Source organism: Hemitrygon akajei, chromosome 7 (assembly GCF_048418815.1).
Source record: "Hemitrygon akajei chromosome 7, sHemAka1.3, whole genome shotgun sequence".
In the NCBI taxonomy this organism is placed as follows: domain Eukaryota; kingdom Metazoa; phylum Chordata; class Chondrichthyes; order Myliobatiformes; family Dasyatidae; genus Hemitrygon; species Hemitrygon akajei.
In genome coordinates, this window is record NC_133130.1 from 8773534 (window position 1) to 8845622 (window position 72089).

At 42.8% G+C, this 72089-nt stretch overlaps 1 long non-coding RNA gene across 1 annotated transcript; it reads left to right on the top strand.

The window, feature by feature from the left end:
- The first annotated feature begins 21330 nt into the window (after positions 1-21330).
- On the top strand, positions 21331-43509 carry LOC140730205 (uncharacterized). Its single transcript, XR_012099527.1, has 4 exons — positions 21331-21736; positions 26247-28044; positions 29754-29907; positions 43089-43509. It is a non-coding gene; the product is annotated as an uncharacterized lncRNA (long non-coding RNA).
- Positions 43510-72089: the final 28580 nt, after the last annotated feature.

The following is a 72089-nucleotide window of genomic DNA, read 5'->3' on the forward strand; positions in this document are numbered from 1 at the left end:
AATGTGAAGCCCTCCCTCCTGCACCCTTAGCCATGTATTTAGCTGCATTATCTTACTATTTCTAGCCTCAGTAGCATGTGTCACCGGTAGCAATCCTGAGATTGCAACCTTGGAGGTCCTGTCCTTCAACTTTGCACCTAACTCCCCTTGTAGGACCTCCTCCTTCTTCCTATCCATGTCATTGGTCCCTACATGGACCACGACATCTGGCTGTTCACCCTCCTTCCTGAGAATACTGAGAATTCGATCTGAGATATCATGGACCCTGGCACCAGGGAGGCAACAGACCATCTGGGATTCTCAATCTCTCCCACAGAACCTCTTATCTGTCCCCCTAACTATTGAATCTTCTATTACTATTGCTCTCCTCTTTTCCCTCCTTGCCTTCTGAGCTGAGGGTCCAGTCTTGGTGCCAGAGACGTGACCACTGCAACTTTCCCCCGGTAGGTCATCCCACCAATGGTATCCAAAATAGTAATCTTATTATTGATGGGAATGGTCATAGGGGTTGGCTCTGCTCTTCCTGTCTATTCCCCTTCCCTCTCCTGACAATCACCCAGCTACATATCTCCTGACTTTTGGGGGTGACTATCTCCCTGAAACTCCTGTCTATTTCTATTTCTGCCTCATGAATGATCCAAAATTCATCCAGCTCCGGCTCGAGTTCCCTAACTTAGTTTGTCAGGAGCTGCACCTTTTACAGGTATAGTCATCAGGGACAATTGTACTCGCCCTGACTTCCCACATACTGCAAACAGAGCACCCAACTGCCCTAACTGCTGCCCCCATTACCTACTTCTAAGTTAATTAGATTAATTAAAGGAGCTTACCTGACCTTTTGAGGATATTTAAGGAGTAAAAGTGAGGATATCGGACTGCTAGAAAATAATAGTGCAGAGGAAGTAATGAGGGACAAAGAAATGGCAGATAAACTTATTAAGTATTTTGTGTCAGTCTTCACTGTGGAAGACACTGCCATGATGCCAGAAATGTGAGTGTCAAGGGGAAGAAGCAAGTGTCACTGCTATTAGGAGAAGATGCTTGGGAAGCTGAAAAGCCTGAAGGTTGACAAGTCACATGGCCAGATGGATACACCCCAGGCTTCTGAAAGAAGTAGCTGAAGAGATTGTGACAATATTAGTAAAGATCTTTCAAGAATCTCTAGATTCTGGAATGGTTGCTGAGGATTGAAAAATTGCAGATGCCACTCCACTCTTTCAAAAGGGAGGGAGGAGGATGAAAGAAAATAAAATAACTCAGTTCACCTCACTTGGGTGGTTGGAAAGGTGCTGGAATCTATTACTAAGGACGAGGTTTATAATCCTTAATTGTGAACCTCATCCTGAATAATTGGCACTGGATAAAATAGAGAAATGTGAGCATGGATTTCTAGAGAAATCATTCCTGATAAATCTGTGGAATTCTTTGAGGAAATAGCATTCAAGATGAACAAAAGGGTATCGACTGATGTCATGCACTTGATTTTTCAGAAGTCCTGTGACAAGGTGCCACACATGAAGCTGCTGAACAAATTAAGACCCCATGATATTACAGGAAAGATTCCAGCATGGATAAAGCATTGGCTGTTGGCAGGAGGCAGAGAGTTGGAATAAAGGGAGTCTTTACTGGATAGCTGCTGGTGACTAGTGGTGTTCCACAGAGGACTGTGTTGGGACTGATTCGTTTCACATTATATGTCAATGAATTGAATGATGAAATTGATGGCTTTGTGGCTAAATTTGCTGGTGATACAAAGATACATGGAGGCAGGTAGTGTTGAAAAAGCCAGGTGTCTGTAGAAGGACTTAGATAACTGGGGAATTGGGGAAAGAAGTGGCAGGTGGAATACATTTTTCAGGAAATGTCTGGTTATGCACTTTGGCAGAAGGAATAAAGACATGGACTATTTTGTAAATGAGGAGAAAATTCAAAATCAGAGTTGTAGAGGGACTTGGGAACCCTCGTTCAGGATTCCCCAAAGTTTAATTTGCAGATTGAGTTGGTAAAGATGGCAAGTGTAATGTTAGAATTCATTTTGAGAGACTGGAATACAAAAGCAAGGATATAATGCTGAGGCTTAAAAAGCACTTGGAATATTGCGAGTGCTTTTGAAAACCCTGTCTGAGAAAGGATGTGCTGGCATAGGAATACGTCCAGAGGAGGTTCGCGAGAATGATCCAGGAAATGAAAGGGTTAACATATGAGAAGCATTTGATGGTTCTGGGGGCCTTTATTCACTGGAGCTTAGAAGTATGAGGTGGGATGATATTGAAACCTATAGACTATTGGAACGTCCAGCTTGAGAGGATGTTTCCTATAGTGTGGAAGTCCAGGACCAGAGGCCACATCCTCAGACTGGAGGGCCATCCTTTTTGAATAGGAAGGAGGAATTTCTTTAGCCAGAGGGTAGTGGATCAATGGAATTCATTGCCATAGGCAGCTGTGGAGGCCAAGTTATTGGGTATATTTAACGTGGAGGTTGATAGGTTCTTGATCAGTCGGTACGAAAGGCTATGGGGAGAAGGCAGGAGAATGAGATTGATCAGGATAATAAATCAGTCATGATGGAATAGTACAGCAAACTTGATGGGCTGAATGTCGTAGTTCTATTCCATGGTCTTATGATCTTATGAGAATATGAAACCATTTCTCAGACAGTTGTAAGGATGGGATGAAGCCAGCACAACATTAAGAATTTTAAATCATTTGGGGGTGGGAGCCACTGTCGGTCAAAGAGGACAGGGGTGAACTTGATTGGATTTAAGCTCCTACGTGGTCTGCTGCAATGAGTTCCCTGGGCCTATGTGGAGCCCCAGAGAGTGTTGGGCTCACAGGTTCTTAAAGCTCCAGCGTGGTCTCCACATCCACTCTGTAGAGGTTTATCGCCATTTGAAAAGTTTCAAGGAGGTCAACTATCACTCTTCTAAATTCTGGTGAGTCGAACTCCAGAGGCATTAAACGCTCCTCATATGACAAGCTGTTCAATCCTGGAATAATTTTTGTGAACCTCGTTTGAACCCTCTACAGTGTCGGCACATCCTTTCTAAGATAAGGGGCCTCAGAACTGCTCACAGTATTCCAAGTGAAGCCTCACCACTGTTTTATAAAGCCCGAAATCAATGTTAACATTGCATTTGCCTTACTCACCACCAACACAACCTGCAAATTAACCTTTAGTTAATCCTGCACAAAGACTCCAAAGTCCCTTTGCACCTCTGATTTTTGAATTTAACTCTTTTTGGAAAATAGTCCGTGCTTTTATTTCTTCTACCAAAATGAATGATCATACATTTCCTGACACAGTGTTCCATCTGCCACTTCATTGCGCATTCTCCTAATCTGTCTAAGTCCTTCTACAGCTTCTCGACTTTCTCTCTACTTCCTTTCACTTTCACTCTGTGTTCACAATGGCATATTGAGTCAGGCTTTCATATTTATTTATTTATGCCCCTTGTCAATTTATATGCTTCTAATTGAGTCGTTTCCTTTGCCTCTGATGCTCTAACGAAATCAATACAAATTTGTCCAATATTCTTTTGGCTAACACTCTCTAATCCAGGTAATATCCTGGTGAATCTCTTCTGCAGGTTCTCAACCTGTCTGCAGGGTGTGGAGACCCTTACCCTACATTCTGCCCATCAGAATCCCTATGTCGATATAAAGTGTCTGCAGGGAGTGGTGATCCTTACCCTAAATTCTGTCCCATAAGAATCTGTACGTTGGTATAAAATGTCTGCAGGGAGTGAAGATCCTTACCCTACATTCTGTCCCATCACAATCCGTATGTCAGTATAAAGTATCTGCAGGGAGTGAAGATCCTTACCCTACATTCTCTTCCATCACAATCCGTATGTCAGTATAAAGTATCTGCAGGGAGTGAAGATCCTTACCCTACATTCTGCCCATCAGAATCCCTATGTCGATATAAAGTGTCTGCAGGGAGTGGTGATCCTTACCCTAAATTCTGTCCCATAAGAATCTGTACGTTGGTATAAAATGTCTGCAGGGACTGGAGACCTTTACCCTACATTCTCTTCCATCACAATCCGTATGTCAGTATAAAGTATCTGCAGGGAGTGAAGATCCTTACCCTACATTCTGTCCCATCAGAATCCGTATGTCGGGTATAAAGGGTTTACAGGGAGTGAAGATCCTTACCCTACATTCTGTCCCATCAGAATCCGTATGTCAGTATAAAGGGTTTACAGGGAGTGAAGATCCTTACCCTACATTCTGTCCCATCAGAATCCGTATGTCGGGTATAAAGGGTTTACAGGGAGTGGAGATCCTTACCCTACATTCTGTCCCATCAGAATCCGTATGTCGGGTATAAAGGGTTTACAGGGAGTGGAGATCCTTACCCTACATTCTGTCCCATCAGAATCCGTATGTCGGGTATAAAGGGTTTACAGGGAGTGGAGATCCTTACCCTACATTCTCTTCCATCACAATCCGTATGTCAGTATAAAGTATCTGCAGGGAGTGAAGATCCTTACCCTACATTCTGTCCCATCAGAATCCATATGTCGATATAAAGTATCTGCAGGGAGTGAAGATCCTTACCCTACATTCTGTCCCATCAGAATCCGTATGTCGGGTATAAAGGGTTTACAGGGAGTGAAGATCCTTACCCTACATTCTGTCCCATCAGAATCCGTATGTCGGGTATAAAGGGTTTACAGGGAGTGAAGATCCTTACCCTACATTCTGTCCCATCAGAATCCGTATGTCGGGTATAAAGGGTTTACAGGGAGTGAAGATCCTTACCCTACATTCTGTCCCATCAGAATCCGTATGTCGGGTATAAAGGGTTTACAGGGAGTGGAGATCCTTACCCTACATTCTGTCCCATCAGAATCCGTATGTCGGGTATAAAGGGTTTACAGGGAGTGGAGATCCTTACCCTACATTCTGTCCCATCAGAATCCGTATGTCGGGTATAAAGGGTTTACAGGGAGTGGAGATCCTTACCCTACATTCTGTCCCATCAGAATCCGTATGTCGGGTATAAAGGGTTTACAGGGAGTGAAGATCCTTACCCTACATTCTGTCCCATCAGAATCCGTATGTCGGGTATAAAGGGTTTACAGGGAGTGATAAGGAAGACCGTCAATGATGAACTGCAAGCCAATATCTGGGAACCACAGCACATGGATAAGATCGTCACTTCACTGCTCTTCAATCTACAACAGGTGGAGGGAACCGACAGGTAAGCCATTCTCTTCCTCTATCTCAGCCGCACATGAGCAGGAAGCCATAGAAGCAGAATAAAGCTCTTTGGCTCATCGAGTCTGCTCCACCAATGTGGTCACCTTACCACTCCGAACTGATCACCATTCTCTATCTCCAGATCTCTGTCATCTACCACCAAAATAGGAACTCCTTGTTGATTAAATTCACTTTAACTTTACAAACCTCAAAGCTTCAGTCTAATCACTCATCCAGTTTTCCAGACAGACTCATTCAGAAGTCTGAGATGCAAAGGGACTCGTGCAGAATTCACTGAAGGTTAATTTGAAGGTTGAGTTCATGGTAGGAAAGGTAAATACATTGTCAGCATTCATTTTGCAAGGATTAGAATATAAAAGGGTCGGATAACAAGGCTTTGGTAAGGCACTGATGAAACCTCATTTCCGGGAGCTGCTGGGTAGAGCTGCCTACGGTAACATCAAGAATGCTATCAAGCCATCAAGATCTAGGAATAACAGTGCATAGTTCCCTGAAGGTGGAGTCTCATGTAGATAGGATGGTGAAGAAGGCTTTTGGAACGCTGGCCTTTATAAATCAGAGCATTGAGTACAGAAGTTGGGATGTAATGTTAAAATTGTACAAGGCATTGGTAAGGCCAAATTTGGAATATTGTGTACAGTTCTGGTCACCGAATTATAGGAAAGATATCAATAAATTAGAGAGAGTGCAGAGACGATTTACTAGGATGTTACCTGGGTTTCAGCACTTAAGTTACAGAGAAAGGTTGAACAAGTTAGGTCTCTATTCATTGGAGTGTAGAAGGTTGAGGGGGGATTTGATCGAGGTATTTAAAATTTTGACAGGGATAGATAGAGTTGACGTGAATAGGTTGTTTCCATTGAGAGTAGGGGAGATTCAAAGGAGAGGACGTGCTTTGAGAGATAGGGGGCAAAAGTTTAAGGGAAACACCAGGGGGTATTTCTTTACTCAGAGAGTGATAGCTGTGTGGAATGAGCTTCTTGTAGAAGTAGTAGAGGCCAGTTCAGTTGTGTCATTTAAGGTAAAATTGGATAGGTATATGGACAGGAAAGGAGTGGAGGGTTATGGGCTGAGTGCGGGTAGGAGGGACTAGGTGAGATTAAGAGTTCGGCACGGACTAGGAAGGCTGGAATGGCCTGTTTCCGTGCTGTGATTGTTATATGGTTATATGGTTAAGCCTGTTTTAATGTATGCGTTCATCAGGCCAGGCAAATCGTTCCTCAGAGAACCGCATTACCATAAATACCTCCTGTACCCCCTCCTTGTTGGGAGCAGTGAGAAGAGGGCATGATCCTAATTTCATGAACGATGCTGCTTATTTGAGACATTTCTATTTGAAGGGGTCCTGGATGTAGATGGGGGTGGTGGCTTATACCCATGATGATGCTGGCTGAATGATGAGTATCCTTTCAGAAAATGGCCAGTTCCTCCGTCTCAGATATTCTAGAATACAAGAGCAGGGATATGATCCTCCAGAAGGCATAATGACAAACTGCTCTTAAAAGCCATCTCGTAGGCACTTAACAAACTCACTCTCTTGAGATCCATTACCAACCTGATTTTCCCAGTCGACCTTCATGTTGAACTCTCCCATGACTATCATATCATTGCCCTTTTGAGGTGCCTTTTCTATTTTCCATTGTGATTCACGTCCCAGCTACTGTTAGGAGGACAGTATATAACTGCCATTAGGTGCATTTTAACCTTGCGGTTTCTTTTCTCAACTCTCAAGATTTCAACATCTTTCAATTCTATGTCACATCTTTCTACTGATTTGATGCCATTCCTTACCAGTGGAGCCACGCCATCCGCTCTGCCTACCTTCCTATCCCTCTGATATAACATGTAACCTTGAACTCTCAGGTCCAACTACAATCACCCTTCAGCCATGATTCTGTGATAGCAACAACATCAACCCTGACCCTTTGTAACAGTGCAACAAGATCATCCACCTTATTTCCTTATACCCCGTGCATTGAGATATAAGACTTTGAGTACGGAATTTGCCATCCTTTTTGATTCTGCATCCCTAATGCACTGGTAGTCTGCTGTCTGCAAATTTTTCTTAACATCCAGCTGCCCGTACTGACAGTCTGACCGCATGCAATTTTTGCTTTTTTACCATCTGTCCAATCCTGAGTCCCTTCACTCTGGTTCCCACCAGAAAATACTTATTCAATACTACAGTAAAAATTAATCACTCAGAAAACTGTTCTTCAAGCAGAACAAGTCTCAAGTCAAGTCACTTTTATTGTCATTTCGACCATAACTACTGGTACAGTACACAGTAAAAACGAGACAGTGTTTTTCAGGACCATGGTGCTACATGAAACAGTACACAAACTACACTGAACTACGGAAAAACAACACAGAAATAAAACTAAACTAGACTACAGACTTACCCAGCACTGCAGAAAGTGCACAAAGCAGTGCGGGCATTGCAATAAATAATAAACAAGACAATAGGCACAGTAGAATCATACTGTGAATAGCCTCCAGAGGCATATTAAACTGTTATGCATATAAAGGCTACTCTAAAGTGCAAGCAGATAATTAATTGTTAAACTGTAATGAACTGGACAGTTAAACAGCCAGATCGAACATATATTTTCAGTCAGTGTCGTGGGGTTTTAGAAATCTACCTGAAATGATCACCAAATCTGAAACCATCTCAGTGAATCTGTAACTCAATGAGTACATGATGTCCTGTAACTCAGGGCTACAGACCAAAGTGGGATTAGTGTAAAGCCTCCTTCTAGACAGAATGGCGTCAATCTGTGCTGCAACTGTCAATGATGGTGTCGATTTACTCTGCTCACATGGTCCATCTGTAAAACAGAATTCAGGATCGACAAAAATGTCAAAAGCAGCAAACTTCATTTATGTAGCATCTTGAACACATCCTAATGTATTTCACAAGAGACATCAGCTCAGCTGGTGGAGGTGAAGAAGCTGTTCCTGAAGCATTGAGTGTGCAATTTTTGGCTCCTATACTTTCTGAATGGCAGCAATGAGAAATGGGCATGTTGATTACAGTAATAGGCAGATGCAACAGGAGCGTTCCCATGCAGGTCTGACAAAGAGCCTGAAAAAGCAACAAGCTTTTTGATGGGAGTCTTTGTTAGTGTACTGCACAGATGTAACAGGAGTGGTAAAGATTTTCGATGAGAAACCCGGTCTCTGTAAAAAAGTGGTACAAACTAGACAAGCAGTCATCGTCAGAGTGGCTTGAGGCAGAGTAGTAAGGCTTTGGCTCAACAAGGGTTCTGTGAGAACAGGCAGAGCCAATGTCCAAGATTTTTGCTCCCAGTATGGATGAGAATGGGGGCTGTAGGAAGGTTGAGACCTAACTGTAGCACCGTATTTCAGGGAGACATTCAAGCAGGGGAGAGAAGATAAATGTACTGATAATTAGGGGTAGTATAGTCAGGGGAATAGATAAAGCTCTCTTTCATGTGGATAGAGCATCCCAAAAGTTGTGTTGCCTGCCTGGTGCCTGGGTTTGGGACATCTTATCTCATCTGCAGAGGAATATTCAGTGGGAGTTTACCACTCCTATATAACAATATAACAATTACAGCACGGAAACAGGCCATCTTGGCCCTTCTAGTCTGTGCCGAATGCTTACTCTCACCTAATCCCACTGACCTGCACTCAGCCCATAACCCTCCATTCCTTTCCTATCCATATACCTATCCAATTTTGCTTTAAATGACAATACCAAACCTGCCTCTACCACTTCTACTGGAAGCTCATTCCACATAGCTACCACTCTCTGAGTAAAGAAATTCCCCCTCATGTTACCCTTAAGCTTTTGCCCCCTAAGTCTCAACTCGTCCTCTTGTTTGAATCTCCCCTACTCTCAATGGAAAAAGCCTATCCATGTCAACTCTGTCTACCCCCTCATAATTTTAAATACCTCTATCAAGTCCCCCCTGAACCTTCTATGCACCAAAGAATAAAGACCTAACTTGTTCAATCTTTCCCTGTAACTTAGGTGCTGAAACTCAGGTGACATTCTAGTAAATCTTCTCTGTACTCTCTCTATTTTGTTGACATCTTTCCTATAATTTGGTGACCAGAACATTACACAATACTCCAAAGTCAGCCTTACCAATGCCTTGTACAATTTTAACATTACATCCCAACTCCTATACTCAATGCTCTGATTTATAAAGGCCAACATACCAAAAGCTTCCTTCACCACCCTATCCACATGAGATTCCACCTTCAGGGAACTATACACCATTATTCGTAGATCACTCTGCTCTACTGCATTCCTCAATGCCCTACCATTTACCATGTATGTCCTATTTGGATTATTCCTACCAAAATGTAGCACCTCACACTTATCAGCATTAAACTCCTTCTGCCATTGCTCAGCCCACTCTTCTAACTGGTCTAAATCTCTCTGCAAATTTTGAAAACCTACTTCATTATCCACAAAGCCACCTAACTTAGTATCATCTGCATACTTACTAATCCAATTTAGTGAGAATGAGCAGTACACCAATCCTCCAGCACCATCCCCGTTTCTAATGACATTTGAAATATTTCTGTCAGAGCCCCTGCTATTTCTACACTAACCTCCCTCAAGGTCCTAGGGAATATCCTTTCAGGATCTGGAGATTTATCCACTCTTATATTCCTTAAAAGCACCAGTACTGCCCCCTCTTTAATCATCATAGTTTCCATAACTTCCCTACTTGTTTCTCTTACCTTACTCAATTCAATATCCTTCTCCTTAGTGAATACCGAAGAAAAGAAATTGTTCAAAATCTCCCCCATCTCTTTCGGGTCCACTCATAGCTGTCCACTCTGATTCTCTAAGGGACCAATTTTATTCCTCACTATCCTTTTGCTATTAATATAACTGTAGAAACCCTTTGGATTTATTTTCACATTACTTGCCAATGCAACCTTGTATCTTCTTTTAGCTTTTCTAATTTCTTTCTTAATATTCTTCTTATATTCTTTATATTCCTTGAGCACCTCATTTACTCCATGCTGCCTATATTTATTGTAGATATCTCTCTTTTTCCTAACCAAGTTTCCAATATCCCTTGAAAACCATGGCTCGCTCAAACTTTTAACCTTTCCTTCCAACCTAACAGAAAGATAAGGATTCCGCACCCTCAAAATTTCATCTTTAAATGACCTCCACTTCTCTATTACATCCTTCCCATAAAGCAAATTGTCCCAATCCACTCTTCTAAATCCTTTTGCATCTCATCAAAGTTAGCCTTTCTCCAATCAAAAATCTCAACCCTGGGTCCAGTCCTATCCTTCTCCATAATTATATTGAAACTAATGGCATTGTGATCACTGGACCCGAAGTGCTCCCCAACACATACCTCCATCACCTGACCTATTTCATTCCCTAGCAGAAGATCCAACACTGCCCCTTCTCTAGTTGGTTCCTCTATGTATTGCTGCAAAAAACTATCCTGCACATATTTTACAAACTCCAAACCATCCATCCATTTTACAGTATGGGCTTCCCAGTCTATGTGTGGAAAATTAAAATCACCCACAATCACAACCCTGTGCTTACTACAAATATCTGCTATCTCTTTGCAAATTTGCTCCTCCAATTCTCTCTCCCCATTAGGTGGTCTATAGTACACCCCTATAAGTATTACTACACCTTTCCCATTCCTCAATTCCACCCAAACAGTCTCCCTAGATGTGCCCTCTAATCTATCCTGCCAGCGCACCGCTGTAATATTTTCTCTGACATGCAATGCAACACCTCCTCCTCTTGTCCCTCCGATTCTATCAAACCTGAAGCAACAAAATCCAGGAATATTTAGATGCCAATCACACCCCTCCTGCAACCATGTTTCACTAATAGCTACAAGATAATATTTCCATGTATCAATCCATGCTCTAAGCTCATCCACCTTTCTTACAATGCTCCTAGCATTAAAATAAATGCATTTAAGAAATTCTCCACCTCTTCCTCTCTGTTTATCTCTAACAGTACAAAGAACTTTACTGTCTTCTTTTTCTTCCTTCTCCCATACATCTGTTTCTACATTCTGGTTCCCCTCCCCCCTCATATCTACAAAAGTAGTTTAAATCCACTGGAGCCTCTCCAGCAAACCTACCTGCAAGAATATTTGTCCCTCTCCAGTTCAGATGTAAACCGTCCCGCTGGAATAGGTCACATCTTCCCTGGAAAACTGCCGAATTATCTATAAACCTGAAGCCCTCCCTCCTGCATCATGTCTTCAGCCACGTGTTGATCTGCACTATCTTAATATTTCTAAACCCGCCTGCACGTGGCACTGGAAGCAATCCTGAGGATGCTAACCTGGAGGTGCTGTCCTTTAACTTGACACCTAGCTCCCTAAACTCACCTTTCAGGACCTTCTGACTCTTCCTACCCACATCATTGGTCCCTACATGGACCACGACATCCGGCTGCTCACCCTCCCTCTTGAGAATACTGAGAACTCGATTTGAGATAACGCGGACCCTGGCACCAGGGAGGCAACATACCATCCGGGATTCTCGATCTCTTCCACAGAACATCCTATCTGTCCCCCTAACTATTAAATCCCCTATCACTACTGCTCTCCTCTTTTCCCCCTTCCCTTCTGAGCTGAGGGTCCAATCTCGGTGCCAGAGATGCAACCACTGCAGCTTGTCCCTGGTAGGCCATCCCCATCAACAGTATCCAAAACGGTATACTGATTGTTGATGGGAACGACCACAGGGGTGTTCTGCTCTTCCTGTCTATTCCCCTTCCCTCTCCTGACAGTCACCCAACTACCTGTCTCCTGACTCCTAGGGGTGACTATCTCCCTGAAACTCCTGTTTATTTCTGCCTCTGCATCCCGAATGATCCGAAGTTCATCCAGGTCCAACTCCAGTTCCCTAACTCAGTTTGTCAGGAGCTGCAGCTGGAAGCACCTTTTGCAGGTGTAGTCATCAGGGACAACTGTGCTCACCCTGACTTCCCACATACTGCAAATGGAGCACTCAACTGCCCTAACTGCTGCCTTCATTACCTACTCCTAAGCTAATTAGATTAATTAAAGGAGCTTACCAGGCCTTACCTCACCTGGAGTGAAGCTCGTTCTCAGCCTCTGCTCGCTATTTAAATTCTCCCGCTGCCTCACGCGCTTGCGCAGTTATGCCCCGTTCAAACCTCACCGATTGTTGCATTCTGTAGCAACACTCCTGTTGCATCTGTGCAGTACACTAATCAAAGACTCCCATCGAAAAGCTAGTTGCTTTATCAAGCTCTTTGTCAGACCTGCATGGGAATGCTCCTGGTGCATCTGCCTATTACTGTAATCAACATGCCCATTTCTCATTGCTGCCATTAAGAAAGTATAGGAGCCAAAAATTGTACTCTCAATGCTTCAGGAACAGCTTCTTCACCTTCAGATTTATGAACAGACAATGAAACCATGAAGACTACCTTACTGATTTTTCCTTGTTTTGCACTACTTATTTAATTTCATTTTTTATATTTTTATAACATTCTTTGGATAATAATAGATTTTAGTTATAATTTTATAGATTTATAGACCAATAGAGTGCAAAGACCTTCTGCTGCAAAACAAAAAGTTTCATGCTATACGCCAGTGATTTTAAACCTGATACTGATTCTGGTTCATTCTGTTATCTTCATGGATACAAGGGATTTCATTGCACCCTGGTGTGAATGACAATAAACTAATCTGACCTGACATGAGCTGAGCTGATGTCACTTGTCAAGTACGTTAGGATGTGTTCAAGATGCTATATAAATGAAGTTTGCTGCTTTTGACATTTTTGTCGATACTGAATTCTGTTTTACAAACGGGCCATGTGAGCAGAGTAAATCGACACCATCATTGACATTTACAGCACAGATTGACGCCGTTCTGTCTATTGTGATACAGAAGGAGGCTTTACACAAATCCCACTTTGGTCTATAGCCCTGAGTTACAGGACATCATGTACTTATTGAGTTACAGATTCACTGAGATGGTTTCAGATTCTGGGATCATTTCAGGTAGATTTCCAAAACCCCACAACACTGATTGAAAATATATATTGGATCTGGCTGTTTAACTGTCCAGTTCTTTACAGTTTAACAATTAGTTAACTGCTTGCACTTTAGAGTAGCCTTTATATGCATAACAGTTTAATATGCCTCTGGAGGCTATTCACAGTGTGATTGTGAAAGATTTGCTCTGCTTGAAGTGAAGAACAGTTTTTACTGTACTATGGAATAAGTATTTTCAGATTAGATTATTATTATCAATAGATTTAAATGGATTTTTTTTCTTATCTCTGGCTATAAATGAAGCTGTTTTATGCTTGGTGTCATCTTTAGTTTCTCTGTCCTTCAAGGGTTGTTTGTTTCAACTACCCCTTTTTTCCATAAAACCACCAGATATAGGGGCAGATATCTGATATATATAGCATTTGGCCCATCGAGTCTGCCCTGCCATTTCATCACGTCTGATCTATTTTTCCTCTCAGCCCTGAACTCCTGCCTTCCTCCCCACTTCCCTCATCCCCTTATCACTTAGTGCCCTGTCCAATCAAGAATCCATTAATCTCTGCCTTAAATATACATCCAAACTTGGCCTGCACAGCTGCTTGTGGCAACAAATTCTACAAATTCAACACTCTCTGGCTGAAGAAATTCCTCTCCATCTCCGTTCTAAAAGGATGCCCTTCTGTTCTGATGCTGTGTCCTCTGGTCTTAGAGTCTCACATTAGAGGAAACTTTGTCTCCCCATCTACTCCAGCAAGACCTTTCGCCATTCAACAGTCACATCTCATTCTTCTGAATTCCAGTGAATACTGACCCAGAGCCATCAGTCTTCATATAACAAGCAGTTCAATTCTGTAATCTTTTTCATGAAACTCCCTTGAACCCCCTCCAGTTTCAGCACATATTTACTCAGATAAGTGGCACAAAACCACTCGCATACTCCAAGAGAGTGCTTTATAAAGTCTCAACATTACATCCTTGCTTTTATATTCTAGTCTTCAGGTGCCCGTCAGGACTGTATTCTAAGCCCCCTCCTTTACTTTCTGTATATCCATGACTGTGTCATCACCCAGCTCTTCTCCAGCTCTGTATCCCTTTTCCAATCAACTTTCCAGCTCTTAGCTTCATCACTCCCCCTCCTGTCTTCTATCATTTTGGATCTCTCCTTCCCCACCCCCCCCCCCACTTTCAAATCTCCTTCATTTAGTCCTGACGTGGGGTGTCGGCCGGAAATGTCGACTGAACTTCTTGCTATAGATGCTGCCTGGCCTGCTGCGTCCACCAGCATTTTGAGTATGCTGCAGTTGTTAGCGATTTCATTAAAACTGGTGTGGATGAGTGTGTGCCCGGCAGAATGTGTTACTGTACATTCCCAAACCAAAAGCTATGGATGAACCAGGAGGAACATCATCTGCTGAAGGCTAGATCTGGTGCATTTAAGTCTGGTGACCCTGGCCTGTACCAGAAAACCAGGTATGATTTGCAGAGAGCTATTTCAAGGGCAAAGAGACAACTTCAAACGAGGTTGGAGGCGTTGTCGAATGTACGACAACTGGCTGTTGCACTGAACGAGACAAACCCATTTGCAGGACACAGGCACGCAGATATAGTTAGGATGCAGACGTGAACAGCAAACAGGCGGGAGAGCAGGAAGGCAGGAGACAGGCAGAATTTATCTTGACACGGAGCGTAGGAAGTGAAACGGCAGACAAAACTCTTTTCAGCATGGAGAGATGGAGTTTTTCAGGCAACCCTCGGAGCTGAAATAAAACTTTAGAAGACTTATCTTATGCAGAGAAGCTGGGTTTCACAGGTAAACCTCAGAACTGGAGTAAAACTTAGAAAACTCATCTTGACACGAAAAGACTGAGTTTCACAGGTAATTCTCGATACTAGATCAAAACTTAGAACACACACTCCTAAGCGGCCGGGAATCGGTAATTACCACACAGGCAAAACTGACGAACTGGCAACTAGTGGTTGTAATGCCGGGGTTCGTATGCTGCAGGTCTTGCTGGAAACCAGGTGTGTCGTCATCAAATAGAATTAGGAGCAAATGGGAAATTAATCATCGGAACCATGGCAAAATCAAAGGAAATTAGGAGAAAATAGGGAATTAACGATCGGGACCGTGACTGAACCCCACCCCCCCCCCAACAGGAGCCTCCAGGTGAACCACCAGGCTTGTCCAGATTTCTTGATGGAAATTATGGATGAGGGAAGGGTCCAGGATGAAAGAGTGGGAATCCAGGAGCATTCCTCCAGGCCGTATCCCTCCCACTCGACCAGGTACTGGAGGCCTCTGCCTCGGCGGTGCACATCCAGTATTCACCAGATGGTGTACTCTGGGTAGTTGTCAATGATCCGGGCGGGTGGAGGGAGTTCAGCGGGAGGGCACAAAGGGCTGACAGACACTGGTTTCAATTGGGAGACGTGGAACGTGGGACGAATGTGCATGGATCCGGTCAGTTTGAGTCTGACCACCGAGGGGTTGATGATACTCTCAATCTCAAATGGTCCCACGTAGCGAGGGGTGAGTTTCTTGGGTTCATTCTTAAGGGGGATGTCTTTTGACAAGAGCCAAACCTTCTGCCCAGGCCGATAATTGGGTACAGATGTTTGATGGCGATCGGCAATCCTCCGGTTGCACTCAGCTGAGCGGAGCAGGGCTGCGCATGCATCCTTCCAGGTTTTGCGACACTGGCGGAGATGGGCCAGAACTGAAGGCACAGCAACGTCATCTTCATGTGTATGAAAGAGAGGGGATTGGTAACTGAGGGAGCATTCTGAGGGAGATATTCTGGTGGCTGTGCTGACCAGGGTGTTGTGGGCATACTCGACCCAAACAAGATGGCTGCTCCAGGATGACGGATTGTTGGCAGTTATGTAGTGCAGTGCTGCTTCCAAATCCTGGTTTGTTCGTTCCCTTTGACCGTTAGTGTGCAGATGGAAGCCGGAAGACAGGTTTACTGAGGCTGCAAGGGGCTGACAAAAAGACCTCCAGACCTGAGAGATGAACTGGAGGGCCCTGGTCGGAAAAAATGTCAGAGGGAATTCCATGGATGCAGAAGACTTGATGAACAAAGAGGTCGGCTGTCTCACGGGCCGCAGGGAGTTTAGGAAGGGCTACAAACTGCACGGCTTTGGAGAAGCGGTCCACCACACTGAGTACGGCAGTGTTTCCATGTGAAGGGGGTAGTCCAGTAATGAAATCCAGCGCAATGTGAGACCAAGTGCAGCTAGGGACAGGTAGGGGACGAAGCAAACCAGCAGGTGGTTGATCAGAAACTTTTCTGAGGGCACATACAGAACAGGCAGAGATGAAGGAACAGGTGTCAGTGTCCATGGAGTGCAACCAGAAATGTCTCTTCTAGAAGGGACAGAGTTCGATCAATTCCGGGATGGCAGGCAAAACGAGAATTATGCCCCCACTGGAGAACCTGAGACTGAACAGAGTCAGGCACGAAGAGGCGACTGGGGGGGGGGGGGGCATCCATTGCCTGAGTCAGGTTGAGTCTGTTGGGCTTCTTTGACTATGGACTCGATCTCCCAGGTGAGGGAAGCCACCACACAGGATGGTGGAAGGATGTTCTTGAGGTTGGGAAGGCCCTCCTCGGAGACATATTGATGAGAGAGAGCATTGGGCTTCCTGTTCTTGGACCCCGGACGATAGGTGGCTGTGAATCTGAAATGGCCAAAAAATAATGCCCAATGGGCTTGGCAGGAATTCAGATGTTTGGCGGTTTGGATTGTATGCGAGGTTCTTGTGGTCTGTCCAGACAACGCATGGATGTTCAGCTCCCTCCAGACAGTACCTCCACTCCTCCAAAGCGAGTTTGAGGGCTAGTAACTCCTGGTTCCCTAGGTCGTACGTAGTTCCATTCAGCGGGGGATAGCTGGCAAGAAACGAAAGCGCAGGGATGGAGCTTTTGGTCTGGGCCAGAGTGTTGGGAGAGGACCACTCACACCCCAGAGTTGGAAGCGTTGACTTTCACAATGAATTGGCGGGAGGGGTCAGGTTGGACCAGGATGGGAGCAGAGGTGAAACACCTCTTCAGCTCCGAGAAGTCTGAGTCCACTTCGGGGGTCCAGTGAAAAGGAGAGGTGAGTCGAGTAAGGGGCGTTGCCTCCCAGCTGTAATCCCCCATGAAGTGATGATAGAAGTCTGCGAACACCAGAAATTGCTGGAGCTGCTTGAGTGTTGTGGGTTTTGGCCACTCCACCACGGCCTGGATCTTTTCGGGATCCGCCCTCACTTGCCCGATCTCGACGATGTGCCCCAAGAAACTGACGGAAGGGACATGAAACTCACACTTCTCAGCCTTCACGAATAGTTTGTTCTCCCAAAGCCTCTGCAGCACCTGATGGACATGGTGGGTGTGTTCCTGAAGACTGCGGGAGAAGATTAAGATGTCATCCAAATAAACAAAAGCAAAACAATTACTAATGTCCCTAAGGACATCGTTTACCAAGGCTTGGAAGATGGCAGGGGCATTGGTGAGACCAAAGGGACCAAGAGGAGTGTTGAAAGCTGTTTCCCACTCGTCTCTCTCCCTTATCCTGACCAGGTGGTAGGCACTTCATAGGTCCAACTGAGAGGAAATGGTGGCTCCGTGAAGGGGCTGGAAAGCAGAGTTGATAAGGGGCAGTGGATTCTTATTCTTTATGGTGATGCCATTCAGGCCACGGTAGTCAATGCAGGGGCTCAGTGAGCCATCTTTCTTCCCCACAAAGAAGAAACCTGCGCCTACAGGGGAAGATGAGGGTCGGATAATGCCAGCCGCCAGAGAGTCATTTAGGTAAGCCTCCACTGCGTCCCTTTCTGGCCGGGACAGGGTATACAGCTGACTGGTGGGTAGAGGGGCTCCAGGGAGAAGGTCAATTGCGCAATCGCAAGGGCGGTGTGGAGGCAGAGAAAGAGCCCGTTGTTTGCTAAACACTTCACCCAGATTGTGATATTCTGCTGGAACCTTGGAAAAGTCAGGGGTTTAAGCAGCAGACAAGGTCGTGGTGAATTCTACTGGGGAAAGGGCTGATTGTAGACAGGTGGAGTGACAGAACGAACTCCAGCTGACCATCTTCCCGGTGGACCAGTCAATGTGGGGGTTATGGCGGTTTAACCAGGGTTAACCAAGACCAATAGGAGCTTGAGAGGAAATTAAATTGAATCATACCTGTTCCCGATGATTCCTGGAAAGAAAGAGAGACTGGGTGGTGTGCAGTGTGTGACTTGGGCCAGTAGTCTACCATACAGTGCCCAGGCTTCCAGAGGGGTACTCACTGGTTCACAAGGAATTCCAGCCAGAGAAGCTATGTTTTCATCCAAACGTTTCTCCCAGCGCTGGAGTCGACGAGTGCCGACAGAGGCAGGGACTGGTGATTGTAATGTAAAGTAGTTTGCAGCTACATCCGGGTTCGGGGAAGGGAAGGGTATGTTGTCTGGCTCACCAGGGTCCCCCTCTCTACTGGTGAGCTTTCCCTTTTTGGCCGAAGGGGACAGGTAGCACGGAAGCGGCCAGCCCGGCTGTAGTATAGACACTCACCCGCTCTCAATCTCCAGAGTTGTTCTGTGGGGGAAAGGCGGTTCCAGGTTCCATCCCAGCTGCTTGGGTTCCTCTCCCGGAGCGGTGGAAACGGCCGAGCTGAGAGCTACTCTAGGGGCAGGAGGAGGAGAGAGCTTTGTTCTGGTGGGAAGCAGTAATGTGTGCCGTGGGGTGGCCACAGGTGGCGGATGACCCATCCTTTCTCTATGGCGTTCTCGGAGACGATTGTCCAACGTGGTGACAAGGGAGATAAAGGAATCCAGGCTATCGGTGTCATCTCTGGCCGCCAACTCATCTTTCGCCATGTTGCTGAGACCATTCCAAAAAACCACCTGGAGTGACTCATCGTCCCACCCCGTGTTGACCATTAACGTCCGGAACTCCACGGAATATTCTACAACACTGCGCGAGCCCTGGTGGAGAATGAGTAGATACTTGGCAGCGTCTTTACCATGGACAGGGTGGTTAAAGATCTGCCTCATTTCCGTGATAAAGGTGGCAAAAGAAGAGCCAGTATCCGGTTGATTATCCCAAACAGCTGTGGCAAACGCTAAGGCACTTCCTCGCAACAACCGCATGATGTAAGCAATCTTTGACTTATCCGTGGAGTATGTGGACGACTGCTGTTTGAAACACCAAGGAGCCCTGAAGGAAGGCCCGGCACTTCCCCAAATCCCCAGCGTAGTGTTCTGGTTCAGGTACGTCAGGTACTGCTGCCTCTTCCTAATCATATTATATCTCTCCAAATGTTCATAAATCCTGCCTCTCAGGATCTTCTCCATTAACTTACCAACCACTGAGGTAAGACTCACTGGTCTATAATTTCCTGGTCTATCTCTACTAATATATATGGTGGAGGAGCAGGTAGTGTTGGGGAAACAGGTGGAATGCAGAAGGACTTAGCCAGATTAGGAGAATGGGCAAGAAAGTAGCAATGGAAATACAATGTTGGAAAATGCATGGTCATACACTTTGATAGTAGAAATAAATGTGCAGACTATTTTCTAAAAGGGGAGAAAATCCAGGAATCTGAGCTGCAGGAAGCCCTTGTTCCGAACACCCTGAAGTTTAACTTGCAGATTGAGTTGGAGGTAAGGAAGGCAAATGCCATGTTAGCATTCATTTCAAGCGCTCTAGAATACAAGAGCAAGGGAGTGATGCTGAGGCTTTATAAGGCACTGGTGAGGCCTCACCTTGAGTATTGTGAACAGTTTTGGGCCCCTCATCTTAGGAAAGATGTGCTGGCATTGGAGAGGATCCAGAGGAGATTCACAAGGATGATTCCAGGAATGAAAGGGTTATCATACCAGGAATGTTTGATAACTCTGGGTCTGCACTCGCTGGAATTCAGAAGGATGAGGGCAGGGTCTTGTTGAAACCTTTCAACATCTGAAAGAGTTGAAAGACAGAGTAGATGTGGAAAGGATGTTTCCCATGGTGGGTAGAGTCTAGGATAAGAGGGCATAGCCTCAGGACAGAGGGGCGCTCTTTCTAAACAGAGATGCCGAGAAATTTCTTTAGCAATAGGGTTGAGGAAGAGATAGAAAAAAAAAATTAGCCATGATTAAATGGCAGAGCAGACTCAATGGGCCAGAAGGCCTAATTCTCCTCCTATGTCTGATAGTATTATAGTCTAAATAACACCAGACTAGACATGAGCAGGCATCATCCCTGATGAACATGCTACTGTTTTGAAGCCCGAGAATATTTTATCATTTGATACAAAATACTTTTTAATTTCATTGCTCCCCATTACTACATCTCCAGCATTATTTTCTAGCACTCCAATATCTTCACTCACTGCTTTTTCACACTTTGTATCTGAAGCAACCTTTGGAATCCTCTTTAACATTATTGACTAGCTTACTTTTGTATTACATGTTTACCTTCTTAATGAAGTTTTTGGATTCCCTTTGAATGCGGTGTAGCCTATATCAGTCAGATGGGAGGCACAGTGGAAACTTCCTAATCCTCTAACTTCCCACTAACTTTTGCTCTATTATATGCACTCTCTTTGGCTTTGACTTCTTTTGTGAGCCCCTGTTATTTCATTTTCCCTTTAAAATACTTCTTCCTCTATAGGATGTATGTGTATATCCTGTGCCTTACAAATTGCTTCCATTCCAAAGAGAAATTGCAGCCATTGCTGCTCTGCCGTTATCCCAGACAGTGTTCTTTTCCAATCAATTCTGTAATTCCCTAGCTCCACTGTACTACTGATACATGGGACATTAGTTTCTCTTCTCAAATTTCAATGTGAATTTGATCTAATTATGATGACTTACCCATTGTAATCTGTAGCCCATATCCTTACGACTGCTTCAAAGGTTTCAAAGGTATATTTAATATCAGAGAAATGTATACAATATACATCATGAAGTACTGTTTCCTTACAACCATGAAAGCAGAGGAGTGCCCACAAAGCATGGATGACAGTTAAACATTAGAACCCCAAAGTCCCCACAGCTCCCCTCCCTCCTGCACGTAATTGGCAGCAAGCCCCTCCCCCACTGGCAAAAAAAGCATCAGCACCCACCACCGATCACTCAAGCATGAGCAAAACAACAGCAAAGGCACAGACTTGCAGTACTCCAAAGACTACTTGTTCACCCGCTATTCAACATACCCCATTCCATGTCACATGTAGCACCTGTCTCAGTTGTGCATCATGTTCTTCCTTGGTGGAGCCCCCAGCCAAAGATGTCATTCGTTTATATGAAGGATATTCACGGGAAGTTATGGACCTGCGGTCTAAATTTGTTCCAACCATGAAGATAGCATATGAAAAGGGATTATTCCCATCACTTCAATATCTAGCCCGATTAAAATTATTTCCCAATGATTTGACTCCACGTGTTTTTCTGGACTCAAAGAGGCACTGGACTATGTTAACTCTATTTTGGTTGTAGCCGAGGTTTGAATTGTTCAAGGTCTGCAGAATAATTGTTATTTCGGAAAGAAGGTAAGTTTTGAAGATTTCTGATTTGCTTAAGATATCCTTTGATCAATCGACCATTCAAAGAAGATGTAAACTTTTTGATGTGAATGATGAATGGCTTTTCCGCAATCTGTTTGGTCTACTGAGTGAATTAACACATCGGACAGGTTGTTCGATTATTTGTTTTTATTCTCCTTTTTTCATTAATTAAGTGAGAGTTTTCATAGTTCATAACGACTTTTTCTTATATATATATAGTCGGGAGTGCTTAGTAGATAGCTTTTTTTCTAAAAACAGGTGTGTAAATTAAATGGAAAATGGTGCTGATTTTTCTTCATTAGAGATTACATAGGCATTTTTCTCTTTGTGTAATTTTATTGTTTTGGCATTTTTGGAGATTGTTTCTGCATTTTCCAGCTGGTTTTTAAGGATTAAGTATAAACACTTATTTTCTCTGAACATTTATGCCGGATATGGGGAAGCAGATGTTGTAGAGAAATACTGCACAGTACAGGCCCTTTGGCCCATGATGTTCTGCTCTCCTCTCAATCTGCTCCATGATCAATCTAATGCTTCCGTCCTGCAGAGAATTCCATTCATCTTTCATTATGAGCCTATCTAGGAGTCTCTCAAATGTCCTTACTGTGTCTGCCTCTATGGCTACCTATGGCAGATCTTTCCATGCACCCACTGGTCTATGACTAAAAAATAACATCTCTGAGATCCCTATACTTTCCTCTAAGCACCATAATATTGTGCCCCCTCGTATTAGCCATTTCTGCTGCAAATCCATTCCATGTTTTAATGATTACTCAGCCTCACCAGTGTCCATTGTTCCAGAACAATAATACTCTGTAAAGCAATGGAAGACATCAAAGTAAATTGATATTTAAATTGCATATATATTAGTTAGAAGCAAGGCATCTAAGTTGGCAGAAGAACCAGTTAACATGACTTGATAGGGTGGTGTGTTGTTTTGTAGTGTCTGGCTTTTTATATTTAGCAAAACATTTTTTCTCCTCTGCAGGGTTTTTCTATTTTAAGGCCGTATGTATTTTTTTTTGTAACTGGGGGGAGGAATTAAGGAAAGCTTTTAAAATCACTATTATAAAATGGGCAGCTTGCAAATTCTCTCTCTTTTTTACTCTATGGGGACGCATTTTGGCTTTTTTTTTGCCGAATTTTGGGCTTTTCTGGGTGGTGGGAGGATTGGGGTTAGTTTTGAGTTATAGGATTAACTGTAGGAATAATTTTAGTTATCTCTTTTGTAATTTTTTCCCATTACGGTGTTCCAGAGCATGACAAAAATAGACAAAAACAGACAAACATGCTCTAGTTCTTTCAGATCATGTGCCTTTAAGCTTAGCTTTTGAATTGAATGATGTTTTTATTGCAAATTTGCCTTGGCGTTTTCCAGAAAATTTATTACGAAGTTCGGACTTTGTCAAGTTTATTGAGACTCAGATAAAAGATTATTTTCTTTTTAATAATATGGGAGATGTGTCGAAATTGATTATATGAGATACACTTAAGCATATTTGTGCGGTCAGATAATTTCCTATTTAGCTAAGCTTAAGAAACAGACAAAAATAGAGTTAGATAAGATTTCCAAACAAATTAAAGACTTGGATAATATTTATGCAATCTTTCCTAACATTGATTTATTCAAACAAAGAGTTGAACTCGAGTCACAACATAAATTATTATTAACTTATCCTATTGAAAGAAATTTGGTTAAATTGAATAGTCTATTTTATGTGTTTGCAGATAACAATAATAAGCTATTAGAATCTCAATTAAAAGCAGCTAGAGCTAAAAGACAAATTTTAAAAATTCATAAGGGAGATGGTAGTTTAGCAAGTAATTATGAAGATAATAAAATTTTTCAAGATTTTTATATTGAACTTTATGAATCTCAGTTTCCAGTTGATTCTTCTAAAATGAATGCCTTTTTACAAAAGATTGATTTTCCTTGAATCTCTGTTGAAGATCAACAAATTCTTGATGCTCCTATTACTGAAAATAAAATTCAGAAAGCTATTTTTTCAATGCAATCTGGTAAAGCTCCTGGACTGGATGGTTATTCTGTAGGATTTTATAAAAAATTTGAAAAACTGCTTTCTTCATATATTTTGGAAATGCTTAAAGATATGCTTAAAGCTCTTATAGATAGCGGGGTCAAGGGATATGGGGAGAGGGCAGGAATGGGGTACTGATTGTGTATGATCAGCCATGATCACAGTGAATGGCGGTGCTGGCAAGAAGGGCTGAATGGCCTACTCCAGCACCTACTGTCTATTAAAGATTCTTTTTTGATAGGAGAGTTACCTCCCATATTTTATGAAGCTTCTATTTATTTAATTCTTTAAAAAAATAGCAACCCTACTGATTGTGCTTCAGATAGATCTATTTCACTATTAAATAGGGATGCTAAATTTTTTTCAAAAGCAATGGCTAATCAGCTGGAGAATATTCTAGCTAAAATTATCTTTCAAGACCAGGCAGATCTTGTAAAGGGCTGTTATTCCTTCTCTAATGTTTGGAGACTGTTGTGTTATATTTTCATCCTTTTCTAAGTCTCCTCAATGTGTCGTCTCTCTCGATGCTGAAAAGGCATTTGACAGAGTTGAATGGAAACACTTATTTAATGTTTTAGAGAAATTTGGCTTTGGTATTAATTTTAATAAGTGGATCAGAATGATACATAAAAGCCCGATTGCTACTGTTATTACTAATAATTGCAGATCTCCTTTTCTTTGGCTTTCGCAGAGTACGAGACAAGGATGTCCATTAAGTCCTTTGTTATTTAATTTGGTGCTGGAACCCTTGGCTATTGCACTTTGTGAAGCTAAAGATATTCATGGAATTCTCATAAATGGGATTGTTCATAAGTTCGCCCTTTATGCTGACGATCTCTTAGTTTATATTTCGAATCCTGAGGAATCCATTCCTAGTTTATTGAAAATATTAAACGATTTTGGAAACGATTTGATACACCAAATCTCCTCAGACTCCCAATGAAATATAGTCACTGTCTTACCTTCTTTATACCTGCATCAATATGTTGGGTCCAGGTTAGGTCCTCAGAGATATTGACACCCAGAAACATGAAGTTGATCTCTCTCTCCTCTTCAGATCCCTCTTTGGTGTGTGTTTTCTCATCCTACCCTTTCTGAAGCCTACACTCAGTTTTTTGGTCTTACTGACATTGGGTGCAAGGTTGTTGCTATGACACCACTCCAGAGGGCATACAAGCTCCAGCTTGTACGCCCTCTTGTCACCATCTGAGATTCTGCCTACAATGGTGATATCATCAGCAAAATTATGGATGGCATTTGAGCTCTGTCTAGCTGCACATTCATGGGTGTAGAGAAAGTAGAGCAGTGGGCAAAGCACACATCGCTGATCGCAGGGGAAAGGACAAGGTGAACTCGAAGCAGTTCAGAATGGTTCCCTATCCAAAAGCAAAGGGAGCACGAGCATGACACACATTTTCTGGCTCAAATGGTCTACCCTCAAGAGTGGTGACTGGCAAAGGATGATCTAACTTGGAAATTGAGACTCACCTTTGTCAGACCACACCCAGATCTAAAAAATTACCGGTGGAACTGCTGTCTAAAAAATACCTGAAGGGCCGGTTCCTTGTGGTCCTGGCCAATAAAGAGAGCAAATATACCCCAGATGTCATAGAACTAGGAGGTAACTTTGTAGCTGTCTCTCACCAGAGACAGCTACAAAGGACTAAGAGGTAACTTTTGAACAGACAAAGTTTGCCCTCTAGCAGATGGCCCTTGGATTTTCCTGACTTCTACAAAAAAGTCAAAAGTGTCCAGCATCTCTGCCATAAAGTCCCAGTCCTTCCCCGTCTCCCTCCTGCACTCCCCCTCCCCCTCCCTCTCTCTCTCCATCCCTCACTCACATACCCTCTCTCTCTCACCTCTCTCCAGGGGTCACTTGTTTGCAATGGACATTTGCAATGAGGTACTTGGATGAGTAGAAAATGTGGGTGAAGATCAGAGTTAGAAGTGGTCATATCTGGGGAATTTACCGCAACACTCTCGCTGGTGTTCTGACATCCAATTATCAAGTCGGATAGCTAAGTTAATTAGTCCATCCAGATCCCGAACAGCTTCATGTTCCGCCAGTTCACCCTTGAGCTTTTAGAACATAGAGCACAACGAGGTGATGAGAAGGTTTATGAGCACTTGGAAAAACATAGTCTGACTTTGGGATGGTCAGCATGGCTTTGTGAGGGGCAGCTCATGTCTCATGAGCCTGAATGAATTCTCTGAGGATGTGACAAAGCACATTGATGAAGGTAGAGCTGTGGCTGTGGTGGACTGTATAAGGCTTCTAGTACAGCGTTTGATAAGGTTCCCTTAGTAGGGTCAATAAGAAAGCTGGGAGGCACGAGATCTACGGGATCTTGGCAACGCAGATGAAAAGAAGGCAGAGGGTTCAAAAGTTCAAAGTGCATCCATTGTCCAAGTTTCTATACCATATACAACCTTAAGATTCATTTTCATTTTTGCAGGTCCACAGGAAAACAAAGAAATACAATAATATCCACAAAGAACGGAACAAAGACTGACTGACGTCCAGTGTGCAAAACGGCGCCGTAACCGCCTTCACTCACCTCAGTGATGGACTGCGGTCTCACTTTCGGGTTCCCTGTAGTTCATGTTCTATGTATTATTTGTTCATTATTTTATTATTGACATGATCTGTCTGCTTTTACACACTGGACTTTCATGAATTCTATGCATTGTGATGCTCTGGGGGAGGGAGCGTGGTCAACAGCCCGCCCTGTATTTCTAATGACCAGCATTGTTTATTGTTTTGTGTTAAAATGTGGTCGAGGGATTACAGTGGGAAGTTCATTCATTTGTAACATTTTAAGTTCAATTAAACAGTTATTGGCTTGTGTATTTGTGGGTCACCCTAACTGTAATTGTAAGACCATAAGACGTCGGAGCTGAATTAGGCCATTCAATCCATCGAGTCTACTCTGCCATTCCATCATGGTTGATCCTGAGTGCCGCTCAACCCCATAAATCTTCCTTCTCGCGATAACTTTTGATGCCCTGACCAATTAGAAAATAATCAATTTTCACTTTAAATGTACCACTGGCCTTGGCCTCCACTGCAGCCTGTGGCAGAACATTCCACAGATTCACTACTCTCTGGCTAAAAAAAAATCCTCCCTGCTTCTGTTCTGAACAGTTGCCTCTCAATTTTGAGACTGTGCCGTCTACTTCTGGACACCCCCACCTAGGAAACATCCTCTCCACATTAACTTTATCTAGTTCTTTCAAGATTCAGCAGGTTTCAATCTGATAACCCCGCATTTCTTCTAAATTCCAGTGAGTACAGGCCCAAAGCTGCCAACTGCTCCTCCTATGTTAACCCCTTCATTCCCAGAATCATCCTTGTGCACCTCCACTGGATTCTCTCCAATGACAACACATCTGTTCTGAGATATGAGCCCCAAAACAGTTGACAATACTCCAAGTGCAGCCTGACTAGTGTCTTATAAAGTCTCAGCACTATCTCCTTGCTTTTATATTCTATTCCCCTCGAAATAAATGCCAACATTGCATTTGCCTTCTTTACCACAGCACAACCTTTGAATTAACCTTCTGGTCGTCTTGAATGAGCACTCCTAAGTCCCTTTGCACATCTGATGTTTGAATTTTCTCCCCATTTAGATAATAGTCCACACTATTGTTCCTTTTACCAAAATGTATTACCATACATTTCCCAATATCGTATTCCATCTGCCACTTTTTGGCTCATTTTTTTGAATTGTCAATGTCCAGCTGCACCACTAGTTACTGAATAAGGCCCCCTTTTATTCCCATGCACTGCCTCCTGCCTGTCAGCATTTCCTCTATCCCCGCAGTATCTGTCCTGTGGTGCCACGGGATTTTATCTTGTTATGCAGCCTCGTGTGGCACCTTATCAGATACCTTCTGAAAATGCAAGGAAATGACATGTGACCAGGGTGTGTGATGGTTCCCTCCCTGGTCTATGAGATGGAGCTGCTCTATCTCTGGGTCATGGTGCCCGGTCTGTTTTAATGTTTATCACAATAAAACTGTTGTTGAGTTTGATGAGTTTCCTTGTCTGTCGATATGGACCAAATGCTTGCCACTGTATTTGTTTTCCTGTGGGGGCCTACAAGAAAATGATTATCAAGGTTGTGTATGATTTACTTACTTTGTTAATAAATTGTAGTTCGAACTTTGAACTTTGAAGCCAGTCCAGGATCCCGATGGTTTAAAGCCGGACCCAGCGCGTTCTCTCACCTGTCTCCTGTCGTCTACTCCAAGGTGCGGTATCTGTATTCATGAGAGCGAAGGTTGCTGAATTGCTAGTTTGTTTAGACCGTTCAAAAGTATGTTTCTCAAAGGGAAAGTACAGGCTGTGATTTGTAGTGATGGTAGTTCACAAGGAGATTATCTAGTAGAATATCTGATAGTATTGTGAGCTGCTTCAGTTTGGTGCTATACAGCACCACACAGTACTGGACTGACTTCACAGCCTGTGGACTTGCTTTCGAGGTCCCATCAGTTCATGTTCTCACTGTGAATTGTGAGCACTTTTCTGAGCTGCCATACATTGGCGATATGAATCGCAACGCCAACTTGCATATATTTTTGTGGTGTTCGCCTGGAGGTCGGTGACCGGTCGTTTTCCACAGGGATCTGTTCTGAGATTCCTGCTCTTTCTGATATTTATAAATGATGGGGCTGAAGAAGTGGCAAACTGTGTTAAAACATTTACAGATGATATGAAGATTGGTGTGTTGTGGATAGAGTAGATGTTTGGCATAAGTTACAACAGGACTTTGATAGGTTGCAGAGCTGGGCTGAACAGTGGCAGATGGAGTTCAACCCAGAAAAATAGGAAGTGTTTGACTTTGGATGGTGGAGGGTTAACGGCCGGATTTTTGGGAGGTTGGATGAACAGAGGGATCTTGTTGTCCACATCTATAAACTTGCTGCCTGAATCAAAAGAGTTGTTAAGGAAGCATATGGTGTGTTGGCCAGTAGCTTGAGTTCAAGAAACTCAAGGTGGTGTTGCAGCTCTATAAAACCCTGGGGAGGTCACACTTGGGGTATTGTGTTCAGCTTTAGTCGTCTCATTGTAGGAAGGATTTGGAAGCTTTAGAGGGTGTGCAGAGGAGATTTACAAGGGTGCTGCCTGGATTACAGAGCATGTCTTATGAGGATAGGCTAATCAAGTTGAGATTTTTCTCTCTGGAGTGAAGGAGGGTGAGAGGTGACTTGAGAGGAGTGTACAAGATGATAAACAGTATAGATGGGGTGAATAACCAGAGCCATTTTTCCAGGGCAGAAATCACTTAACCAAGAAGGCATGATTTTAATGTGATTCACAGAAAGCATAGGGGAGGGGTATCGGAGGTTTTTTTTACACAAAGAGTGGTGGGTGTGTGGAATGTGTCACCAAGGGTGGTAGTAGGGGCAGTTACAATCGGGTGATCTAAGAGACCCTGCGATGGGCAGCAGGATGATAGAAAATTACCGGGTGATGTTGGAGGGCAGGGTTAGATTGATCTTGGAGTAGGTTAAAATGTTTTACCACAGGTGGGCTGTAATATTCTCTGTTACTCACTCTCTGTCAGTGAGAGGGGTCTCTGAGGGAGCTGGATTAACATTCATTGTGATATGGCACTGGAAGTGGGGTTCACTGAGGGAGCTGGATTAACATCAGTGGGGATACAGTAAGTGACACAGGGTGCTAGTTAGCAGGAGTCACTGACAGATAGTGTGAGGGAGCTCAGTTAATGTCAATCAGTGACACAGTACACTGGGGCAGAGAAGTTACTGATGGACATTGTGAGGGTGCTGGATTATCATCAATCGGAATACCATCAGAGACACAGAGTGCTGGAAGAGAGGGGTCACTGAAGGATGGTGTAAGGGTGCTGGTTTAATGTCAGTGGGAATACAGTCTGTGTCACAGGGCACTGGAACGGAGGGGTTAATGACGAATGCTTTATTTTTTAACCTCGTAGACACTGCTGATCCTGTCTTCTGCTTATGATGTGGCTGTCGATATGGAGAGTTCTCTTGCCTGTTCTGTTTACTCTGTGGGCTGTGTCTGGTGATTTGCTGAATTGCGTAATGGAAAAAAAATGCACCGATCTGTCCGTATTTGAGGAGATGATGGTAAGTTGCAGTGAAGCCAAAGCCTCTGTTGGCCACGATTGCAGACAAAGAACACGGTGTGCCCCTGGTCCCAGACATTGACTCTTTATTCCCTCCCATAGATGTTGCCTGACTGACTGAGTTCCTGCAGACCCTCGCCTCCCCAGGTCTTTTCTTCTCTCCTGAACTTTACATTTCCAATTGTCTTCATTTTAGTGCACCCCTCACCTGTGGATCTTCCCCCTTTCTTCACTTTCCTCCATGGTCCACTCTCCTCTCATATCAGATGTCTTCTTCAGCCTTCACCTTTCCCACTTATCACCTCCCAGCTTCCCACTTCACCCACCCTCCCCATCACCCCATCAGCCTCTGGCTTATTCTCCTACTTAGTTTGATTTCTTCCCTGTTCCTTTCACGTCCCCATGAAGTGTCACAGCCTGAAACATCGACTGATTATTCATTCCCATAGATGCTGCCTAGCTGCTGTGATGCTCCATCATTTTGTGAGTTTTGCTCGCGATCCCAGCATCTCAGAATCTCTTGTGTTGTTGGTATTTACTCTCAGGATTACCCTCATTGAACTGGACACTCAATACAAAGGTTGGGACATAATTTTACAGATGTACAGGACATTGGTAAGACCAGACCTGTGTGTTGGAAGCTTGGGATTTAGCTAGGGTGTGTGCAGAAGAAACCATGTTGCCTTGAGCAAAGGTGGCTGAGGGATAACCTTATAGAGGTTTATAATGTTACCAAAGGCATAGGAAGTCCATAAGATAGAGGAGCAGGATTAGGCCATTCAGCCCATCAAGCCTGCTCTGCCATTCCATCATGTCTGATTTATTGTTGCTCTCAACTTCATTTTCCCTCCTTCTCCCTTTGGTGTCCTGACTAATCAAGAAACTATCAGCCTCCACTTCCAATACCATGACTTTGCCTCCATAGCTGCCTGATGGAACAATTTCCACAGATTCAGTACCCTCCAGCGAAAGAGATTCTCACTGATCTCTGTTCTGAAAAGATGTCCTTGTATTCTGAGACTGTGCCCTCTGGACCTGGACTCTGCCAATATTAGAAACTTTCTCTTCACATCCACTCTATCTAGGCTGTTCAATATTTGAAAGGTTTCAAAGAGACAACCCCCCTCCTGCCCCTCATTCTTCTGAAATCCAGCAAGCCTAGATTCACATGCTATCAAACACTCCTCACATAGTAACCACTTTATTCCCAAAATCATTCTCGTCAATCTCCTCTGGACCCAGTCAGTTTTTTCCCAGGATGGGGAAGGTATGAGTCTATAACTTGAGGACATAGGTTGAAGATGGGAAGGATAGGATTTTAAAGAGGACATTGGAGGCAAGGGTTTTTTTCCCTCATAGGTCGTGTTGGAAAACTGTAGGTTTAAGGAACATGTGGACAGGTATCTGGACGAGAATGGTTTAGTAGAATATTCAGTCAAACACACTGACATTTGTACAGGTACATGGCAGGAATGGTTTAGTGGGACATTATATCAAACAATGATAATTGGACAGGTACACAAACAGGAACGGTTTGGTAAGATATTAGGTCAAATACAAGGACATTTGGACAGGTACATGAACAGGAATGGTTTAGACAATATGACATTGAGACATAGGAATTGAATTAGGCCATTTGACCCATCGAGTCTGCTCCACCATTCAATCATGGCTGATCCGTTTCTTTATCGCTCCTCAACCCTATTCCCCAGCCTTCTCTCTGTAACCGTTGATTCCATGGCTTCATGGATTGAAAGAACCAATCAATCTCAACCTTAAATACACCCAACAACCTGGCCTCCACAGCTGCCTGTGGTAGCAGATTCCACAAATTTACCACCCTCTGACTAAAGAAATTGCTCCCTATCTCTATTTTAAATGACACCCCTCTATTCTGAGTCTGTGCGTTCTTGTGCTGGACTCTCTCATCATGGGAAATATCCTTTCCATATCTACTCTGGTTTTGGCCTTTCAACATTTGAAAGGTTTCAATGAGATCCTGCCCTCATCCTTCTGAATTCCAGCGAGTGCAGACCCAAAGTCATCAAACATTCCTCATATGATAACCCTTTCATTCCCGCAATCATCCTTGTGATCCTCCTCTGAATCCGATCCAATGTCAGCACAACTTTTCTTAGTTGAGGAACCCAAAACTGTTCACAATACTCAAGGTGAGGCCTCACAAATGCCTTATTGGACTTATAGACACAGCAACATATCCCTGTTCTTGTATTCTACACCTCTTGAAATGAATACTAACATTGCATTTGCCTTCCTTGCCACCAACTCAACCTGCAAGTTAACCTTCATGTTGCTCTGTACAAGGACTCCCAAGACTCTTTGCGTCTCAGATGTTTGGATTTTCTCCCCGTTTAGAAAATAGTCTGCACATTTATTTCTACTACCAAAGTCCATGACCATGCATTTTCCAACATTATATTTTGGTGGCCACTTTCTTGCCCATTCTCCAAAGCTTTTTCTTTCCACCTTGATATTGTTCACTGGGTTGCTTTCATATTTCAGCTTGTCCCTTCTAATGAGTCTCTTAGTTGCTTTCTGTATGTTTTTAAAAGCTTCCAAATCCTCTGTCTTCCCACGAATTTTTGGTTTATGGTATGCCTTCTTTTTCAGTTCTACATTAGGTTTAATGCCCCTTGTCAGACACGGTTGTACTATTTTGTCATTAGAGTATTTATTTGTCTTTGGAATACATCTATCCTACACCTTCCTTATTTTCCCCAGAAACTCAGGCCATTGCTGCTCTGCTGACACCCCTGCCAGCAGCTCCTTCCAATTTATTTTGGCCAAGTCCTCTCTCATACCACTGTAATTTCCTTTACTCCACTGAAATACTGCTACATCAGACTTTAATTTCTCCCTATCAAATTTCAAGTTGAACTCAATCATATTGTGATCTCTACCTCCCTAATTGCTTCCATTTCATTACATAACATGCAATGCAGTATGCTCAATGACAAACCACCTTAAAAAGCCACCTCGGGGGATTCAACAAACTCACTCCCTTGAGATACATTGCCATTCTGATTTTCCCAATTGACCAGCATGTTAAAATGTTCCATGACTCTCTTAACATTTCAGTGGTTTAGCTAGATATTAGGTCAAGCACAAAGACATTTGGACAGATATATTGGCAGGAATCACTGAGTACAATATTAGATCAAACAGAAGGATCGTTTGACAGGTATATGGCAGGAATGAATTATTGGGATATTTGGTCAAACACAAAGACATTTGGACAAATATATTGGCAGGAATCATTGAGTACAATATTAGATCAAACAGAAGGATAGTTGAAACAGGAACAGTTTAGACCTCATGACCACAAATAAAGGAGCAGAAATAGGCCATTTGGCTCATTGAGTCTGCTCCACCAATTTCATCATGGCTGAACCAATTTTCCTCAAAGCACCATCTCCAGCCTTCTCTCCGTATCCATTCATGCCCTGTCCAGTCAAGAATCTATCAACCTCTGCTTTAAATATATATAAAGACTTGGTCTCCACAGCTGCCTATGGCAAAGAATTCCACATATTAACCACTCTCTGGCTAAAGAGGTTCTTCCTCACCTCTGCTCCAGCACCATGCCTCTCTAATCTGAGGCTGTGTACTCTGGTCTTAGGCTCTCCCGCCAAAGGAAGCATCCTCTCTACAGCCACAATATCAAGGCCATTCATCATTCAATAGATTTCAATGAGATCACCGCTCATTCTTCTGAATTGTAGTGAATACATGCCCAAAGCCATCAGACCTCTTCATATGACAAGCCATTCAAACCTGGAATCACTTTCACAAACTTCCTCTGAACCCTCGCCAGTCTCAGCATATTCTTTCTGAGATAAGGGGTGCAAAACTGCCCACAATACTCCAAGTGAGGCTTTCTAAAATCTCAACATTACATCCTTGCTTTTATATTCTAGTGCTCTTGAAATGAATGCTAACATTGCATTTTCCTTCCTCACCACAAACTCAACCTGCAAATTGACCTTTGGGGGATCCCTGCACATTGATTTTCAAGTCCCCTTGCACCTCCGTTTTTTCATTTCCTCTCCATTTAGAAAACAGTCAGCCCTTTTATTAGCAAACACGAGGAAATCTGCAGATGCTGGAAATTCAAGCAACACATACAAAATGCTGGTGGAACACAGCAGGCCAGGCAGCATCTATAGAGAGAAGCACTGTCGACGTTTCGGGCCGACACCCTCGGTCAGAACCCTTCCATTACTTCGACCAAAGTGCAAGCCCGAACACTTCCCAACATTGTATTCCATCTGCCATTTCTCTGCCCATTCTCCAAATCTGTTGCAGTCCCCTTATTCCCAAAATGCTTGTGGAATGCAACAGGCCAGGCAGCATCTATAGGAAGAAGTACAGTCGATGTTTAGGGCCAAAACCCTTCGTCAGGACTAACTGAAAGAAAAGATAGTAAGAGATTTGAAAGTGGGATGGGACGGGGAAGATCTGAAATGATAGAAGACCAGAGGGGGAGGGGTGAAGCTAAGAACTGGAAAGTTGATTGACAAAAGGGATACACAGCTGGTGAAGGGAAAGGATTATGGGATGGGAGGTGTAGGGAGAAAGAAAGGGGAGGAGAGCACCAAAGGGAGATGGAGAGCAGGCAAGGTGTGATTGTGAGAGGGACAGAGAGAGAAAATGAAAAAAGGGGGAGGGATGGGAAATAAATAAATAAATAAACAGATAGATAGATAGATAGATAGATAAATAAGGGATGCGGTATGAAGGGGAGGGGGGATTAACGGAAGTTAGAAAAATCAATGTTCTTGCCATCAGCTTGGAGGCTACCTAGACAGAATATAAGGTGTTGTTCCTCCAGCCCGAGTGTGGCTTCATCTTGACAGTACAGGAGGCCATGGATAGACATATCAGAATGGGAATGGGACATGGAATTAAAGTGTGTGGCCACTGGGAGATCCTACTTTCTCTGGCGGACAGAGTGTAGGCGTTCAGCATAACGGTCTCCCAGTCTGCGTCGGGTCACCTCACCTGGAGGTGACACTTCACCTGTGAGTCAGCTGGTGTGATATACTGCGTCCGGTGCTCCCAGTGCGGCCTTTTATTAGCCCCACCAGCCCCATTCTTCTGCCTGCTCTACATAACCCTGACTAATCCAGAAGCTTTCAAGTTCCACTTTACATATACCCAATGACCTGGACTCCATAGCTACTATGGCAATGAATTCACCACCTTCTGTCTAAAGAAATTCCTCCTCATCTCTGTTCTAAGAGACATCCACTCCAAGTCCACTCTGTCTAAACCCATCTAGCACCATAGCATGCCCACAACAAATTAACCCTAATCCGTGCATTTTCGGAATGTGGGAGGAAACCGGAACACCCACACGGCCACGGGCAGAATGTTGAAGCTCCTTCCTGGCGGAGTTGGGAATTGAAGCGTAATTGGTGATCGCCATCATGTAAAGCGCTGTACTACTGTACTGCCCACTTTAACTGGTTTCAGATGCAGGGACATAGATTCTGCCTGGCCTGCTGAGTTTCTCCACAGATTTTTTTGTGCTACTGACACATCCAAGCAACTGGTCTCAGCCCGAAACGTCGACTGTACTTCTTCCTATAGATGCTGCCTGGCCTGCTGCGTTCCACCAGCATTTTGTGTGTGTTGCTTGAATTTCCAGCATCTGCAGATTTCCTCATGTTTGCTCCCTTTAGTCCCACTCTTTGCCTGCTGCCAATCAGCCACTGCTGTATCCATGCAAGAATCTTCCCTGTAATATAATAGGCTCGTAACTTGAAAATCAGCCTCATATTTGTCACCTGGTCAAATGCCTTCTGAAAATCCAAAGACACATCATCAACCAGTTCTCCTTTGTCTTGTTTGTTCTTCAAAGAATTCCACCAAATTTGTCAGGCAATGTTTTTCCCTAGAGGAAACCATGTCGACAATGGCCTAATTTATCATGTGCCTCCAAGTATGCTGAGAACGCATCCTTAATAATTGACTCCATCATCTTCGCAACCACTGAGATCAGACTAACTGGCCTATAGTTATCTTTCTTCTGCCTCTACCATTTTGAAGAATGGTGTAACAATTTGGAATTTTCCAATCTTCCAGAACCATCCCAGAAACTAGCGATTGTTGAAAGATCATTACACATGCCTCCATGATCTCTTCCACCAACTCTTTCAGAACCTTAGGTTGTACACCTTCTCGTCCAGGTGACTTATCCATCTTCAGACATAGAAACATAGAAAGCCTACAGCCCACAAAGGCATGCCAAACGTCTTTTTACTATAGAAATTATCTACGGTTACCCAGAGCCCTCTATTTTTCTAAGCTCCATGTACCAATCCAGGAGTCTCTTGCTGACAGCCTATTCAATGCACACACCACCCTCTGCATAAAAAAACTTACCCCTGACATCTCCTCTGTACCTACCTACAAGCACCTTAAAGCTGTTCCCTCTCATTCTAGCCATTTCAGCCCGTTGAGAAAGACTCTGACTTTCCACATGATCAATGCCTCTCATCATCACCACTGTCAGGTCACCTCTCATCCTCCGCCACACAAGGAAAAAAGGCCGAGTTCACTCAACCTATTCTCATAAAGCATGCTTCCCAATCCAGGCAACATACTTGTAAATCTCCTCAGCACCCTTTCTATGGTTTCCACATCCTTCCTGTAGTGAGGCGACCAGAATTGAGCACAGTACTCCAAGTGGAGACTGACCAGGGTCCTATATAGCTGGAAATTCTCCCATTCCCATTGATGATGCAAAGATCATCAACAGAGGTTCAGCAATCTTCTCCCTCATCTCCCACAGTAGCCTGGGGTACATCTCATCCTGTCCCAGTGACTTGTCCAACTTGATGCTTTCCAAAACCTCCAGCACATCCTTTTTCTTAATATCTATAATCTCAAGCTTTTCAGTCCACTGTAAATCATCCCTACAATCACCAAGTTCCTTTTCCGTAGTGAATACTGAAGCGAAGTATTCATTAAGTACCTCTGCTGTCTCCTCTGGTTCCATACACACTTTTCCACTGTCACACTTGATTGGTCCTATTCTCTCATGTCTTTTCCTCTTGCTATTCACATACTTGTAGAATGCCTTGAAGTTTTCCTTAATTCTGTCCGCCAAGGCCTTCTCATGACTGCTTCTGGATCTCCTAATTTCATTCTTAATCTCCTTCTTGCTAGCCTTATAATCTTCAAAATCTCTATCATAACCTAGTTTTTGTACCTTTCATAAGCTTTTCTTATTGACTAGATTTACAATAGCCCTTGTACACCACGGTTCCTGTCCTCTACCATCCTGTCTCTTTGGAATGTAGCTATGTAGAACTCCATGCAAATGTCCCCTGAACGTTTGCAACAATTCTGCCGTATATTTCCCTGACAACATCTGTTTCCAATTTATGTTCCAAGTTCCTGCCTGGTAGCCTCATATTTCCCCTTACTCCACTTAAACTCTCTCCTAACTTGTCTGGTCCTACCCCTCTCCAATGCTATAGTAAAGGAGATAGAATGTGATCACTATCTCTAAAATGTTCTCCCACTGAGAGATCTGACACCTGACCAGATTCATTTCCCAATACCAAATCAAGTACAGCCTCTCCTCTTGTAGGCTTATCTACATATTGTGTCAAGAAACCTTCCTGAACATACCTACCAAACTCCACGCCATCTAAGCACCTTGCTCTGGGGAGATGCCAATCAATATCTGGGAAATTAAAATCTCCCATCATACCAACCCTGTTATTACACCTTTCCAGAATCTGTCTCCCTATCTGCTCCTCGATGTCCCTGTTACTATTGGGTGGTCTATGAAAAACACCCAGTAGAGTTATTGAGTCTTCCTGTTCCCAATCTCCACCCACAGAGACTCAGTAGACAACCCCTCAATGACATATCTTTTGTGTAGCCATGACACTATCTCGGATCAACAGTGCCATGCCCCCACCTCTTTTGCCTCCCTCCCTATCCTTTCTGAAACATATAAAGCCTAGCACTTGAAGTAGCCATTCCTGCCCCTGCACCATCCAAGTCTCTGTAATGGCCACAACTAATAGCTCCAGTTACTAATCCATGCTCTAAGCTCATCCGCTTTGTTCATAATACTCCTTGCAGTGAAATAGACACATCTCAAACCATCGGACTGAATACGTCCCTTCTCCATCACCTGCCTATCTTCCCTCTTGCACTTTCTACAAGTTTTCTCTATTTGTGAGCCAACCGCCTCTTCCTGCATTTCTTCTATTCAGTTCCCACCTCCCAGCAATTCCAGTTTAAACCCTCCCCAACAGCCTTTGCAAACTTCTCCATCACAATATTGGTCCCCCGGGATTCAAGTACAACCCGTCCTTTTTGTACAGGTCACGCCTGCCCCAAAAGAGGTCCCAATGATTCAGAAATCTCAATCTCTGCCCCCTGCTCCAATCCCTCAGCCATGCATTTATCCTCCACCTTATTCTACTCCTATACTCACTGTCATGTGGCACAGGCAGTAATCCTGAGATTACTACCTTTGTGGTCCTGCTTCTCAACTTTATTCCTAACTCCCTGTGGTCTGTTTTCAGGATCTCCTCCCTTTTCCTACCTATGTCATTGGTACCAATATATACCACAACCACTGTCTGTTCTCCTTCCCACTGCAGGATATCGTAGACGCAATCTGAAATATACCGGATCCTGGCACCTTGGAGGCAAACTACCATCCTAGTTTCTTTCTTGTTTCCACAGAATCGTCTGTCTGACTCCCTAACTATAGAGTCCCCTATCACTGCTGCCATCCTCTTCCTTTCCCTACCCTTCTGAGTCACAGGGCCAAACTCTGTGCCAGACGCGTGGCCAATGTTGCTTCCCCCAGGTAGGCCACCCCCCCCCCACCCACCAACAGTACTCAAACAGAATTAATTATTGTTCAGGCTGGACAGCCACAGGGTTACTCTCAAGTATCTGAGTCTTGCCCTTCCCTCTCCTGACTGTTACCCACTTATCTGTCTCCTGAAGCCTTGGTGTGACTACTTGCTATACTATCCATCTATCAGTTCCTTTCAGTTTCCCAAGAACCTTCTCTATAGTTATAGTTATAGTAACTTCACACATTCCATGCCCCCAATATCTGGAATTTCTACCATACTGTTAGTGTCTTACACCGTGAAGACTGATGCAAAATATTTATTCAGTTCGTCCTCTATTACATTGTTCCCCATTACTACCTCTCCAGCATTGTTTTCCAGTGGTCCAATATCCACTCTCATCTCTCTTTCACACTTTATGTGTAAGAATATTGATACTAGTTCCAACACTCTGACATTTGATGGGAACCGTTTAGCGAGGTATTAGGTCAAACAGAAGGACATTTGGACAGCTACACGGATGGGAACTGTTTACACCATAAGACCATGAGATATAGGAGCAGAAGCTGGCCATTCTGCCCATTGAGGCCTCTCTGCCATTCAATCGGGCTGATCTAATTCTTCCAGTCATCCCCACTCCCCACACCCCATACCTTTTGATGCCCTGGCTAATCAAGAACCTCTCTATCTCTGCCTTAAATATATCCAATGACCTGGCCTCCACAGCCGCTCATGGCAACAAATTCTACAGATTTACCACCTTCTGAATGAAGTAACTTCTCCGCATCTCAGTTCTAAAAGGACGTCTTTCAATCTTGAGGTCATGCTCTCTTGTCCTGGAGTCACCTACCATGTGAAATAACTGCTTTATCTAATCCTTTCAGGCCTTTGAATGTTCAGAATTTTCCATTAGATCCCCCCTCATTCTCCTGAACTCCAGGAAATACAGCTCAAAAGCTGCCAGATGTTCCTCATACGGGAACCCTTTCATTACTAGAATCATTCCCGTGAATCTTCTCTGAACCCTCTCCAATGTCATTATATGCTTTCTAAAATAAGGAGCCCAAAACTGCACACAATACTCCAAGTGTGGTCTCACAAGTGCCTTATAGAGCCTCAACATCACGTCCGTGCTCTTATGTTCTATACCTCTAGAAATGAATGTCAATATTGCATTTGCCTTCTTCACAACTGACTCAACCTGGAGGTTAACATTTCAGGTATTTTACACAAGGACTCCCAAGTCCCTTTACATCTCTGCATTTTGAATGCTCCACCCATCTATATAATAGTCTGCCTGTATATTTCTTCCACCAAAGTGCATGACTATATGCTTTCCAACATTGTATTTCAACATTAGTTTAGTGAGATATTAGGTCAAACACAAGGACATTTGGACAGGCACATGGACAGGAATGGTTTTAGTGAGATATTACATCAAACACAAGGACATTTGGACAGGAAGGGTTTAATGAGATATTAGTTCAAATACAAGGACATTTGGACAGGTACACGGACAGGAACAGTTCCATACAATATTACAAGATTAGAAGGAACTTGTTTTGCCAGAGAGTGGTGAATCTGTGGAATTCATTGTCACGGGCATCTGAGGAAGCAAAGTTGTTGTATGTATTTGAGGTGGAAGTTGATAAGTTCTTCATTAGTCAGGGTGTGAAAGTTTATTGGGGAGAAGACTGCTATGTAAAAGAAAAAAAGAGTCTACGCAGTGAACCTTGCAAGGATTCCATTTGTTAAGGTTACCTCTTTTTCCGCAAAGCCCAAGAGCATCATCCCAATTCAAGGCACAATAGTAGCATAGTCGTTAGCATGACGTTATTTCATTTTGGGGTGTTCTGGAGCTCGGAGTTCAATTACTGTACCATTCCATAAGGAGTTTGTAGGTTCTTCCAATGACAGTTATGATTTCCTCCAGGTGCTCTGGTTTCGTCACACATTCCAAAGATGTACTGGTTAGAATGTTAGTTGATTATTATAAATTGTACTATTATTCAGCTAGGGTTAAATAGATGGGAAACGGATTGCTGTGTTTCATGAGCTGAAAGGGCCTATGAGAGGAAGTAGGAATGCAGGGAGCCGAGTCTCTGTACATCTTCCCCCTGAAATGCTGGGTTCTCTCAAGGTCCTCTTATTTCCTCCCACAGTCCAAAGACGTAGTGGTAGGTTAGTTGGTCAGTGTAATAGTTGTACCGTCAGTAGGATAGGGTTAAATTGGGATTGTTGCGGTTTCTGGGTGGTGTGGTCAAATGGCCAGAAGGACCATTCAGTGTTGTTTCTCTAAATAAATAAAAAACACACACTCTCAACAGTTTAGGAACAGCTTCTTCATCTCCGCCATCAGATTTCTGAATGGTCCAAGATCCCGTGAACACTACCTCACTAAATGGCTCTTCTTGACATTATTGATTTATTTTGTATCTATTATTGTAACTTAGTCTATGTTTATGTGTATTGCATGGTATGGTTGCAGCAAATCAACAAATGTCAGTGATCATCAGCCTGATCCTCACCCACTTGTCCTGACCTATTTCCGAGGAGAAGGTCAAACTTACCTTCTGTCCAGTAAAAGGCCACGATATATTGGCCGAGGAAACATTGTTGAACAAAGTCTACCCAAACTAAGTCTTGAGCACTATGGCAATCCCAGACTCAGATAGGAAAGTTAAAAGCTCCACCATCACAAGCCTATACTTCTTGCAATCTCCCTGCTCTAATTTCTGTTGGTCATTGGGGCTTGCAGTACAGCACCAAAAAGGTGATAAGCAGAGAGCTAAAGAACACTACGGCACGGAAACAGACCATTCAGCCCATCTAGTCCATTCCAAAACCATTTGCCTACTTGCACTGGGACCATAGCCCTCCATACCCCTTCCATCCATGTACCTAACCAAACTTTGCAAATGGTTGACATTGAGCTTGCATGCATCACTTGTGCTGGTAGCTTCTTTCCACACTCTTACAACCCTCTGAGAAAAGAAATTTCACCTCATATGCTTCTTAAATGTCTCACCTTTTCAAGCTTAACCCATGACCTCTGGTTGAAGCACCACCCAACCTCAGTACAAAAAGCCTACTTGTATATACACAATCTATAACACTCATAGTGTAGCAAACTCCTATCAAATCTCCTTTAAATCTTCTACATCCTGAAGAATGCTGTCCTAACCCATTTAATCTATCTCAGGTCCACCAGGCGCGACAACATCCTTGTAAATTTACTCTGTACTCTTTCAACCTTGCTTACATCTTTCCTGTAGGCACGTAGGTAACCAAAATTGCTTACAATGCTCCAGATTAGGAGTTCATTATACAAGATTATACGAGTTGAACATAACATTCCATTTCCTGTACTCGGTACATTGAGTTATGAAGGCCAATGTGCCAAAAGCTTTCTTTCCGACCCTATCTACCTCTGACACTATTTTCAATGAAATATGTACCTCTATTCCCACTTCTACCACACTCCACAGTACGCTTCTCTTCTCTGTATAAGACCTTCCCTGGTTGGTCCTACTGAACTGCAACACCTTGCACTTGTTTGCATTAAATTCCACCTGACATTTTCAGCCCATTTTTCCAGCTGATCCAGATCCCTCTGCAAGCGTTGATAGAATTAACTCACTGTCCACTGCACCCCAATCTTTACTTCATCCATAAACGCGCTTATCCAGTTGACCACATTATCATCCAGATCATCAATATAGATGACAGACAACATTTGACCCAGCACCAATCCCTGCGCACACCATGAGCCACTGTCCTCCATTCAGAGAGGCAACCATCTGCTACCAGTCTCTGGCTTCTCCCACAAAACCAATGTCTAATCCAATTTACTACCTCATGCTGAATGCCGAGTCACTGAAGCTTTTTGACCAAACTCATATCCGGGACCTTCGCAAATGTCTTGCTGAAGTGGATGCAGTCAACACCCAGTGCCTCATCACACTGCGTAATGATCTGATCTAGATGAACAGTTTGCAAGAGAAGCTTTTCACTGTATCTACGTATATGTGTCAACCAATTCCGATACACCTCTCACTTAAACTGTGCCCTCACTGCATCATAACAGGTTCCTCTTGTCCATACCAAACACCCCATACAACCATATCCAGAACTTCATTTTATATCACTCCCACCATCGTCACAAGCACACTTTCAGTACCTCCCTCCACCCCACTCCCTACTTTCTGCAGGGATTGCTCTCTAGATGACTCCTTTGTCCAATATCAAGTTTTCTTCCTAAAAGTTTGCTGGAAATGCAATGGGCACTACAGTGTTGAAAGTGATCTTTGTTTTCATTTGTCTGCAGGTATGTATCGATGGCTGCAAAGCAGCTAACCCCAATTAAAAAAGGCAATATAAGATGGAACATTTCCGCCAGGGAAAACCACATGGAAAACGGAAGCAGAAGAAAAAAACGGGGGAGGGAGGATTCGTGAACAATGTAATTGACAAAGACGATTAATATGAAAACTATTTTCGGCAAGATGTTCAAACAGACCAGGCATTGGAAGCGCAGTGGGCAGGGATATAACCTTGACAAGGCACCCAGTTCCTGGAAAGCATAGAGACCAGCCTCCTTGATCGGAACTTAATTATCAAGGATAGCCAGGAAGTCAACCCTTAGCACCAGTGATGGAGCTGAGTGAAAAAGCTAGCTGGGTGTAAAAGATAGGACCTGCCATCAATGTATTAATTGAGCAATTGGTAAACTGAAAAATAAAGTTTTTCTTTGCAAAAGATCACAGTCTTAGCAGTGTCTGCTTACCTCTGTTAGTTCATGACCTTGGTGTGAAACATGACAGCACAAGTAGTGCAGACCACTTGGCCCCTCCAATCCTACCCCCATTCACCAGGCCCATGAATGATCTGTACCATAAGATCACAAGACTATAAGACATTGAAGCAGAAGAAGGCCATTTGGCCCATCAGGTCTGTTCCACCAGTCCATCCTGGTGACTTATTATCCCTCTCAGCTCCATTGTCTTGGCTTCTCCCTGTATCCTTTGACGTCCTGATTGATCATGGATCTATAAAGCTCTGCTTTAAATATACCCACCCCAGTAACCTGACCTCCGCAGCTGTCTGTGGCAATGAATTCCACAGATTCATCACCCTCTGGTGTAATAATTTCCTTACGTCCCCTCAGCCAGGTCTCAACTCCCCTTCTGCGCCAGTGGCCATTTTCCTCTCCTGCAAAATTCAATCACTGAACAACCTATCGCCCAACCTACAGCTGGTACTCAGCGAGAATGATTACTTTCAGGGTATCTCCTATCTTTTCCCATTGTGAAATATGCTCACCGATCTGTATCCAGTGTAGTCACCGATCCATAGAACAGGGTCGACCCATGACGTGCTGATTTAAACCAGACACCTCACTAATCAAATCCCTTCTGGCTGCACAATAGCCCTCTCCCACCCCCGCCGCCCCCCCCCCCCCAATCTCTGCACACCTGTATGACTTCTCTAAGATTCTGTTAAACACCACTATTGTTAATGGGCAAGTCTCTCTCTTATTTCCCACCTCCCTCAATTTAATATCTCCTATCACATTTCATCTCGTTCAGCTCTTTGCCTCTTCCACCTATCACCTCCCAGATTTTCACATCATTCTCTTTCTCCCCTACCCCCACCTGCCAGCTCCTTTTCTCCCCTCTTCCCATACCCTTTTGTTCCGGCTTCTGTCCTCTTCTTTTCCAGTCCTGATGAAGAGTCTCAGTTTGAAACACCGACCGTTCACTTCCATGCCTAGATGCTGCTTCCCTGCTGAGTTCCTCCAGCATCATGTGTGTGGCTTGAAAGTTCTGCAGAACCTTGTCAGTCTCTGCATAACTCACTGACCTATGAACTCAGTGCCCTGACTAAGATGATAAGGGGCATTGAACATGTGGATAGTCAGAGGCTTTTTCCCAGGGCTGAAATGGTTGCCACAAGAGGACACAGGTTTAAGGTGCTGGGGAGTAGGTACAGAGGAGTTGTCAGGGGTAAGTTTTCCACTCAGAGAGTGGTGAGTGCGTGGAATGGGCTGCCAGTAACAGTGGTGGAGGCGGATATTATAAGGTCTTTTAAGAGACTTTTGGATAGGTATATGGAGCTCAGAAAAATAGAGGGCTATTGGTAAGCCCTGTAATTTCTATAGTAGGGACATGTTCTGCACAACTTTGTGGGCGAAAGGGCCTGTATTGTGCTGTAGGTTTTCTATGTTTCTAATAAATACAAGCATGCTTTACCCTTCCTAGCCACCCTAGCAACCTGTGTAAGGAGCGATGGATTGGAACTGTCAGAACCCTCTGTATGGCAACACTGTTAATGGTTCTGGCAGTAACTGTTCACTCTCCCTTTTACATTTTGTCTCAAGAAGTGCCACACCTCACACTTCAATCCATAGTCATACAGACAGAAATGGCCCTTCAACCCAACTGTTCCAGATTTTTTTTTTTGCTTTCCTCCCTTCTTAAAGAATGGAGTGACGTTTGCTATCTTCCAGTCCTCTGGGACCATGCCAGAATCAAGTGATTCTTGAAGGATCATGACCAATGTATCCGTTATCTCTTCAGCAACCTCTCTCAGGACTCTGGGATGTTGTCCATCTAGCCCAGGTAACTTGTCCACCTTAAGACTTTTAAGTTTGCCTCGCACTTTTTCCTTCGTAATAGCAATGGCACTCACTCCTGCTTCCTGACACTCACAGACCTCCAGCACACTGCTAGTGTCTTCCACAGTGAAGTAAAGTAAAAAGTACTCATTAAGTTCATCTGCCACTTCTATGTTTCTGATTACTACCTCACCAGCATCATTTTCCTGTGGTTCAATATCAACTCTCACCTTCCTTTTACTCTTTATATAACTGAAAAAAAAATCTTTTGGTATCCTTCTTTATATTATTGGCTAGTAGGCCCTTACATTTCATCTTTTCCCATCTTATAGCTTTTTAGTTGCCTTTTGTTGGATTTAACTTCCCACTCACTTTTGCTACCTTATATGCCCTTCCCTTGACTTTTCGTAGTCCTTAACTTCATCAGCCATGGTTGACTACCTTAGCCATTTGAGAATTTTTTCCTCTGTGGGACTTATCTATCCTGTGCCTCGTGGACAATTCCCAAAATTTTCAGCCATCATTGCTTTGCCATCGTACACATCAGTATCCTCCTCCAATGCACCTGGGCAAGCTCCTCTCTCTCTCATGCCTCTGTAATTCCCTTTGTTCCATTGTGATACTGATACATGTGACTTATGCTTCTCCCTCTCAAACTGCAGGATGAATTCAATTGTATTATGATCACTGCCTCATAAGGGTTCTTTTATGTTAAACTCCCCAATAAGATCTGGGTTATTACACAACACCATAACGAAGATACCCTTTCCCTGAGTAGACTCATGAACAAGCTGCTTTAAAAAGCCATCTCATAGGCACTCAACATATTCTCCCTCTTGCGATTTGACACCAACCTGATTTTCCCAATCCCCTTGCATATTGAATCCCCCCATTACAATTATGTTGTTACCCTTATTACATGCCTTTTCCAGCTCCCTTTGCAAGCTCAACCCCACATTTTGGTTACTATTGGGAGGCCTGTATATGATCTCCATAATTTTTTTTACCATTGCAATTTCTTAACTCTGCCCACAAAGATTCAACATTCTCTGACTGTATGTCACCTCTTTTTAAAGATGTAATTTTGTCTCTTGCCAACAGAGCCACACTACGGCATGCGTGTTCCTGCCTGTCCTTTTGATACAAAGTATATCCTTTGATGCTAAGCTCCCAACTATGGTCTTCTTTCAGCCATGACTTAGTGATACCCATAGTGTCATACTGACCAATCCCTAATTGCACCACGAGTTTGTCCACCTTATTTCGATTACTATGCATATTTAAATACAGCACCTTCAGTCCTGCATTCTTTGCCCTTTTGAATTTTGCCTCTGTGGTACAATTTAACTCTTTGTTCTGTTTGCACTTGTACCCAATCATTGGCTTGTCCTTCCTTACGTTCATGTTACACGCATCATCTACTTGTAAACCTGTTGGCTCATCCTCAGCTCCATCATCCTGGTTCCCATCACCCTGCCATATTATATTAAACCATATTTTATTAACGTGCTGGTGCGTGGCCAAGTGGTTAAACCATTGGTCTAGTGATCTGAAGGTCGCTAGTTCGAGCCTCAGCTGAGGCAGCGTGTTGTGTCCTTGATCAAGGCACTGAACCACACATTGCTCTGCAACGACACCAGTGCCAGGCTATATCAGCCCTTGCCCTTCCCTTGGACAACATCGTTGGCGTGGAGAGGGGAGACTTGCAGTATGGGCAACTGCTGGTCTTCCATACAACCTTGCCCAGGCCTTAGTCAACATCTAAATCGATGGACAGCCGAAGAAGATATTAAACCATTCCCAACGGCGCTAGTAAAATTTACAGCTTTACTATCCTACCTACCTATAATACCACTTTCAAGGAATTATAGATGTATCTGCATTCCCAGATCACCCTGTTCTACCACACTCGTCAGTACGCTACCGCTCACCGTGCAAGTCCTACCTGGTTTGTCAATGAATTTAAATTTGAATGAATTTGAGAGTGGCTCAGTGGCTCAGTCCTCTGTCAATGGTTCTCTGTTTTCCAGTGGTCCAATATCCACTCTCATCTCTCTTTCACACTTTATGTGTAAGAATATTGATACTAGTTCCAACACTCTGACATTTGATGGGAACCATTTAGCGAGGTATTAGGTCAAACAGAAGGACATTTGGACAGCTACACGGATGGGAACTGTTTACACCATAAGACCATGAGATATAGGAGCAGAAGCTGGCCATTCTGCCCATTGAGGCCTCTCTGCCATTCAATCGGGCTGATCTAATTCTTCCAGTCATCCCCACTCCCCACACCCCATACCTTTTGATGCCCTGGCTAATCAAGAACCTCTCTATCTCTGCCTTAAATATATCCAATGACCTGGCCTCCACAGCCGCTCGTGGCAACAAATTCTACAGATTTACCACCTTCTGAATGAAGTAACTTCTCCGCATCTCAGTTCTAAAAGGACGTCTTTCAATCTTGAGGTCATGCTCTCTTGTCCTGGAGTCACCTACCATGTGAAATAACTGCTTTATCTAATCTGTTCAGGCCTTTGAATGTTCAGAATTTTCCATTAGATCCCCCCTCATTCTCCTGAACTCCAGGAAATACAGCTCAAAAGCTGCCAGATGTTCTTCATACGGGAACCCTTTCATTACTAGAATCATTCCCGTGAATCTTCTCTGAACCCTCTCCAATGTCATTATATGCTTTCTAAAATAAGGAGCCCAAAACTGCACACAATACTCCAAGTGTGGTCTCACAAGTGCCTTATAGAGCCTCAACATCACGTCCGTGCTCTTATGTTCTATACCTCTAGAAATGAATGTCAATATTGCATTTGCCTTCTTCACAACTGACTCAACCTGGAGGTTAACATTTCAGGTATTTTACACAAGGACTCCCAAGTCCCTTTACATCTCTGCATTTTGAATGCTCCACCCATCTATATAATAGTCTGCCTGTATATTTCTTCCACCAAAGTGCATGACTATTTGCTTTCCAACATTGTATTTCAACATTAGTTTAGTGAGATATTAGGTCAAACACAAGGACATTTGGACAGGCACATGGACAGGAATGGTTTTAGTGAGATATTACATCAAACACAAGGACATTTGGACAGGTACACGGACAGGAACAGTTCCATACAATATTACAAGATTAGAAGGAACTTGTTTTGCCAGAGAGTGGTGAATCTGTGGAATTCATTGTCACGGGCAGCTGAGGAAGCAAAGTTGTTGTATGTATTTGAGGTGGAAGTTGATAAGTTCTTCATTAGTCAGGGTGTGAAAGTTTATTGGGGAGAAGACTGCTATGTAAAAGAAAAAAAGAGTCCACGCAGTGAACCTTGCAAGGATTCCATTTGTTAAGGTTACCTCTTTTTCTGCAAAGCCCAAGAGAATCATCCCAATTCAAGGCACAATAGTAGCATAGTCGTTAGCATGACGTTATTTCATTTTGGGGTGTTCTGGAGCTCGGAGTTCAATTACTGTACCATTCCATAAGGAGTTTGTAGGTTCTTCCAATGACAGTTATGATTTCCTCCAGGTGCTCTGGTTTCGTCACACATTCCAAAGATGTACTGGTTAGAATGTTAGTTGATTATTATAAATTGTACTATTATTCAGCTAGGGTTAAATAGATGGGAAACGGATTGCTGTGTTTCATGAGCTGAAAGGGCCTATGAGAGGAAGTAGGAATGCAGGGAGCCGAGTCTCTGTACATCTTCCCCCTGAAATGCTGGGTTCTCTCAAGGTCCTCTTATTTCCTCCCACAGTCCAAAGACGTAGTGGTAGGTTAGTTGGTCAGTGTAATAGTTGTACCGTCAGTAGGATAGGGTTAAATTGGGATTGTTGCGGTTTCTGGGTGGTGTGGTCAAATGGCCAGAAGGACCATTCAGTGTTGTTTCTCTAAATAAATAAAAAACACACACTCTCAACAGTTTAGGAACAGCTTCTTCATCTCCGCCATCAGATTTCTGAATGGTCCAAGATCCCGTGAACACTACCTCACTAAATGGCTCTTCTTGACATTATTGATTTATTTTGTATCTATTATTGTAACTTAGTCTATTTTTATGTGTATTGCATGGTATGGTTGCAGCAAATCAACAAATGTCAGTGATCATCAGCCTGATCCTCACCCACTTGTCCTGACCTATTTCCGAGGAGAAGGTCAAACTTACCTTCTGTCCAGTAAAAGGCCACGATATATTGGCCGAGGAAACATTGTTGAACAAAGTCTACCCAAACTAAGTCTTGAGCACTATGGCAATCCCAGACTCGGTTAGGAAAGTTAAAAGCTCCACCATCACAAGCCAATACTTCTTGCAATCTCCCTGCTCTAATTTCTGTTGGTCATTGGGGCTTGCAGTACAGCCCCAAAAAGGTGATAAGCAGAGAGCTAAAGAACACTACAGCATGGAAACAGACCATTCAGCCCATCTAGTCCATTCCAAAACCATTTGCCTACTTGCACTGGGACCATAGCCCTCCATACCCCTTCCATCCATGTACCTAACCAAACTTTGCAAATGGTTGACATTGAGCTTGCATGCATCACTTGTGCTGGTAGCTTCTTTCCACACTCTTACAACCCTCTGAGCAAAGAAATTTCACCTCATATGCTTCTTAAATGTCTCACCTTTTCAAGCTTAACCCATGACCTCTGGTAGAAGCACCACCCAACCTCAGTACAAAAAGCCTACTTGTATATACACAATCTATAACACTCATAGTGTAGCAAACTCCTATCAAATCTCCTTTAAATCTTCTACATCCTGAAGAATGCTGTCCTAACCCATTTAATCTATCTCAGGTCCACCAGGCGCGACAACATCCTTGTAAATTTACTCTGTACTCTTTCAACCTTGCTTACATCTTTCCTGTAGGCACGTAGGTAACCAAAATTGCTTACAATGCTCCAGATTAGGAGTTCATTATACAAGATTATACGAGTTGAACATAACATTCCATTTCCTGTACTCGGTACATTGAGTTATGAAGGCCAATGTGCCAAAAGCTTTCTTTCCGACCCTATCTACCTCTGACACTATTTTCAATGAAATATGTACCTCTATTCCCACTTCTACCACACTCCACAGTACGCTTCTCTTCTCTGTATAAGACCTTCCCTGGTTGGTCCTACTGAACTGCAACACCTTGCACTTGTTTGCATTAAATTCCACCTGACATTTTCAGCCCATTTTTCCAGCTGATCCAGATCCCTCTGCAAGCGTTGATATACTTAACTCACTGTCCACTGCACCCCAATCTTTACTTCATCCATAAACGTGCTGATCCAGTTGACCACATTATCATCCAGATCATCAATATAGATGACAGACAACATTTGACCCAGCACCAATCCCTGCGGCACACCACGAGCCACTGTCCTCCATTCAGAGAGGCAACCATCTGCTACCAGTCTCTGGCTTCTCCCACAAAACCAATGTCTAATCCAATTTACTACCTCATGCTGAATGCCGAGTCACTGAAGCTTTTTGACCAAACTCATATCCGGGACCTTCGCAAATGTCTTGCTGAAGTGGATGCAGTCAACACCCAGTGCCTCATCACACTGCGTAATGATCTGATCTAGATGAACAGTTTGCAAGAGAAGCTTTTCACTGTATCTACGTATATGTGTCAACCAATTCCACTACACCTCTCACTTAAACTGTGCCCTCACTGCATCATAACAGGTTCCTCTTGTCCATACCAAACACCCCATACAACCATATCCAGAACTTCATTCTTTGTCATTTCCACCATCATCACAAGCACACTTTTAGTTCCTCCCTCCACCCCACTCCTTACTTTCTGCTGGGATTGCTCTCCAGATGTCTCCCTTGTCCATTATCAAGTTTTCTTCCTAAAGTTTGCTGGGAATGCCATACAGTGTTGAAAGTGATCTTTGTTTTCATTTGTCCGCAAGCTTGTGTTGATGGCTGCAGAGCGGCCAACCCCAATGAGAAAAGGCAATATGAGATGGAATATTTCCGCTGAGGAAGACCACTAGAAGAAGAGAAGAAAAAAAAGAAGAAAAAAAGGGGAAGAGAGGAACTGAGAATGAAATAATTGACTATGACGATTAATATGAAAACAATTTTCACAAGATTTTCAAATGGACCAAGCATTGGGCAGGGATATAACCTTGACAAGGGGACCAAGCTCTTTGAAAGCATAGAGACCAACCTCCTTGATCGGAACTTAATCATCAAGAGATAGCCAGGAAGTCAACCCTTAGCACCAGTGATGGAGCTGAGTGAAAAAGCTAGCTGGGTGTAAAAGATAGGACCTGCCATCAATGTATTAATTGAGCAATTGGTAAACTGAAAAATAAAGTTTTTCTTTGCAAAAGATCACAGTCTTAGCAGTGTCTGCTTACCTCTGTTAGTTCATGACCTTGGTGTGAAACATGACAGCACAAGTAGTGCAGACCACTTGGCCCCTCCAATCCTACCCCCATTCACCAGGCCCATGAATGATCTGTACCATAAGCTTTAAATGTACCCAGCCCAGTAACTTGACCTCCGCAGCTGTCTGTGGCAATGAATTCCACAGATTCACCACCATCTGGTGCAAGAATTTCCTTACGTCCCCTCAGCCAGGTCTCAATTCCCCTTCTGCGCCAGTGGCCATTTTCCTCTCCTGCAAAATTCAATCACTGAACAACCTATCGCCCAACCCACAGCTGGTACTCAGCGAGAATGATTACTTTCAGGGTATCTCCTATCTTTTCCCATTGTGAAATATGCTCACCAATCTGTATCCAGTGTAGTCACCGATCCATAGAACAGGGTCGACCCATGACGTGCTGATTTAAACCAGACACCTCACTAATCAAATCCCTTTTGGCTGCACAATAGCCCTCTCCCACCCCCCCCAATCTCTGCACACCTGTATGACTTCTCTAAGATTCTGTTAAACACCACTATTGTTAATGGGCAAGTCTCTCTCTTATTTCCCACCTCCCTCCATTTAATATCTCCTATCACATTTCATCTCGTTCAGCTCTTTGCCTCTTCCACCTATCACCTCCCAGATTTTCACATCATTCTCTTTCTCCCCTACCCCCACCAGCCAGCTCCTTTTCTCCCCTCTTCCCATACCCTTTTGTTCCGGCGTCTGTCCTCTTCTTTTCCAGTCCTGATGAAGAGTCTCAGTTTGAAACACCGACCGTTCACTTCCATGCCTAGATGCTGCTTCCCTGCTGAGTTCCTCCAGCATCATGTGTGTGGCTTGAAAGTTCTGCAGAACCTTGTCAGTCTCTGCATAACTCACTGACCTATGAACTCAGTGCCCTGACTAAGATGTTAAGAGGCATTGATCATGTGGATAGTCAGAGGCTTTTTCCCAGGGCTGAAATGGTTGCCACAAGAGGACACAGGTTTAAGGTGCAGGGGAGTAGGTACAGAGAAGATGTCAGGGGTAAGTTTTTCACTCAGAGAGTGGTGAGTGCGTGGAATGGGCTGCCAGCAATGGTGGTGGAGGCAGATATGATAGGGTCTTTTAAGAGGCTTTTAGAAAGGTACTTGGTGCTTAGTAAAATGGCTATAGGAAAGCCTACTAATTTCTAAGGTAGGGACATGTTCTGCATAACTTTGTGGGCCAAAGGGCCTTTATCGTGCTGTAGGTTTTCTATGTTCTTATGAAATAAGTAGTGCAAAAATAGAAAGAAAAAAGCAGTAAGGTAGTGTTCAGTGGTTCAATGTCCATTCAGAAATTGGATGGCAGAGGGGAAGAAGCTGTTTCTGAATCGTTGAGTGTGCCAGCACCGGCAGTCACACACATCATCATGCACTCAGTACTAACCTCCCGAAGCTGCAGGTCCTTCTGTAGAATAACACTCCTAACCACTGGCTTTCCCTCAATGCAGCACATACTCAACACCACCCACTCACCATCAACCTCTCCCTCAGCACTGACCCACCACCCACATTCCAGCACCTCCCCCACATCCCCACATGTTCACCACATTCTGAGTGAGCAGATTTCCCATCTCAGTCTCAGCCTGAGATGTGACCCCTTGTTCTTGCACTTGCAGCTCAAGTTAACATCCTCTGGCCAGATTAGGTACACTCTTCCTCATCCTTCTAAATGCCAAGAGAATACAGGCGTGGGTGACTTACATCCTGGGAAGTAAGCAAGTGACTGCTGAACAAGGACAGTCAGTTCCCCTGCCACACCACCTGTGGCTTAACTTCATAAGGAGCTCGGGGAAATTTACCATGTCACCAGACTCTCGCAAATTTCTGAGAATGTACCACGAAGAGCATTCTAACTGGTTGCATCACCGACTGGTATGGAGGGGCCAATGCACAGGATTGCTTTAAGTCGAAAACAGTTGTAGACTCAGTCTATCTGCACTACTTATTTTGTAACTCATAGTAATTTTATGTCTTTGTACTGCACTAATGACACAGAAGGTTAGAGAGCTATGGGTAACCGTAGGTAATTTCTTAAGTACATGTTTGACACAGCATTGTGGGCCGAAGGGCCTGTATTATGCTGTAGATTTTCTATGCTTAACAGGAAGGAGTCAATAACCCGACTGGGTGTTTTTTATAGACCACCAAATAGAAACAGAGACATCGAGGAACAGAAAAAGAGAAACAGATTCTGGAAAGGTGTAATAATAACAGAACTGTTGTTGTGGGAGATTTTAATGCATAAATATGACCTTCATGGAAGAGTCATCAGAAGAAAACCCTTCCTGCGTCCTCACCAGAAAATTCAGGGTTAGAAGTTAGCAAAGAACATCTAAACAAGCCTGATGCATTGTGGAAACAAGTCCTGTGGACTGATGAAGTTAAAACAGAATTTTTTGGCCGCAATGAGCTGTGTTCTCCTCTGGTCCATGTGCCTCGCCCAGCCCAGGAGTACTTTGCCCAGCCCGGTGCTGGGGTTCCCTCATCCGGTGCTGGGGTTCCCTTGTCCCATCCAGGAGTCTCTCATCCTGTCCTGTGCCTCTCCTCGTCCTGTAGCCATGTCTTGTCCTCGCTGGGTTGTGGAGTCCGAGCCCGAGTCAAGTCCCAGGTTCTGGGTCCTTGTCCAGTCTCTGGCTTGGAGTCCAAGTCCAGGCTCCTAGTTCCCAGTTCCGTGTCCTGGTTCCGCTAGCCTTGTCAAGTCCAAGCCCAGGGCTGGAATCCTTGTCTCGTCCAGAACCTGTGTCGTGTCCAGCGTCCTTTCTTCCCCAATTTCCTTGCTTCCTTCTCACATCTAGTCCTGTTCCTGGTAGTTCAGTGTCTGTGTCGTGCATTTGGGTCCACTCCCAACGCCCCTCCATATGACAGAACAGTCCAACCAGACTTGGACCCAGCGACACAGACACTGTCGTTTAACACTCGCTATCCTCTCTCCTGTTGAATGACCCCCAATCACCTGTGTCACCCATAGTCTTGGGAAGCATTTTGGGTTGCCAGGAGGCTCCCATAGAGTGGGGATACTGTCATGGTCCGGCTCATGAACTCCGCATTCTGGTTCACGGTCCGGTCCGTGTTCCTTAATCCCGGTTTTCCGGCTTTCCCCAGTTTCTGTTGAGGCAGCTGATTCTCGTTTGGACTGGTTTCATAAATAGCATCAGGATTCAGCCTCTGGCTGCAGGATTGTTCCTGTCCTAACTCCCTGTCTGTATCCCTTCCCTTCATCTTCCTCCTGGAGTTTTGCCTCGCCTCACCTTGCTTTCCCTTGCCTGGAGCCTTGCCTCGCCTCGCCTGTGTTTGGAGCCTCGCCCTGTTTGGAACTGTCTGTCTGTGTCCATGCCTTCGCTAGGTAGATCCAGCCATTTTGCCTCTACCCAGTGCTATCGTGTTTGCTGTTGTGTGCTGGGGCAGCAGGCTGAGGGTAGCAGACACCAACAGAATCAAAAAACTCATTTGTAAGGCCAGTGATGTTGTGGGGGTGGAAATGGACTCTCTGACGGTGGTGTCTGAAAAGAGGATGCTGTCCAAGTTGCATGCCATCTTGGACAATAACTCCCATCCACTCCATAATGTATTGGTTAGGCACAGGAGTACATTCAGCCAGAGACTCATTCCACCGAGATGCAACACTGAGCATCATAGGAAGTCATTCCTACCTGTGGCCATCAAACTTCACAACTCTTCCCTTGGAGTGTCAGACACCCTGAGCTAATAGGCTGTTGCTGGACTTATTTCCACTTGTCACAATTAACTTAATATTATTTAATTATTTATGGTTTTATATTGCTATATTTCTTCACTATTCTTGGTTGGTGTGGCTGTAAAGAAACCCAATTTCCTGAGGGATCAATAAAGTATGTCTATCTGTCTGTCTGTCTGTCCATGTGCCTCGCCCAGCCCAGGAGTAGATGTGAGAAGGCTTAATAGAGATGGTGATAGCCCCCTGACTAACCAAACTTAAGAAATTTCATTTGGGTAGATGCTGCACTATATGTCCCGTTACAAATCAGTACCCTGAAATAACAAACGGTACACAACATATGATTAACAAAATGCTGGTGGAACACAGCAGGCCAGGCGGCATCTATAGGGAGAAGCACTGTCGACGTTTCGGGCCGAGACCCTTCATCAGGACTAACCGAAAGGAAAGATAGTAAGAGATTTGAAAGTAGTGGGGGGAGGGGGAAATGCGAAATGATAGGATTTCATCATTTCAGAAACTGTCTGTGCACGCAAAGTTGGAGCTCACGCAGTTCAACGGTTCTTCTTCTACCAGCGATCTCCCCTGAGCATCGCCAACCTTCGGACTCCTGCTCCGAGTCCACCCTGTCCGGCGGCCTACCAAATTTCTCCATTAATGTCTTCTCTCTTCATCTCTCTCTCTCTCTCCCTGTGGCAAAAACCCATGAAATCAACTGCTTCCAGAATCACAAGACACAGCCACATTTCTCCCATTGGATAGCCACTGAATTCCAAAGTCCCGTTATCTCTACTAATAACACAGACGTTGCTGCTACAGAGAAACCATGACCTTAACAGTGGAACATTACATAGAAGGCCATAGTAGTGAAACCTTACAGCATGTTACAGTCAGATCTATCAGTATTACAGTGGAGTAAAGGGGATTACAGAGGCATCTGAGAGGATTTGTTTAAAGTTGAGTAGAAGGTGCAGGAAAGATACATTCCAAAGATGAAAATGGGAGGACAAGACAACCATAGCTGACAAGGGAATCACAATGACAGCATAAAAGCAAAAGAGATTGGCACATATCGAAGAAGAATTGACCATTCTCAGAACTCGCAATCAATCTTCGTTAACAAAAGTTCTCTCTCCCAACCTTGTTTAATCTTTAGTGAGAAGTTATCTTCTTGTAGTAAAAGTAAATTATAAATTATACCAATAGAACCTCTTACTAAAGGATTCATATTTAAAATAGTATCCAACTGATCAGATTCTTGCATATATGGAAACTTAGAGAAGTATTTTTGTAAAAAAATTTCTAACCTGAAAATATTGCAAATAGTGTGTATGAGAGAGAGAATATTTGCTAATTAACTCTTCAAAAGTCATCAATCGACCATTACAAAATAAATCTGCAAAAAAGATCCCCTTATTTCTCTATAGTAGAAAAATAGGATCAGTTTTTGAAGGTTTAAATACAAAAATCGATATAGAGAGCTAGACAATTTAAATTGTTTAAAATTTTTTAAAAATTGTGAAACTGAAACCAAATCCATAAGGACTGTTTAATAACAGGGTAGAGAATTAAATTTGGAATTTTAGAGAGTTGTAAAGGTAATGGAGCTTCTAATAATGAGGTTAAATGAAATTGTTTAATAGCTTTTAATTCCAAATCAATCCAAGCTGGATTTTGGCTCTTGTTGAGCCAATATAGCCAAAAACATAATTGTCGAATATTAACAGCCCAATAATACAATCTTAAATTAGGAAGTGCACGTCCACCATCTTTTTTAGATTTTTGTAAATGATACTTATTAATTCCTGGTCTTTTACTGTTCCGAATAAAGGACAAAATAATAGTCAATTTGATCAAACATTTTTTTTGTTAAAAATATAGGTATATTTTGAAAAATATATAAAAATCTAGGTAAAATCATCATTTTCATGGCATGGATACTACCAATTAAAGAAAGTGTAAGTGAGTTCCATCTAGAAAATAATTGTTTCATAAAGGCCATTAAAGGAACTACATTAGCCTTATAAAGATCTTTATATTTTTTAGTAATTATAATACCTAAATATTCTAAAGAATTAACAATTATAAATGGAATATCGTTATATATGAAACAGGAGCATTTATTGGAAACAATTCACTTTTATTTAAGTTAAGTTTATATCCTGAAAATTTTCCAAAATCATTTAGTATTTCCAGAAGATTAGGAATAGATTCTTCAGGGTTTGAAATATAAAACCAAAGATCATCTGCATAAAGGGTGTTACGTACCCGTGGGTATTTTGTACTTGTCACGTGACAGTGGTGTTGAAGCTATACTGGACTTAAGGTAGTGGTCTTGTGATGGTGGAGTGACGTCATTTTCCTGCCAGTAGAGGTCATGTGATAGGTATTTTTACAGGGTATAAAAGGAGGACCCCTCCCTGTGAGGAGGAGCAGTTCGTGGCTGGATTTGCCATTTTGATTCCATGCCACTGCGTGGTCCAATATTATGACGCAGTTTGGTTGTACAATGGAGTTTTATTTCATGCCTACAGTTGAAAAGGTCATTGCCGGCAGTTTCTTTATAATACGGCCAGTTAAAAATCAGTGGAGAGTGAAGATCGGAGTTTGGCAGCTAAAAGATCGAGGGAAGTCGATTTCGACGGTGAAACCGGTTCGACCTTGTTTGATCCTCATTCGGAAGGAATTCGTTGGCTGTCCCTATGTTAATCCCTGCAAAATGTAGCAGAAAGGGTTTGGGTACAGTTCTGTCAAGGAAAGGTCAGTGCCTTTAAGCCGTTTCATTTTCATCTTCATAAAGTCTCCGGGGAAAAGTATAGTTCAATTGGGAACCGCAACAACACGACGTGAAAGAGAATTTAAATCATCTAAGAAGTCTCTCCTTTAATGGACTGTAAGCATTTTGAACTTTTGCAGTACTACTTTGAAGAACTGTTTTCGCAACATCGCTTTAAGAACTGTTTTCGCTTTATTCCTTTAAGAACTGTTTAAGCTGCTGCACAGCAGCTGATTTCCGGTTACAATAGTTGTTTGTTTACTTTTGGGGGTTTGTTTTTCAGTGTTTAATAAACGTTTTGTTTGTTATAAAAACACCTGCTTCACTTATATATTTATTGTTGCTGAATCCGTAACAAGGGAAATCTGATATATATAGTCCCATTTATAGAGATACCATGAATATTTTTAGCTTCATGAAGTGTTATGGCCAAAGGCTCCAGTACAAGATTAAATAATAAAGGGCTTGATGGACATCGCTGTCTAGTACCTGGTGAAAGTGAAAAATAAGAGTACCTAAGATTATTCATAATAGCAGTAGCAGTAGGATTCTTATAGATCATTTGAATCCATCTGTTAAAATTATTACCAAAACCAATCTTTTTGAATACCTTTAACAGATATGTCCACTCTATCAAAAGCCTTTTCTGCGTCGAGAAATAACACATTGGGTTTTCTTAGATAGTGAAGAATATAGAAAGTTCATCAGTCTCCAAACATTTGAGAAAGAGTTACGGCCTTTAATAAAGCCTGTTTGATGCATAGAAATAATTGTAGTTAAAAAGTAATTCCAAAACTGTTAGCCGTAATCTTAGAAAGAATTGTGCATCCACATTTAGTAATGAAATAGATCTATATGATGAACATCCAGTAGGATCTTTCTCTTTCTGAAGGATTAAGGAAACAGAAGCTTCATAAAAAGAAGGTAAATTACCCTTCTCAAAAGATTCATGAAATATTTCCAAAAGATAAGAAGAAAGTAATTTTTCAAAATTTTTGTAAAAGCCTACTGAATAGCCATCAAGTCCAGGAGCATTACCTGATTGCATTGACAACATAGCTTTCTGAATTTCATGCTCAATAATTGGAGCATCAAGCATCTGTTGATATTCAGCAGTAATTTGGGGAAATTTAATCTTATGTAAAAAACATTTAATACAAAAAATCTACGAAACTGGAACCAAATTTTTAAAGTATGTTTAACAAAAGTGTTCAGAGCTTGTCTACCTATTCTGGAGAGCAAAAACGGAAGGGGAGCTCCTAATAAAGAAGCTAACAAAAACCCCATTACTGAATTTTCCTTCAACTGTAACCATGAAGGGCAAATTTGATCATCTATATCATAAATCCATAAAGTAATATAACAAATATTAATTGCCCAATAATAAAGTCTAAAGTTTGGTAAGACCAGTCCTCCATCTTTTTTTAGTTTTTGCAATAAAAGTTAATTCACTCTAGAGCTCTTATTATTCCAAACATAAGACAAAATCAGAGTATCTATTTTATCAAAAAATGTTTCTTTTTTAAACCATCAACTTTGGATAAGGATTTTTTAACATGGAAAACTAAGGAAATAAAAACCTTTTTAGATTTGTTTTTACAGGACTGTTTAATGTCCTTTTTGCAGTTAATGGATAAATATGACATCTCTAATACACATTTTTTCAGATCATTACAGGTTAGGAATTTTTTACGCGATTTTTTACCGAATTACCCCTTGGCCTGCTCTTTAAATTTGGCTTATGCTATTTTTCAGCTTAAGCCTTTTCAAAAACGATTAATAGCTATCATTTATAAACAGTTAATGAATGCTCGCATGATGCCTGATGATAGGGTTCAACGCATCTGGGAAATAGAACTACAACATTCACTTTCAGATAATCAATGGAGTAAAATTTATTACCTAGTCAATAATTCATCTATCTGTGCACGCCATACCTTAACTTAGATTAAGATAGTACACAGGGCCTATATGTCCCAAGATAAATTGGTGCATAGTTTTCCTAATATAAGCCCTATTTGTGACAGATGTAACACAGAAGTGACTACTCTAACTCATATGTTTCGGTCATGTGTAAGCTTAAATAATTTTTGGAGGGATGTGTTTGGAATATGATCTAAAGCTTTAGATATGGATGTTCAACCCAATTCACTTACAGCAATTTTTGGAATTATTCCAGAGGAAGCAAGCAAAGTGTCTGCTTCCACTCAACATGTGATAGGCCTTTTCAATTTTACTGGCTAGGAGAGCTATCTTGCTATACTGGAAAGACTCTAACCCACCTACTGTTTATTATTGGCTCTCCTCCATTATCTCATGTCTAAGCTTGTAGAAAAGTCGAAGCCGGACATTTGATACATCTTTTAATTTTGAACAAGTCTGGCGAACCTTTATTCAATATTTTCACATGATTTAAATTATTTTTTATTTATTTATTTTTCCTTATTCTCTTTAGGGAAAATCCTTCTGTGTGAAGGTTCGGAGATGACTGGAAGGATGCTTTACTTTTCTCTTTCTCTTTTTTCTAATTTTATCCTCAAATGGACTGCCCAATCTTTCTTTTCCTTTTCTTTTGTTTTAGTTTAGTTAGTGGTGTTTTTTTCCCCCATTATCAAATAAAATTTCCAATTTTTTTTATGAGTGTTATGAGGAGTTGCAGTTTTTGACTATATTGTATATATAACAGCGTACCATTTTACCTATCTGATTTTGACAATATATACTTTCTGTTTCTTTATTGCTGTTTATATGTCTTTTGTATTATCTGTTTGCTAAACTTCTCTTCTGATTTGTATATTTTTTATTGGAAAATCAATAAAAAGATTGAAATGAAAAAATCATTCATTTTAGAGGAATCTGCAGGAAATTGAGATTTACAAAAATCAGAATAAAAATCCTGAAAAAATATTATTAAAGTCTTCATGTTTACTTACTGAATCCCCATTATCTTTACAAATCTTTAAAATTTGTCTTTTAGCCCTAGCTGCCCTTAACTGGGAAGCTAAGAGCTTATTATTTTTATCCCCAAAAATATAAAACTGACTTTTCAAGTTAAGCAAATATCCTTCAATAGGATAAGTTAATAATAAATTACGTTGTGATTGTAATTCCACTCTTTTAAACAAATCAATATTTGGAAAGGTTGCATTGATGTTATCTAAATCTTTAATTTTTTTAGAAATTTTATCTAATTCCATTCTTGTCTGTTTCTTCAGTTTAGCTATATATGAAATAATCTGAGCATGTAAATAAGCTTTTAATGTATCCCAAATCACTAACTTTGAAATGTTTCCTGTATTATTAAGGAGATAAAACTCCGTTACCTGAGTTTCAATAAACTCAACAAATTCTGAACTTTGTAACCGATGTTCTGGGAAGCACCAAAGTGGTCTTGTAGAAGCATCATCTTTCAGTTCAAATACTAGGTTTAAAGGAGCATGATCAGAGATAACAATTGCATCATTTTCATATTTCTGAACATTAAATAGAAGTCGAGGGTCACTGTCCCCTAGATGCTCACCCTCTGAGAGATCTGTGACCTGACCTGGTTTGTTACCTAATACTAGTTCTAGTACCCTAGTTGGCCTGTCAACATACTGTGACAGGAATCCATCCTGGACACACTTAAACTCTGCCCCATCTAAACCACTGAAACTAATCAGGTACCAATCAGTATTAGGGAAGTTAAAGTCACCCATGATAACAACCATGATAGCACCGTTCCAAAATCTGCCTCCAGATCTGCTCCTCAGTATCTCTGCTACTACCAGGGGGCCTATAGAATACTCCCAATAGAGTACCTTCTCTGTTCCTGTTCCTGACTTCCACCCATACTGACTCAAAAGGGGATCCTGCTACATTACCCACCCTTTCTGTTGCTGTAATAGTATCCCTGATCAGTAATGCCACCCCTCCTCCCCTCCCCCCATCTCTTTTAAGCACTGAAATCCAGGAATATTGAGAATCCATTCCTGCCCTGCTGCTAGCCAAGTCTCTGTAATGACCATTACATCATAATTCCATGTATGTATCCAAGATCTCAGTTCATCACCTTTGTTACTGATGCTTCTTGGATTGAAGTAATGCACTTTAACCCTTCTACCTTACTCCCTTTACACCCTTTATTCTGCTGCTCTTTCCTCATGATGTTAGATATGGCTTTACTCCATGCACTATACTTTCAGTTCTCACATGACCTTTATCCTCCTCCAGCTCACTATCTGCTCTAACACTCTGGTTCCCCTCCCCCTGCAAATCTAGTTGAAACCCCCGGAGCATCACTAGCAAACCTTCCTGCAAGGATATTAGTGCCCCTCCAGTTCAGGTGCAACCCGTCCCTTCGGAATAGGTCCCACCTTCCCTGGAACAAGGCCCAATTTTCCAGAAATGTGAAGCCCTCCCTCCTGCACCCTTAGCCATGTATTTAGCTGCATTATCTTACTATTTCTAGCCTGAGATTGCAACCTTGGAGGTCCTGACCTTCAACTTTGCACCTAACTCCCCTTGTAGGACCTCCTCCTTCTTCCTATCCATGTCATTGGTCCCTACATGGACCACGACATCTGGCTGTTCACCCTCCTTCCTGAGAATACTGAGAATTCGATCTGAGATATCATGGACCCTGGAACCAGGGAGGCAACAGACCATCTGGGATTCTCAATCTCTCCCACAGAACCTCTTATCTGTCCCCCTAACTATTGAATCTTCTATTACTATTGCTCTCCTCTTTTCCCTCCTTGCCTTCTGAGCTGAGGGTCCAGTCTTGGTGCCAGAGACGTGACCACTGCAACTTTCCCCTGGTAGGTCATCCCACCAATGGTATCCAAAATAGTAATCTTATTATTGATGGGAATGGTCATAGGGGTTGGCTCTGCTCTTCCTGTCTATTCCCCTTCCCTCTCCTGACAATCACCCAGCTACATATCTCCTGACTTTTGGGGGTGACTATCTCCCTGAAACTCCTGTCTATTTCTATTTCTGCCTCATGAATGATCCAAAATTCATCCAGCTCCGGCTCGAGTTCCCTAACTTAGTTTGTCAGGAGCTGCACCTTTTACAGGTATAGTCATCAGGGACAATTGTACTCGCCCTGACTTCCCACATACTGCAAACAGAGCACCCAACTGCCCTAACTGCTGCCCCCATTACCTACTTCTAAGTTAATTAGATTAATTAAAGGAGCTTACCTGACCTTTTGAGGATATTTAAGGAGTAAAAGTGAGGATATCGGACTGCTAGAAAATAATAGTGCAGAGGAAGTAATGAGGGACAAAGAAATGGCAGATAAACTTATTAAGTATTTTGTGTCAGTCTTCACTGTGGAAGACACTGCCATGATGCCAGAAATGTGAGTGTCAAGGGGAAGAAGCAAGTGTCACTGCTATTAGGAGAAGATGCTTGGGAAGCTGAAAAGCCTGAAGGTTGACAAGTCACATGGCCAGATGGATACACCCCAGGCTTCTGAAAGAAGTAGCTGAAGAGATTGTGACAATATTAGTAAAGATCTTTCAAGAATCTCTAGATTCTGGAATGGTTGCTGAGGATTGGGAAATTGCTGATGCCACTCCACTCTTTCAAAAGGGAGGGAGGAGGATGAAAGAAAAAAAAACAAACTCAGTTCACCTCACTTGGGTGGTTGGAAAGGTGCTGGAATCTATTACTAAGGATGAGGTTTATAATCCTTAATTGTGAACCTCATCCTGAATAATTGGCACTGGATAAAATACAGAAATGTGAGCATGGATTTCTAGAGAAATCATTCCTGATAAATCTGTGGAATTCTTTGAGGAAATAGCATTCAAGATGAACAAAAGGGTATCAACTGATGTCATGCACTTGATTTTTCAGAAGTCCTGTGACAAGGTGCCACACATGAAGCTGCTGAACAAGTTAAGACCCCATGATATTACAGGAAAGATTCCAGCATGGATAAAGCATTGGCTGTTGGCAGGAGGCAGAGAGTTGGAATAAAGGGAGTCTTTACTGGATAGCTGCTGGTGACTAGTGGTGTTCCACAGAGGACTGTGTTGGGACTGATTCGTTTCACATTATATGTCAATGAATTGAATGATGAAATTGATGGCTTTGTGGTTAAATTTGCTGGTGATACAAAGATACATGGAGGCAGGTAGTGTTGAAAAAGCCAGGTGTCTGTAGAAGGACTTAGATAACAGGGGAATTGGGGAAAGAAGTGGCAGGTGGAGTCGTTTCCTTTGCCTCTGATGCTCTAACGAAAACAATACAAATTTGTCCAATATTCTTTTGGCTAACACTCTCTAATCCAGGTAATATCCTGGTGAATCTCTTCTGCAGGTTCTCAACGTGTCTGCAGGGTGTGGAGACCCTTACCCTACATTCTGCCCATCAGAATCCCTATGTCGATATAAAGTGTCTGCAGGGAGTGGTGATCCTTACCCTACATTCTGTCCCATCAGAATCCGTATGTCGGGTATAAAGGGTTTACAGGGAGTGAAGATCCTTACCCTACATTCTGTCCCATCAGAATCCGTATGTCGGGTATAAAGGGTTTACAGGGAGTGGAGATCCTTACCCTACATTCTGTCCCATCAGAATCCGTATGTCGGGTATAAAGGGTTTACAGGGAGTGATAAGGAAGACCGTCAATGATGAACTGCAAGCCAATATCTGGGAACCACAGCACATGGATAAGATCGTCACTTCACTGCTCTTCAATCTACAACAGGTGGAGGAAACCGACAGGTAAGCCATTCTCTTCCTCTATCTCAGCCGCACATGAGCAGGAAGCCATAGAAGCAGAATAAAGCTCTTTGGCTCATCGAGTCTGCTCCACCAATGTGGTCACCTTACCACTCCGAACTGATCACCATTCTCTATCTCCAGATCTCTGTCATCTACCACCAAAATAGGAACTCCTTGTTGATTAAATTCACTTTAACTTTACAAACCTCAAAGCCTCAGTCTAATCACTCATACAGTTTTCCAGACAGACTCATTCAGAAGTCTGAGATGCAAAGGGACTCATGCAGAATTCACTGAAGGTTAATTTGAAGGTTGAGTTCATGGTAGGAAAGGTAAATACATTGTCAGCATTCATTTTGCAAGGATTAGAATATAAAAGGGTCGGATAACAAGGCTTTGGTAAGGCACTGATGAAACCTCATTTCCGGGAGCTGCTGGGTAGAGCTGCCTACGGTAACATCAAGAATGCTATCAAGCCATCAAGATCTAGGAATAACAGTGCATAGTTCCCTGAAGGTGGAGTCTCATGCAGATAGGATGGTGAAGAAGGCTTTTGGAACGCTGGCCTTTATAAATCAGAGCATTGAGTACAGAAGTTGGGATGTAATGTTAAAATTGTACAAGGCATTGGTAAGGCCAAATTTGGAATATTGTGTACAGTTCTGGTCACCGAATTATAGGAAAGATATCAATAAATTAGAGAGAGTGCAGAGACGATTTACTAGGATGTTACCTGGGTTTCAGCACTCAAGTTACAGAGAAAGGTTGAACAAGTTAGGTCTCTATTCATTGGAGCGTAGAAGGTTGAGGGGGGATTTGATCGAGGTATTTAAAATTTTGAGAGGGATAGATAGAGTTGACGTGAATAGGTTGTTTCCATTGAGAGTAGGGGAGATTCAAATGAGAGGACATGATTTGAGAGATAGGGGGCAAAAGTTTAAGGGAAACACCAGGGGGTATTTCTTTACTCAGAGAGTGATAGCTGTGTGGAATGAGCTTCTTGTAGAAGTAGTAGAGGCCAGTTCAGTTGTGTCATTTAAGGTAAAATTGGATAGGTATATGGACAGGAAAGGAGTGGAGGGTTATGGGCTGAGTGCGGGTAGGAGGGACTAGGTGAGATTAAGAGTTCGGCACGGACTAGGAAGGCTGGAATGGCCTGTTTCCGTGCTGTGATTGTTATATGGTTATATGGTTAAGCCTGTTTTAATGTATGCGTTCATCAGGCCAGGCAAATCGTTCCTCAGAGAACCGCATTACCATAAATACCTCCTGTACCCCCTCCTTGTTGGGAGCAGTGAGAAGAGGGCATGATCCTAATTTCATGAACGATGCTGCTTATTTGAGACATTTCTATTTGAAGGGGTCCTGGATGTAGATGGGGGTGGTGGCTTATACCCATGATGATGCTGGCTGAATGATGAGCATCGTTTCAGAAAATGGCCAGTTCCTCCGTCTCAGATATTCTAGAATACAAGAGCAGGGATATGATCCTCCAGAAGGCATAATGACAAACTGCTCTTAAAAGCCATCTCGTAGGCACTTAACAAACTCACTCTCTTGAGATCCATTACCAACCTGATTTTCCCAGTCGACCTTCATGTTGAACTCTCCCATGACTATCATATCATTGCCCTTTTGAGGTGCCTTTTCTATTTTCCATTGTGATTCACGTCCCAGCTACTGTTAGGAGGACAGTATATAACTGCCATTAGGTGCATTTTAACCTTGCGGTTTCTTTTCTCAACTCTCAAGATTTCAACATCTTTCAATTCTATGTCACATCTTTCTACTGATTTGATGCCATTCCTTACCAGTGGAGCCACGCCATCCGCTCTGCCTACCTTCCTATCCCTCTGATATAACATGTAACCTTGAACTTTCAGGTCCAACTACAATCACCCTTCAGCCATGATTCTGTGATAGCAACAACATCAACCCTGACCCTTTGTAACAGTGCAACAAGATCATCCACCTTATTTCCTTATACCCCGTGCATTGAGATATAAGACTTTGAGTACTGAATTTGCCATCCTTTTTGATTCTGCATCCCTAATGCACTGGTAGTCTGCTGTCTGCAAATTTTTCTTAACATCCAGCTGCCCGTCTGACCGCATGCAATTTTTGCTTTTTTACCATCTGTCCAATCCTGAGTCCCTTCACTCTGGTTCCCATCAGAAAATATTTATTCAATACTACAATAAAAATTAATCACTCAGAAAACTGTTCTTCAAGCAGAACAAGTCTCAAGTCAAGTCACTTTTATTGTCATTTCGACCATAACTACTGGTACAGTACACAGTAAAAACGAGACAGTGTTTTTCAGGACCATGGTGCTACATGAAACAGTACACAAACTACACTGAACTACGGAAAAACAACACAGAAATAAAACTAAACTAGACTACAGTCTTACCCAGCACTGCAGAAAGTGCACAAAGCAGTGCGGGCATTGCAATAAATAATAAACAAGACAATAGGCACAGTAGAATCATACTGTGAATAGCCTCCAGAGGCATATTAAACTGTTATGCATATAAAGGCTATTCTAAAGTGCAAGCAGATAATTAATTGTTAAACTGTAATGAACTGGACAGTTAAACAGCCAGATCGAACATATATTTTCAGTCAGTGTCGTGGGGTTTTAGAAATCTAACTGAAATGATCACCAAATCTGAAACCATCTCAGTGAATCTGTAACTCAATGAGTACATGATGTCCTGTAACTCAGGGCTACAGACCAAAGTGGGATTAGTGTAAAGCCTCCTTCTAGACAGAATGGCGTCAATCTGTGCTGCAACTGTCAATGATGGTGTCGATTTACTCTGCTCACATGGTCCATCTGTAAAACAGAATTCAGGATCGACAAAAATGTCAAAAGTAGCAAACTTCATTTATGTAGCATCTTGAACACATCCTAATGTATTTCACAAGAGACATCAGCTCAGCTGGTGGAGGTGAAGAAGCTGTTCCTGAAGCATTGAGTGTGCAATTTTTGGCTCCTATACTTTCTGAATGGCAGCAATGAGAAATGGGCATGTTGATTACAGTAATAGGCAGATGCAACAGGAGCGTTGCCATGCAGGTCTGACAAAGAGCCTGAAAAAGCAACAAGCTTTTTGATGGGAGTCTTTGTTAGTGTACTGCACAGATGTAACAGGAGTGGTAAAGATTTTCGATGAGAAACCCGGTCTCTGTAAAAAAGTGGTACAAACTAGACAAGCAGTCATCGTCAGAGTGGCTTGAGGCAGAGTAGTAAGGCTTTGGCTCAACAAGGGTTCTGTGAGAACAGGCAGAGCCAATGTCCAAGATTTTTGCTCCCAGTATGGATGAGAATGGGGGCTGTAGGAAGGTTGAGACCTAACTGTAGCACCGTATTTCAGGGAGACATTCAAGCAGGGGAGAGAAGATAAATGTACTGATAATTAGGGGTAGTATAGTCAGGGGAATAGATAAAGCTCTCTTTCATGAGGATAGAGCATCCCAAAAGTTGTGTTGCCTGCCTGGTGCCTGGGTTTGGGACATCTTATCTCATCTGCAGAGGAATATTCAGTGGGAGTTTACCACTCCTATATAACAATATAACAATTACAGCACGGAAACAGGCCATCTTGGCCCTTCTAGTCTGTGCCGAATGCTTACTCTCACCTAATCCCACTGACCTGCACTCAGCCCATAACCCTCCATTCCTTTCCTATCCATATACCTATCCAATTTTGCTTTAAATGACAATACCAAACCTGCCTCTACCACTTCTACTGGAAGCTCATTCCACATAGCTACCACTCTCTGAGTAAAGAAATTCCCCTTCATGTTACCCTTAAGCTTTTGCCCCCTAAGTCTCAACTCGTCCTCTTGTTTGAATCTCCCCTACTCTCAATGGAAAAAGCCTATCCACGTCAACTATGTCTACCCCCTCATAATTTAAAATACCTCTATCAAGTCCCCCCCTCAACCTTCTATGCACCAAAGAATAAGGACCTAACTTGTTCAATCTTTCCCTGTAACTTAGGTGCTGAAACTCAGGTGACATTCTAGTAAATCTTCTCTGTACTCTCTCTATTTTGTTGACATCTTTCCTATAATTTGGTGACCAGAACTGTACACAATACTCCAAAGTCAGCCTTACCAATGCCTTGTACAATTTTAACATTACATCCCAACTCCTATACTCAATGCTCTGATTTATAAAGGCCAACATACCAAAAGCTTCCTTCACCACCCTATCCGCATGAGATTCCACCTTCAGGGAACTATACACCATTATTCGTAGATCACTCTGCTCTACTGCATTCCTCAATGCCCTACCATTTACCATGTATGTCCTATTTGGATTATTCCTACCAAAATGTAGCACCTCACACTTATCAGCATTAAACTCCTTCTGCCATTGTTCAGCCCACTCTTCTAACTGGTCTAAATCTCTCTGCAAATTTTGAAAACCTACTTCATTATCCACAAAGCCACCTAACTTAGTATCATCTGCATACTTACTAATCCAATTTAGTGAGAATGAGCAGTACACCAATCCTCTAGCACCATCCCCGTTTCTAATGACATTTGAAATATTTCTGTCAGAGCCCCTGCTATTTCTTCACTAACCTCCCTCAAGGTCCTAGGGAATATCCTTTCAGGATCTGGAGATTTATCCACTCTTATATTCCTTAAAAGCACCAGTACTGCCTCCTCTTTAATCATCATAGTTTCCATAACTTCCCTACTTGTTTCCCTTACCTTACTCAATTCAATATCCTTCTCCTTAGTGAATACCGAAGAAAAGAAATTGTTCAAAATCTCCCCCATCTCTTTCGGGTCCACTCATAGCTGTCCACTCTGATTCTCTAAGGGACCAATTTTATTCCTCACTATCCTTTTGCTATTAATATAACTGTAGAAACCCTTTGGATTTATTTTCACCTTACTTGCCAATGCAACCTTGTATCTTCTTTTAGCTTTTCTAATTTCTTTCTTAATATTCTTCTTACATTCTTTATATTCCTTGAGCACCTCATTTACTCCATGCTGCCTATATTTATTGTAGATATCTCTCTTTTTCCTAACCAAGTTTCCAATATCCCTTGAAAACCATGGCTCGCTCAAACTTTTAACCTTTCCTTCCAACCTAACAGGAAGATAAGGATTCCTCACCCTCAAAATTTCATCTTTAAATGACCTCCACTTCTCTATTACATCCTTCCCATAAAGCAAATTGTCCCAATCCACTCTTCTAAATCCTTTTGCATCTCATCAAAGTTAGCCTTTCTCCAATCAAAAATCTCAACCCTGGGTCCAGTCCTATCCTTCTCCATAATTATATTGAAACTAATGGCATTGTGATCACTGGACCCGAAGTGCTCCCCAACACATACCTCCATCACCTGACCTATTTCATTCCCTAGCAGAAGATCCAACACTGCCCCTTCTCTAGTTGGTACCTCTATGTATTGCTGCAAAAAACTATCCTGCACATATTTTACAAACTCCAAACCATCCATCCATTTTACAGTATGGGCTTCCCAGTCTATGTGTGGAAAATTAAAATCACCCACAATCACAACCCTGTGCTTACTACAAATATCTGCTATCTCTTTGCAAATTTGCTCCTCCAATTCTCTCTCCCCATTAGGTGGTCTATAGTACACCCCTATAAGTATTACTACACCTTTCCCATTCCTCAATTCCACCCAAACAGTCTCCCTAGATGAGCCCTCTAATCTATCCTGCCAGCGCACCGCTGTAATATTTTCTCTGACATGCAATGCAACACCTCCTCCTCTTGTCCCTCCGATTCTATCAAACCTGAAGCAACAAAATCCAGGAATATTTAGATGCCAATCACACCCCTCCTGCAACCATGTTTCACTAGTAGCTACAAGATAATATTTCCATGTATCAATCCATGCTCTAAGCTCATCCACCTTTCTTACAATGCTCCTAGCATTAAAATAAATGCATTTAAGAAATTCTCCACCTCTTCCTCTCTGTTTATCTCTAACAGTACAAAGAACTTTACTGTCTTCTTTTTCTTCCTTCTCCCATACATCTGTTTCTACATTCTGGTTCCCCTCCCCCCTCATATCTACAAAAGTAGTTTAAATCCACTGGAGCCTCTCCAGCAAACCTACCTGCAAGAATATTTGTCCCTCTCCAGTTCAGATGTAAACCGTCCCACTGGAATAGGTCACATCTTCCCTGGAAAACTGCCGAATTATCTGTAAATCTGAAGCCCTCCCTCCTGCATCATGTCTTCAGCCACGTGTTGATCTGCACTATCTTAATATTTCTAAACCCGCCTGCACGTGGCACTGGAAGCAATCCTGAGGTTGCTATCCTGGAGGTGCTGTCCTTTAACTTGACACCTAGCTCCCTAAACTCACCTTTCAGGACCTTCTGACTCTTCCTACCCACATCATTGGTCCCTACGTGGACCACAACATCCGGCTGCTCACCCTCCCTCTTGAGAATACTGAGAACTCGATTTGAGATATCGCGGACCCTGGCACCAGGGAGGCAACATACCATCCGGGATTCTCGATCTCTTCCACAGAACATCCTATCTGTCCCCCTAACTATTAAATCCCCTATCACTACTGCTCTCCTCTTTTCCCCCTTCCCTTCTGAGCTGAGGGTCCAGTCTTGGTGCCAGAGATGCAACCACTGTAGCTTGTCCCTGGTAGGCCATCCCCATCAACAGTATCCAAAACGGTATACTGATTGTTGATGGGAACGACCACAGGGGTGCTCTGCTCTTCCTGTCTATTCCCCTTCCCTCTCCTGACAGTCACCCAACTACCTGTCTCCTGACTCCTAGGGGTGACTATCTCCCTGAAACTCCTGTTTATTTCTGCCTCTGCATCCCGAATGATCCGAAGTTCATCCAGGTCCAACTCCAGTTCCCTAACTCAGTTTGTCAGGAGCTGCAGCTGGAAGCACCTTTTGCAGGTGTAGTCATCAGGGACAACTGTGCTCACCCTGACTTCCCACATACTGCAAATGGAGCACTCAACTGCCCTAACTGCTGCCTTCATTACCTACTCCTAAGCTAATTAGATTAATTAAAGGAGCTTACCAGGCCTTACCTCACCTGGAGTGAAGCTCGTACTCAG